Source organism: Durio zibethinus, chromosome 25 (assembly GCF_047325235.1).
Source record: "Durio zibethinus cultivar Kanyao isolate XHJ-2024 chromosome 25, ASM4732523v1, whole genome shotgun sequence".
NCBI lineage: Eukaryota > Viridiplantae > Streptophyta > Magnoliopsida > Malvales > Malvaceae > Durio > Durio zibethinus.
The window spans coordinates 1,197,249-1,258,196 of NC_143186.1; the positions used below are offsets into that span (position 1 = coordinate 1,197,249).

General features: G+C 39.7%; 1 protein-coding gene, 5 non-coding genes and 3 pseudogenes across 11 annotated transcripts; all 9 read right to left on the reverse strand.

Moving 5' to 3' along the window:
* Positions 1-10,953: 10,953 nt before the first annotated feature.
* LOC149511436 (5.8S ribosomal RNA) lies at positions 10,954-11,109 on the reverse strand. The gene has a single exon (XR_016333889.1). It is a non-coding gene; the product is annotated as a 5.8S ribosomal RNA (ribosomal RNA).
* A 291-nt stretch (positions 11,110-11,400) lies between these two features.
* LOC149511437 (18S ribosomal RNA) lies at positions 11,401-13,228 on the reverse strand (annotated as a pseudogene).
* Positions 13,229-16,990: 3,762 nt separating this feature from the next.
* On the reverse strand, positions 16,991-20,314 carry LOC149511438 (25S ribosomal RNA). The gene has a single exon (XR_016333880.1). It is a non-coding gene; the product is annotated as a 25S ribosomal RNA (ribosomal RNA).
* A 186-nt stretch (positions 20,315-20,500) lies between these two features.
* On the reverse strand, positions 20,501-20,656 carry LOC149511439 (5.8S ribosomal RNA). The gene has a single exon (XR_016333903.1). It is a non-coding gene; the product is annotated as a 5.8S ribosomal RNA (ribosomal RNA).
* Positions 20,657-20,945: 289 nt separating this feature from the next.
* LOC149511440 (18S ribosomal RNA) lies at positions 20,946-22,748 on the reverse strand (annotated as a pseudogene).
* Positions 22,749-35,199: 12,451 nt separating this feature from the next.
* On the reverse strand, positions 35,200-38,595 carry LOC149511441 (25S ribosomal RNA). Its single transcript, XR_016333875.1, has one exon. It is a non-coding gene; the product is annotated as a 25S ribosomal RNA (ribosomal RNA).
* Positions 38,596-38,829: 234 nt separating this feature from the next.
* LOC149511442 (5.8S ribosomal RNA) lies at positions 38,830-38,985 on the reverse strand. Its single transcript, XR_016333867.1, has one exon. It is a non-coding gene; the product is annotated as a 5.8S ribosomal RNA (ribosomal RNA).
* A 291-nt stretch (positions 38,986-39,276) lies between these two features.
* LOC149511443 (18S ribosomal RNA) lies at positions 39,277-41,014 on the reverse strand (annotated as a pseudogene).
* A 7,277-nt stretch (positions 41,015-48,291) lies between these two features.
* Positions 48,292-51,401, reverse strand: LOC111276092 (uncharacterized). 6 transcript variants are annotated; one of them, XM_089754646.1, is made up of 9 exons: positions 51,253-51,365; positions 51,020-51,061; positions 50,213-50,292; positions 50,023-50,134; positions 49,800-49,855; positions 49,521-49,647; positions 49,325-49,431; positions 48,727-48,793; positions 48,292-48,624 (listed from the first exon to the last, which is right to left on the reverse strand). In XM_089754646.1, the coding sequence occupies exons 3-9, from the start codon at positions 50,243-50,245 to the stop codon at positions 48,545-48,547; spliced, it is 582 nt and encodes a 193-aa protein (XP_089610772.1). In that variant the 5' UTR covers positions 50,246-50,292; positions 51,020-51,061; positions 51,253-51,365; the 3' UTR covers positions 48,292-48,544. The 6 variants fall into 6 exon arrangements, with proteins under 6 accessions (XP_089610772.1, XP_089610773.1, XP_022717637.1 ...); XM_089754647.1 differs by lacking the exon at positions 50,213-50,292 and having other exon boundaries at positions 51,253-51,401; XM_022861902.2 differs by lacking the exon at positions 50,213-50,292 and having other exon boundaries at positions 50,023-50,206; positions 51,253-51,366.
* Positions 51,402-60,948: the final 9,547 nt, after the last annotated feature.

The window sequence follows — 60,948 nt, forward strand, 5'->3', positions numbered from 1 at the left end:
ATGTGCTGATGGTGGTCAAAGCATGTACCATGACCAAAGGCCAACATGTCTTGATGGTGGTCGAGGCATGTACATATGTCATGCCCTGGGTGGGTGCACCAGGCACACAAGCTTAAGCATCAGAGGTTAAGGCTCACGCACGAGGGACATTGGTAGGGGTTTGTGCACTAGACCTTGGAAAAGAGTTTAGACCACCTATACAGCATACAGGCTTGCCTGCATAGCTAGTACAAGGCCTGTAAGATGTTAACACCACACCTTAGAGGGCACAAAGGAGTAAGTGCACTCTAGGATCTTCCAAAAGTAGCCAAGATTGGCAGGAGCCTTTAACAGGATCTGGTTGACCCTAAAAATCAAAGAGGTGCCTTCTATATTAATGTGTAATATGTGTAATCCTTGAGTTTTAGGAAATATTATAATCTCATGATTTTACGGCTTGGCCATAAGTGTAACTGGGGGCCTCAACTATAAATAGAGGGTCGCCTCACTCTCTTTTGTACATCATCAAACACTTTGCTTCAATAATATATAGTGCATATTCCAGCAATTCTTTTGTTCTCTCAAACCTGCACATTCTATCCTTCTAGTTGTTCTAGTGCCTGCATGCTTATGTTTTAAGCTGACTAAGGCTGAAAAGATGTGATTCCAAGCCTAAGGCTACATAGATTCTAAGTCTTAGGTTGGAAATTATGACACATGTGTCACAGATCACAAGCTGGTTTAAACCCAGAAGTTCTAGCAAGATAAGGTCCGACAGTCAGGAAGACTAGGCTTGAAGGCCTACTAAAGGACCAGGTCATGGAACTAGCCCAGAATAGTGGTATAGGCATTGATCAAGAATCAAAAGACTCAATGCACAATGTTCATGTTTGGCAAAATTGAGACCTAGTGAGCACTTATATGAATTTACAAGCAATAAAAATGGCATTGGCACTGCAAAAATATGAAGATGTGCTTAAACCCACACACTACCCAGTTGTAGTGCACATAGTGCATGGCTTGGGCCCAAGACACCTATGAGTGGTGTCCACCCCAGCATGTGCCAATGGTGTTCGAGGGAACTATCCACATAAAGGGCCAGCATGTGCCAATGACGATTGAAGCATATGCCAAGACCAAGGGCCAACATGTCTTGATGGTGGTCGAAGTATGTACATGTGTCATAGTCTGTAAGTTGGTCCACGCCTAGGGGTTCTAGTGAGATAAGGTTCGATAGCTAGGAAGACCAAGCCTTAAGGCCTACTGGAGGCCCAAGTCATAGGGAACTAGCTTAGAATAGTGGTTTTAGTAGCGATCGAGACTCAAGAGGCTCCAACACATTGTTCATGTTCCACAGAATTCAGCCAAGCCCAACTACGGGCACTGGTGAATGCTTATATGAATTTACAAACCATAAAAATGGCATTGGCATGGCAAAAATATGAACATGTGCTAAACCCATCCACTGCCCAGTCATGCTACACATGGTGCATAGCTCGGGCTTAGGATACCTGTATGTGGTGTTTGCCTAAGCATGTGCCAATGGTGCTCAAGGGACCTACCTACACAAAGACCTAGCATATGCCAATGGTAGTCAGAGCATGTACCGAGACCAAGGGCCAACATGCCCTGATGGTGGTTGAGGTATGTGCATGTGTCATAGTCTACAAACTGGTCCATGCCTAAGAGTTCTAGCAGGACAAGGTCGATAGTAAGGGGGACTATGCCTTAAGGCCTACTAGAGGCCTGAGTCATAGGGAACTAGCCTAGAATAGTGGTTTGGGCAGTGACCAAGACTTAAGAGGCTTAAGCATAGTGTTCATGTTTACAGAATTGAGGCAAGCTCAGATATGGGTGCTAGTGAGTGTTTATATGAATTTACAAGCCATAAAAAAGCATTGGCATGATAAAAATATGAAGATGTTCCTGAACCCACTAACTAGCCGATCATGGTGCACATGGTACACAACCAGGGCTCAGGATACCCACGTATGGTGCACAATGTAGCATGTGCCAATGATGTTTGAGGGAACTACCCACACAAAGGGCTAACATGTGCTGATGCTGGTCAAAGCATGTGCCAATGTCACAGGTTTCAAACTTTAAACATAAATCCGTGTGGCCTTAGACTAGGAATGAGCTCTTTATGTCTAAGTCAGCCTAAAAACCAAGCGCACAAGCACTAGACCAACTAGAAACACAAAATACACAAGTTTGAAAGAACACAAAGAATGCTAGAATATGTTGTATATTACTGAAGATAGAATGTGTCTAATGATGTACAATTGAGGGTGGGGTGACCCTCTATTTATAATTGAGACCAAAAAATACTAATTTATGGCTATTTCCTAAAATCAAAAGATTTACATGATTCCTAAAAATAAGGGATTACACATCAATACGTAGATTACACCTAATTCTAAGGATCCTTCTCTTAATTCTAAGGGTTGACCAAATCTCCTACTGTATGCTATTGATCCTAGATGACTCTAGAAGATTTTGGATCGACCAAGCTCTTTTGGGTCCACCGAGGTGTGATATGGGCATGTTGTGGGCTTGGCTTTGACTGTGCTGGCAGGCCTGAGTGCTGTGCAAGTAGTCTAGACACTTTTCCCATGCTTATTGTGCCGACCCCCGTAACTGTCCTTAGTGCTTGAGCCTTGGGCCTGGGTGCTCGGGCTTTAATTTTTGGTACACCCACGCAGGGTATGATATTCTCCCCCACTTGATTGCATGGCACTTTCATCACATCCTATACATAAAACTGTCTGATCTAGTCTTGGAATTGTCATAGGTCCTTTACTAGTTCCCAACTTGCTTCACTGTCTAGAAGCCCCTTCCATCACACTAAGTACTCTTATATTGGTTAATAGTTCTTTTGCCTCACTTCCCAATTAACAAGATGCAATGGACCTACTTTTTATATAAGGCCTTGGCTCCTAATGGCGCATGCCTTGACTCTGCTCATCTTAGATCCCCCTAGTCCTCATGGAATGGCTTGAGCATGTTAACATGGAACATTGGGTGTACACTCAGCCTGGGTTATATATCTAGCTTGTAGGCAACCTTGCCTATCCTATTAAGAACTCTAAAAGGTATCTTATACCTCTAGACTAAGCCTTTGTGTAGGCCCTTGTGAGGCACAATAGGGTATAACTTCACCATGACCAAGTCCCATACTTGGAACTGCACATCCCTCCTCTTCTAGTCTATCTACTTCTTCAACCTCTTCACAGTTTTATGTTGATAGACTCCGGCTAAGTCAACTTGCTCCTCTCAAGCCTTGGCAAACTTGTATGCTACTGGATTTGGCATTGTATAACCTACAATAATTGAACTAGGTGTTAGTGGTTGTTGACTTGCCATAGTCTTACAAGGACTCTAGTTCGTTGCTTTACTCTTCGGTAAGTTGTAGGAGAACTGGGTGACATCAAGCAACTGCAACTAGTCTCATTGTGTGGTACTCATATAGTGCTTGAGGCAGACCTCCAACAATCCATTCACTTGCTCAGTCTACCTATTAGTCTACAGATGCATGTCAGTGGAAAATTTCAAGTCTAACCCCAACAGCTTGAACAACTCAATCCAAAACTACCTTGTTCACTAACAATGGTCCTCGGTACTCCCTAGTACTTCACCATATTCTTTAGGAACAAAAAGGCTACCTCCTCGATTGGCCACTCCTTAGTTGCTTGAATGAAAATCCCATACTTGGAAAACATGTCCACCACTACCATGATGCTCTCAAACCCCTCTACCTTAGGTAGACTAACTATGAAGTCTAGAGTGATGCTCACCCATAGTCACTATGGTATCGACAATGGCTCTAAAAGGCCGCCCGATGGCTTGAACTCTACCTTATCTTGTTGACACACAAGACAAGTTTTCACATAGGCCTTAACATCATCCCTCATGTGTGGCCAGTAATACTGGTCCTCTAGCAAGGTGAAGGTACAACTTACCCTAGGGTGACCAACCCACCTAGAATCATGGCACTCTTACAAAACCTCCCTATGGAGCTTTCCATGCTGTAGCATAAACAACCTATTACCCTTAGTGTACAACAAATCATCCTGCAACCAAAGTCGCCTAGTCTTACCTTGCTTAGCATGCTTGATGAAAGCCTTGGCTATAGGATCATATAGTAGCCCTTCTTTGATATGTGGCACCAAAAACTCCTCTGGTTGGCCAATAGCAGCAAGGCTCACCTTCCTACTTAAGGTGTCAGCCACTGTGTTTGCATGCCCAAGCTTGTACTCCAACCTATAATGAGATTTTGCAAGAAAATCCTACTAGCAGGCCTATTTAAGGGATAGGTTCTTTTACATCTAGAAGTAGCTGGTTGCTACATTCTCTATTTTGACCATAAATGTTGACCCCAACAGGTAATGCTGTCAAGTGAGCAAGTAGTGCACCATTACTGTCATCTTTTTCTCCTCGACCGTGTATCTGCATTTAGTCTTGTTCAGCTTCCAGCTCTCAAATGCAACATTATGATTTTCTGCATCAGCACTCCTCTTATCATAAAGTCTGATGCACTCACATACACCTCATACTACTTAGCATGGTCTGTCAAGGCTAACACTAGCTCTTCTATCACTACCCACTTCAACTGATCAAAGGCTTCATAGGACTCGATGCTCCATTCCCATGCTCTCACTTTCTTAAGCAAATCCATCAATGGTGTGGCTATAGATGAGTGACCTTTGATGAACCACCGATAGTAGTTAACCAGACTAATGAACGATCTTAGCTCGGTTACCTTGGCAGGCAGTTCCCAATCTAAAATTGCATGGACCTTGCATACATCCATGCGTATCCTATGACCTCCCACTACATGGCCTAAAAACGGTACCTCTCATTGGGCAAATTAGCACTTCTCTTTATTCACAAATTGTTCATGCACCCGCAACACATCAAACACCTATCTCAAGTGTTCTACATGCTCCTTCCATGTCTAGCTATAGATCACAATATCATTAAGATAAACCATAACAAAACAATCAAGGAACAACTATAGTAGCTTGTTCATAAGTGTGCAAAAGGTTGCCAAAGCATTGGTGAGTTCGAATGGCATAACAAAGAACTCACAAGAGCCATAACAGGTGACACACATTGTCTTAGGCTCATCTCCCTCCATGATCCTGACCTGGTAATAACTTGACCTTAAATCCAGCTTGGTAAACCACCTTAATCTCCAAGTTCATTGAACAAGTCTACAATGAGTGGGATAGGATACTTATTCTTAATGGTCAGCTTGTTCAAAGCCCAGTAGTCAAAACATAACTACAAAGACCCATCGTGCTTTTGTTGGAATAGATCAGGGGACTATACGGGGCCTTTGATGGCCTGATGTAGCTAGCATCAATTAGTTCCCTGAGTTGCTTCCTCAACTATTCTAACTCTGGAAATGACATTTGGTAAGGGGCCTTGGCTAGTGGCATGGCTTCAGCGCCAGCTCGATCTTATGGTCCACCTCTCTCTTGGGTGGTAGCTTGTTAGGCAACCATATGGGCATTACATCTTTAAAGGTCTCTAGCACCTCTAGCACCTCAAGAGGCTATCAATCTCTATCGCCCTTGGTTCATCATACTTTAGGGTAGCAAGAAGGTGTCTTCATTCTTGCTCACTGCCTTGGCTAATTGAATGGCCGACAACACATTAGTCCTAACCCAGATTCGCACCTCAATTGTACAAGGCATTGGCACCATGCATCCAAAATGCATATGCAGTCAGCAAAATGTATTGTTAATCTGAAAAAGAAAATCTAATCCAATCACAAACTCATAATCATCTAAGGGTATTACCTCAATGATCTTCTTACTTTTCCAATCTCCAAGCTATATTTCTACCCCATGTGCCACTCCAATGGCTGGAACCACCTTGAAGTTTACCATCTTAATGGTACTAGTCCCCTTATGCACCTTTAAGTCAAGTTTCTGGGCTCCATCACTTGAAATAAACAAATGCGAGGCACTTGTGTCCACCAATGTGCTCACCTTCTTACCCACAACCATTAGATCTGCATACATCAATCCTTTTGGCTTGCAGCTTCCTTTACCTTGGACAATATTGAGCATAATCAAGCCAAGCTTCATAGCCTCCTTTTTTGGCTCCACGTTTGACCCTTTGTCTATAGCGACCATTTTGCCCATTTTGGGGCAATCATGTGCTTTAAGTGGCCCATCACACAAGTAACAAGAGATTAGCTCCGTATCTCCCTTGGCTTTCCATTTTCCTACCGGTGGCTTACCTTAGATGCCCTTGTTTAAATAGTTTTGATCTCTCTCTTTGAATTGTCAATCATGGTCTCCACCCCTGGATTGTCGTTCTCAATCCCTCTTGTCATTGTCTTTCCCCTTAGGCTTGGTAAACTCTAACTTGTTTTGAGGCTTAAACTCTACCAAGGACTTAGTGGTGGTCATGGCCTTGGCCAGATCATGAACTCCTCTCCTCTGCAGCTCATGCTTCACTCATAGCTTGAGCCCATCTGTGAAGGCAAACAAACCCTCAATCTCACTTATATCTAAAATCTAAAGCATCAATTTAAAAAACTTTTAGACATACTCCCTTCTGTACCTCTACTAAGTAAGTAGGCGTAACTTTGCCCGTGCCTCATCATTGGAGTACTTTGGGTAAAATTACTTTCTGAACTCCTTTTGGAACTCTTTCTAAGTTCCAATCAAGGTACCTCCATGCCTCACATCATCACACATACGCCTCCATCACAATAAGGCAACATTAGTAAGATACATTAAAGTGGTGCTTACCTTAGTAGCATTATCTTGCATGCTCGTGACTCAAAAGTACTATTCTATTCCCCATAGATAGCTGTCTACTTCCTTGGTAGCCCTAGTCCCCTTCAACTCCTTCAGTTTATGGATCTCCACATAGGACCTTTACACTCCAGCAATCAAGCTTCTCCTTCACATCACCCACTATCACCTTCACCTTGGATAGCCCCCTATCCATAGTCAGCCAAATGTCCCTTGAACTAGATTTCTTCCCCTTTCCATGGCCTTGCTCCTAGGCCTCTGGTTGTTCACTAGCAACATCACTCTGAGATGCCATTTCTGTGAATGCCTTTAGTGCGACTTGAACACAACTGAATAGAACTTGCACCAAACCTACTTTGATACCAACTATCATGGGCTTTAGACTTTAAACCTGAATTCGTATGACTTTAGACTAGGAATGAGCTCCTTATGTCTAAGTTAGCCTAAAAACCAAGCATACGAGCACTAAACTAATTAGAAAGGCAAAATATGCAAGTTTGAGATAACATAAAGAATGCTGAAATATATTATATATTACTGAAGACAGAATGTGTTTGATGATGTACAACTAAGGGTGGGGCGACCCTCTATTTATAGTTGAGACCCCAAGACTAATTTATGGCTACTTCCTAAAATCAAGAGATTGACATGATTCCGTAAAATAGGGAATTACACATCAATCTATAGATTATAATATGATTATTAGGATCCTCCTCTAGATTCTAAGGTTCACCAAATCTCTTATTGAATGTTGTCAATCCTAGATGCCTCTGAAAGATTTTGGATTGGCCAAGCTCCTTTTGGGTCCACCTAGGTGCAGTGCGGGCATATTGCAAGCCTAACCTTGGCTGTGCAGGTAAGCCTAAGTGCTATAAGGGTGGCCTAGACACTTCTCCCATGCTTATTGTGCCAACCCCCACAACTATCCCTGATGCTCGAGCCTTGGCCCGGGTGCTCGAGCCTCAGCTCCTAGTGCACCCACCTAGGGTGTGACACTTAAATTAAGGGCCAACAAGTCTTGATGGTGGTTAAGGTATGTGTAAGTGTCACAGTCTGCAAGCTAGTCCATGCCTGGGGGTTCTAGTAAGACAAAGTCCGATAGCTAGGGGGACCAGGCCTTGAGGCCTATTGGATGGCTCGGTCATAGGGAACTAGCCCAAAATAATGGTATGGGTAGTGATCAAGACTCTAGAGTCTTAGGCATGACGTTCAAGTTCGACAGAATTGAGCCAAGCCTAGGTGCAGGCATTGATGAGTGATACAAGGGGGCACAATCAGACCCAGTTGTGGGCACTAATGATTGAGGCAAAGGTGTCACAGGCTCTAACCTCTAAACTAGAATCTGTGCAGCCTTAGACTAGGAATTGACTCCTTATGCCTAAGTCAACCAATGACCAAGTGTGCAGGCACTAAACCAATAGGAAAGGCAGAATATGCAAGCTAAGAAAACAAGAGAACAACAAAAAGTTTAAGGCTAGAGTAAGGATCTTGTATTACTCAAGTTGTGTTTGTCTTTACATGAGGGTGGGGGACTCTATATTTATAGTTGAGTCCCCCTTACAATCAGTGTTGAGTTATATGCCTAAACTCTAGGGATTACATTAGTTTAAATCCTATAATTCTAGGAGATATGATGCAGTCCTTAATTCTAAGGGAAATGATGCTGCAGCATATTCCCAGCATCTTTGATCCAATCTGAGTGAGAATCTATCTTGTTGGTTTCAGGCCTATGCTCAACACTGCCCATACCTGGGCTTGTACTTGTGCCCACACTTGGGCTCGACTCAGTGTTGCTAACTCTGATTACCTCAGGTCTATGTTTAGGTGTGCCTGCACTTGGACCCGACCATGTGCTCACACCTTAATCATCAGTGTTCCTGCTTAATCCTAACTATGTACCCATACATTACGCACCAGTGCCCACCTTTGCTTTTGACTCAATCCTACCAAACTTAAACACCTTTCCCAAGCCTCTAGAGTTTTGATCACAAGCCACACCAATATTCTAGGTTGGTTTCCCTTAACCTGGACCTCCAGCGCCTACGCTAGTGTCTGCTTGTGCGCCTGCACTACCCACACCTAGGCCTAGCTCAACTATGCCAAACGTGAACACCTTGCCTGAGCCACTAGAGTCCTGATCACTGCTTGCACCACTGTACTAGGCCAATTTCCTACAACCTTGACCTCTAGTGTGCCTTAGGGCCTAGTCCCCTTGGCTGTCAGACTCTATCCTACTAGAACTTGAATTGTTACTTGATTCAAAGAGATCCTATGGGCCTAGACCAGCTTACGGACCATGACATTCTCCCACACTCATTCTAGCAATGCCCTTATTGCTAGGGGGATGATGCACCCACCTTGCATGCCAGTCCTGACTCCTGCCCTGTGATCCAATTTTCCAACATTTTGATCCCATACCCAAACATGTACTCTACTGGCTTCCATTACTCTCGATCCAAAGTTTCTTAGCACTCTGTTGCAATGGTCTCTTTTGCCTATGCTGTCGACCCTTCACACACTTCTTCTGAGTTGCCCTTGGTACATTCTCTTCTAAGGAATCTGGTTGCACTCTGAGACTCATGCTGTGCCACCCGGTTGCCATGGGTTTGCCTTTGCCAGTGCTTTTAGAGCTTTCAACCCCTCTATAGTATCGAATAAATCCTAGCCACATCACCTTAGTCTATTCATCCTTGCTATTACAACTCTCACCTTTGGAGAGCCTCTCTACTCGCTCGATGGCTACAAGCCTCGCATGCATAGGGCACTCCCTAGCCTTGTGTGGACCATCACACAAATAGTAACTTAAGGGCTTTCACTCCCTACCCTTGTCTAATGCGACTCTGTTGGTCTTGGTCTTGCTAAGCATGAGTAGTCATCATCCTCCTTATCGGATGAGAAACTACTATTTGTGTCTTCCACACTGCTACCATTATGGCATGACCATGGAGACATAGTGCTCTCAAACTCTATCAATGATTTTGCAACTACAATGGCTTGACATAGTTCTCACATGCCTCATCGTTGTAATTCAGACTTTACCTATAGCTTCAATCCATCTTTGAAGTAAAATAGAGCCCTTAACTAGCTCATGCTTGGGACTAACAACAACAACTTTGAGAAATCCCTACAATAGTCTCATATTCTCTTCTTTTGAACAAGCCTACAAAGCTTCCCTCAAGCTTCTTCTTCCACGTACTCTAGCTTAAATTACTGCCTGAGTTCTTTCATGAGCTGGTCCCATATGGTGATTGCTCGCTTACCATGCTTGACACCATCATCCCTGCAGTGCCACCTCGAAAGAGCATTATCACTTAAATACATAGTAGTTGTGCTCACCTTGGCATCATCTATTGTCTCAGCCACTTTAAAGTACTGCTCCATGCCCCAGTACCAGTAACCATGGCTACCCGTAATGTGGCATGATCAATCTTAAGCCTTTGTAGCTCCTCTCACAAGGTTGTCATCATGGCTTTCAACATCTCATGATCCTGCACAACCTCCCTTGTTGAGTCATCCACGTGTCATATGTTGTCCTCAAATCTATCTTGCATGTTTGCAATGGCTCCCTTACACTCCTCTAGTCTTTTCAAAGTCCCTTTTATCTTTCCCTCATAGTTCTTATTCGCTATTGGTCTCTTGCTTATATTCAGCCTTGGATGGAATTTACTGCCTGATTAGGGCTACATTCCCAAACAACTCGACTCATAGATAGTACCTCTTGGTGTGATAGGGTCTAGGCATAATAAGGCTCTCACCCTCTCCGCTGCCCTTTTCTTAGGGGACTTGGGACTGGTACACCAGTAAAGACATTTCTCTATACTATAATTTAGACATTAGGGGTGCCTGATTCTCAAGCTAGGCTATTCTTGGTTGTTCACCGTTACTGAGAGAATCTGAGTAAGCTTCTTTTCCTCTGCTTATTGATATGCTTAAACTCAATAAGCAATCTCACCTGACTTATGGTTGCTATACGAGCATTGATAGAGTGATGTGGGTGGTTTGATGTGGTTTGGATGGACAACAAGCACGCATCACCGGAGATGAGGCACACTAAAAGTTTTACAACCAACAGTCATAGCGTTATCATTGCCGGGGATTTGCTTTTGGGCCAACCATGACTGACGAGATCGTAAAAGCCATCTTTCGACCCCCTAACCTGGAGCTTGATGGGCGGAGGGGTGGAGGAAGCAACGATGCATGACACTTAAGCAAGCATGCCCTCGACCTAATGGCTTGAGGCACAACTTGCGTTGAAAGACTCAATGGTTGACAGGATTCTACAATTCACACCAAGTATTATATTTTGCTACGTTCTTCATTGATGCGAGAGCCAAGATATCTATTGCTAAGAGTCATTTTGGTTTTTCATGACAAAAGGAGTCATGGCGCTACCCCCGCATGCACCACAAATGGGATGGCAATGGTGGACATGCTTTTTTTCATTTTGGTTCCTTAGCAGAATTCACACTAGGGGTTCGTTATTCGACCACGGGTGATGATGCCAATTGTTTTACCCTCACGAGAGGTAGAATGAAGTGACCGTCACTCCTGCCTAAGGCTGAAAGAGACTCAGGGCATGGAGGCACCCTCACCCCATTGGTGTTTTGTTAACGCATTCGTGGGTCATTCGTTGATCAAGTTTCGATAATGACCCTTCTATAGGTTCACCCACAAAAACTTATTACGACTTCTCCTTCTTTTAAATGATAAGGTTTAGTGGACTTCTTGCAACATCCCGGGCAACGAACCATCCATGTTGCCGTAATTCAAACACTACACCGAACCATTCAATTGATAAGAGCAATTGGCGATGTGTACAAAAGGCAGGGACATAGTCAACACAAGCTAATGTCTCATGCTTACTAGAAATTCCTCATTGAGGACCAATAATTGCAATGATCTATCCCCATCATCATAAAATTTCAAAGATTACAAGAGCCTATCAGCCAAGGCTATAGACTCATTGAATACATCAGTGCAGCACGCATATGACCAAGAACATCTAATGGCATCACAGACATGCTATTGGCTCAAACTTAGTTGGAATAAGCAGCCATAGTCCCTCTAAAAATCCAGCCATGAAATATCACCTCCGCGTAGCTAGTTAGTAGGCTGAGGTCTCATTTGTTAATGGAATTAACTAGACAAATTGTTCCAACAATTAAGAATAGCCATGCACCACCACCCATAGAATCAAGAAAAAGCTCTCAGTCTATCAATCCTTACTATGTCTGGACCTAGTAAGTTTCCCCATGTTGAGTCAAATTAAGCTACTCCGCCAAATAAGAACGATTATGCACCACCATTCCTGGTGGAGCCTTTCCATCAATTCCTTTAAGTTTTAGCCTTATGACCATACTACCCTTGAAAACTAAAGACTTTGATTTCTTATAAAGTGATAGCAAAATCCTAAAAGTAACATCTATCGATCCCTAGTCAGCATCATTTATGGTTGAGACTAGGATAGTATCTGATCGTATTCGAGCCCCTAACTTTCATTCTTGATTAATGAAAACATTATTAGCAAATGCTTTCATAGTTGTTCATCTTTCATAAATCCAAGAATTTCACTTCTGACTATGAAATACAAATGCCCCTGACTATCCCTATTAATCATTACACTAATCCTAGAGGCCAACACAATGAGACCAAAATCCTATGATGTTATCTTATGCTAATGTATACAAGCGTAAGCCTACTTTGAGCACTCTAATTTCTTCAAAGTAATAGTGTCAAAGGAATGACCCAACTAGTTAAGGCTAGGAGTGCATTATCGATAGTAAGGACGAGTAGACTGGCATGCTACATGAGGTAGATCAAACGACCTGACCTTAGTTCCAACTACAAGCTTTTTAACTACAACAACTTAAATATACACTATTGGAGTTGGAATTACCATAGTTACTGGCACCAAACTTGCCTTCTAATGGATCCTCATTAAGGGAATTAGATTGTACTAATTCTAATTACCAAACTCATAGAGCTTGGTATTGTTATTTATTGTCACTACCTCCCTATATTAGGATTGGGTAATTTGTGCACCTGCTGCCTTCCTTGGATGTGGTAGCTGTTTCCCAAGCTTCCTCCCCAAAATCGAACCCTAATTCTCCATCATTCATCACCATCATAATAGGCCACTATCCTACCATCGAAAGTTGATAGGGTAAAATTTTGAATGATGCGTTACCAGTGCAAAGGCCTTGCTATCCATCGGGTTATCATGAATCATCAGAGCAACAGGTAAAGCCTATGTCAACCTTTTATCTAATACATGCATCATTTCCAGAAGTTAGGGTTTGTTGCATGTATTAGCTCTAGAATTACTATGGTTATCCAAGTAGCAGATACCATCAAACAAGTTATAACTAATTTAATAAGCCATTCAAAATTTCACAGTCTGAATTAGTCATCTTACACATGCATGGCTTAATCTTTAAGACAAGCATATGACTACTGGCAGGATCAACCAAGTAGCATTCCTTTACGACATTGGCACCATGTGGGCCTCAATGCACTGACTGAGCAGCTAAGAGAGCCAACACAGAGCACAAGTGTTGAGCATGTGAAATGCATGGCATCAGACAAACAAGGGCCTAAAGCCCTCACCTACAAAATGTTCCACATCCAAAAGCACGATTGAACACCAATGCACCAATACAGCCATAGAGGTTTGGGTGGCGCGCTTAGGACATGAGGCACGATTGAGGTCTAACCTGTAGCCCCTAAGGATACAAGACAGATGAGGGATGGCAAGACATTTGATTTCCATCGATTTAGGTATGTAGCACAATATCCTGATTGTGCCCTCAGGGTATGATGACCACATAGGGGGAGATTAAAAAGGATGATGAGTTAACAGTTAATGCATCAAGCATGGAGCCTGCCAACATGTGTAACCATTATTCCACTTATATGCCCATCACGTACAAATGGCAGCATCCATGCACACCAGTCCACAATGCACCCAATTGATTACTCGACGAGCGAGCAAAATAAACAATGTATGAGGCCATGCTACAATCACTTGGCACAAAAAAAAAACACAAGCAAGGGCCACAAGACTACCCTTACCATCCAACAGGTAACAATGGCATGACACCACCAATGTCTGGTCTAGACTCGACTAGGCCAAGCCGCGATTACAGCTTTTTTTTATGCCAACCTATGGAGTCATTGCTCGATTTAGGGACTTGATTTTGGATCTAGGGCAGCATCAGCCATAGGCAAGAGCTTGAGCTTCGTACAATCGAGCCTTGTTTCTATAACATGCCAATTGGTTATGGCCATGGGTGCTTATAGGTCACCAGAGCAACCAATCATTGGACAAATCAGCCAAAAGGCATGCACAGCCTAGATTCTGCTCCAAAGATGTTGCCATTGGTGTATGCAACAATAGGCCCATCATGCACACCACTCCCCTCATAGTGGAAAGAGGGGTGCCTGAACAACCACCCCCTAAAGAGCATGAAAGATTTTATAGATATGCTAGCAGTAGATATTAAAGTGTCTAAAAAAGGGATATTTTTTTCAAGCAAGCATATCTCACTCTAAAAGTCTATAAGTACTGATGGTGCTTAAAGCATGTGCCTGCACCCAGGGTTAGCATGTGGTGGTGGTGTTTGAGATAACTGCCCATACCAAGGGCCATCTTCTACTGATGCTAATCGAGGCATGTGCCCACACTAGGTCCACATTATGTCGATGCTGGTCAAGGCATGTGCCCATACCAAAGGCCAACATCTATCGATGGTGGTCAACGTAAATGCTTGTACTGAGGGCCGGCATATGCCAATGGTGATCTAACATGTGCCGATGGTGGTTAAGGCAAGTACCTGTACCAAAGGCCAACATATGCTAATAGTGGTTGAGGCAAGTGCCCATACCAAAACCAGCTTGTGCTGTTGGTGGTTGCAGTAAGTACCTATACCAAAGGCCAGCTTATGCCAATGTTGGATAAGGCATGTGCCCGCACCATATGCCAGCATATGCCATTGATGGCTAAGGCCTTGGCCAAAGTTTGATTCATGTGCTAGTGTTGCAGTTTTTTTTACCTGAGGCACCACCACCAAAGCATCATCGAAAAACCTGACCAGCAACATTGAGGGCCAAGAGGTGTGCACACATGACGTGCGAAGGGTGCAGGTCCTTGGCCTTATATTGGCTCTCTATCCCTCAAGCAAACTTGACAGCTCACACCCTCTTAAAGAGTATAAAAGCTTTTATAGGTTCGTAACCAGTAGCCATTCAAGTGTTTAAAATAGAGAAATTTTTTTCAAATGGCCACAAAATCTTCTGCACTATGATTTTTTAGCTAAATTGTTTTGTGGATACTAAAAAAACTACAAGGATCAAGTATAGCAAATTTGGGACCAAAACTCATTCTAATAAAATTTTAAAAAATTCCTAAACCAAAAAAAATTTAAAAATCAATAAAAATAGAAAACAAGTCATCTTGCCCTGAAACTTCACATGAAGGCTTAGGGGACCATTATATGAATTTATAAGCTATAAAAATGGCATTGGCATGGTAGAAATATGAAGATGTGCCTGAACCCACCTACTGCCCAGTTATAGTGCACATGGTGCATGGCCCGAGGTCAAGATACTTGTGCATGGTGCATAGCCCAATATGTGCCGATGGTGCTCGAAGGAACTACCTACACAAAGGGCCAGCTTATGCTGATGGTGGTTAAAGCATGTGCTAAGACTAAGGGCCAACATGTCCCAATAATGGTCAAGGTATAAGCATGTGTCACAGATTGCTAGCCAGTCCAAGCCCAGGGTTCTAGTGGAATAGGGTTCGATAGCCAGGGGGACCAGGCCTTGAGGCCTACTAGAGGCCAATGTCATAGGAAACTAGCCTAAAATAGTGGTATGGGTAGTGATCGAGACTCAAGAGGCTCAAGCACAATGTTCATGTTTAGCATAATTGAGACAGGCCCAGGTGTGGGCACTGCTGAGTGATTTTATGAATTTATCAGCCATAAAAATGGCATTGGCACAATAGAAATATGAAGATGTGCCTGAGCCCACTCACTGCTTGGTTGTGGTCTGCATGGCACTCAACCTAACCATAGGATAACCATGCATGGTGCACATCTCAACATGTGCTAATGGTGTTTGAGGGAACTGCTCACACAAAGGGCTAGCATATGCCGATGGTGGTCAAAACATGTCCGTAAGCTGGTCCATGTCAAGGGATTCTAGTAGGACAAGGTCTGAAGCCAGGGGGACTAGGCCTTAAGGCTTACTGGAGGCCTAAGTCATAAGGAACTAGCTTAAAACACTTGTATGGGTAGTGATAAGACTCCAAAGTCTTAGGCCTAGTGTTCAAGTTCAGCAAAATTAAGTTAAGCCCAAGTGTAGGCACTGGTAAGTGATGCATGGGAATGTAGTCAAACTCAGGTGGAGGCACTAATGATCGAGGCACAGAGTTAGGCCTAGGTACGGGCAGGCCTGAACATAGTCATCATTCAAATTAAATTTATGGGCTTTTAGAAGGCCCAGTACTGCAAGACAAATTTTGGCAAGTTGCAATTATGTTGAGCACATGAGTTTTGTAGGTTGACCTTGGTCGACAAAGTTAACTCTTTATCCAAGGTCGCATGGAGTTTGACTTAAGACTGGAGCTGGTGACACATACATCAAGCATCTTTGTGTCAATGGCGATCAAGAGGCAAACAAGTGCCTTAGGTGAGAGGATCATGGTACACATGTCGTACCAAGTGCCAGCATCTAACAAAGAGGTGTCTGAGGCAACAACCCACACCAAGTGCCGACATCTACCAAAGAGGTGTCTAAGGTAACAACCCATGCCAAGGGCTTGCTTGTGCAGATGATGGTTGAGGCAAGTGCCTGCACCAAGTGCTGGCATCTGACGATGGCCTCTAAGGTAACATCCCATCCACACCAAGGGGCTAGCATCTGCTATTGGTGTCTGAGGCAATAATGAGCCAGCATCTAGCAAGGGCATCCAAGATAACAACCCACCAGTAATAGGGAACAGCATGTAAGGGTAGGAAAAGTTCGAGGCAAGTGCCCGCGTCAAGGGTGAGCCCTTCCCTATAACAAATACTGAGGGCATTTGGTTGTTGTTTACTTTGACTCTCAGGGGAGGGATGTCATCACCCGAGTGAGTCGGTTGGAACAAAGAAAACCATTCATCCCTAACCTTAGAGGGGTGTGATGTAAAAAAATGAAGTGAGAGAGCTTCAATGAGTGTGGAGAGGGGAGGGATGAATTGAAGCTACAAAAGGTTGAATCTCAGTAGATCAAGGTAGCAAGGTCACTCTACCACTTACAATACCCCATCACATATTGAAATCATCTGCAAAGGATTCTACTTGCCGCTCGATGGGAATTAAGCTCCAAGGAAGCCACACACTTATCCACCATTGGGACTACACCTATGACACGTGCCCTTAGGGGGCATGGGCCCCTATAGCAAGTCGACAATTGGGCGATGGGCATGTACATAGCTTTAAGCTTGAATTTTGACTTAGAGGCATTCAGTCATAATCTAGTGCATGGTACCTTCGCACCATTTACTTTTCAACCAAGCACAATGGCCAATTATGCAAATCAATGGTTCCTCCCATACTAGGTTGAATTACTATTGCGATGCTACCATCAATAGGGTAAAAATAACCCATCTCACAGAGTCTAAACCTAGCTTATGTTCCCTATTGGTGGGTGAACAATCTAACCCTTCATGAATTCTATTTCACAATGATCAAAAAAGCAGACATCGAACGATCAAGAAGCAACGTCGCTATGAACCCTTGGTTGCCATAAGCTAGTTATCCCTGTGGTAACTTTTTTGACACCTCTAGCTTCAAATTTCAAAGGTCTAAAGGATGAATAGGCCATGCTTTCATGGTTCATATTCGTACTGGAAATTAGAGTCAAATGAGCTTTTACCCTTTTGTTTCATATGAGATTTCTGTTCTCGTTGAGCTTATCTTAGGACACCTACGTTATCTTTTAACAAATGTGTTGCCCCAACCAAACTCCCCACCTAACAATGTCTTCCTTTCGGATCGACTGACCAAGGTTGGCCTTGGTCCAAAAAAAGGGGTCTTGCCTCACCTCCAATTCACGAAATAAGTAAAATAACATTAAAAGTAGTAGTATTTCAATTTCACCCAAGGGCTTCCACTTATCCTATACGTTTTAAGTCATTTCACAAAGTTGGACTAGAGTCAAGCTCAACAAGGTCTTCTTTCCTTATTGATTTTGCCAAGCCCATTCCCTTGGTTGTGGTTTCACTAGATAGCAAATAGGGATAGTGAAAATCTTGTTAATCCATTCATACGTGTCACTAATTAGATGATGAGACATTTGGCTACCTTAAGAGAGCCATAGTTACTCCCACCGTTTACCCGTGCTTGGTTGAATTTTTCACTTTAACATTCAGAGTAGTGGGTAGAAATCACATTGCGTGAGCATCTATAGGAACCATCGCAATGCTTTGTTTTAATTAAACAGTCGCATTCCCCTTATCCATACCAATTCTAAGTTGACTATTAGTCACTCGAAGAAGGCCCTTGAGGGAGCTATTTCCGATTTGTCCCTCACCTGGCATGCGGTGACTCGCTCTTATCATGATAACAACTCGAGCAGTGAACCAATAGTCGATGGGTTTATGATTGAGACCCACATGCCTAAGCCTCAGCGCCGATCTTTTTCCCGAGGTTACAGATCCATTTTGTTGATTTCCTTTGCCTACATTATTCCATTGACCAAAGGCTATTCACTTGGGAGACCTAATGCGGTTATAAGTATGACCGAGCACAGATGATAGTCAATCCTGCAGATTTTCAAAGGCCATCAAGGGTGCATCAGACACCACGTGACATGTGGTGCTCTTTCAGCCACTGGACCTTACCTCTAGTTGAGCCGTTTCTAGGGTGGGCAGGTCATTAAATAGAAAAGATAACTCTTTCCAAGGCTTTCGCCAATCTCTTTAGACTCCCTAACATTATCGTTAGTCACCACATTGGATGTGTTATGAGACAGACTACCCCCGTCTCTTAGGATCGACTAATCCATGTGTAAGTGCCATTCACATGAAACTTTTCCCCTCTTCGGCCTTTAAAGTTCTCATTTGAATATTTGCTACTACCACCAAGATCTGCACTGATAGCCACTTTGCTCGAGCTCATACCTTAGGTTTTACGATGACCATCGTGCCCTCTAACTCATCAGGGCTTGGCCCTTGCCCTAATGGTAGGGTATAGGTCTCACACTTAAGCGTCATCCATTTTTTGGGCTAGTTGATATGGCAAGTGAGTTGTTACACACTCTTTAGCAGATTTCAACTTTTGTGACCATCATCCTACTATCTTAATCGACTAACACCCTTTATGGGTTCTAGGTTAGCACATAGTTGGGCACTATAACCAAGCTTTCGATTCATCCTATACCACTAGTTCTGCTTACCAAAAATGGCCCACTTGGAGCTTTCGATTTGGTGGTGTGGCTCAATGAAGTAGTCATGCCATCTTACCTATTTAAAGTTTGAGAATACGTCGAGGGCATTACACCCCTGATGCCTCTAATCATTGACTTTACCTGATAGAACTCACTAGGGCCTCCAGTTATTCTGAGGCAAATATCAGAGGGAACCAGCTACTAGATAGTTTGATTAGTCTTTCACCCTTATACCTAAGTCTGATGAATGATTTGCATATCAATATCGATATGGGCCTCCACCAAAGTTTCCTTTGGCTTCACCCTACTCAGGCATAGTTCACCATCTTTTGAGTCCTAATAGCCATGCTCACACTCAAACCCTTCTCAGAAGATCAAGGTCAATCAATGGTGCACTCATGAGGGATCCCAGCGCCTTACATGTTTTCTAGCCTACTGACTTACACACATGACACATGTCAGACTCCTTGGTCTATGCTTCAAGATAGGCCCTGAATAAGGATCCCACAAGCTAATGCTAAGAGCATGTTGATGCTAAGGCATGCTAAAATCACATGTGCTATATTTCACGATCATGGCTATGACATCTCCATGAGCATATTGAAAGCTCGGGCTTAGGCTGCGTCCGTGACCTATGTCGGTCCATGCCCTTAGTTGATTGATGAACTAACTCTCATCATTCCACATCTGACTAGGGTGTATCATTGGCGCTCATCCACTTCCCCTTCCAAAAAAATCTTTGACTCTCTTTTCAAAGTCCTTTTCATCTTTCCCTTATGTTACTTGTTTGCTATCAGTCTCACACTTGTATTCAACCTTGGACAAAATTTATCGCCCTGATTGGGGCTACATTCTTAAACAACCCGACTTGCAAATAACACCTTGTGATAGGGTCCATGCACAAAGGGGCTCTCACCTTCTTTAGCACCTTTTTCCAAGGGACTTGGTCCCGGTCTACTATTGAGGATGCTTCTCCAAACTACAATTCAAACTTCAAGGGTACCCGATTCTCAAGTTGGGCTCTTCTTAGTTCGCTCACCATTATTAGGGGTATCTTAGTAAGTTTCTTTTCCTCCACCTATTGATATGCTTAAACTTAATGGGTAATCCCGTCTGGCCTGGAGTCGTGATGCAAGCATCGACTAAGCGATGTGAGGGGTCCAAATGGACAATGAGCCTGCATCACTGAAGATGAAGCACCTTAAGAGCTTTACCAGCAACAGCCACGACACTATCATTGCTGGGGACTTGCTTTTGGGCCAACCATGATCAACAAGTTCATAGGGCTGGAGATTAGAAAGGGCGACGATGCATGACACCCAGGCAGACATGCCCTTGGCCTAATGGCTTGGCACCTAACTTGCATTCAAAGACTCAATGGTTCATGGGATTCTACAATTCACACCAAGTATCACATTTCACTACATTCTTCATCAATGCGAGAGCTAAGATATCCATTGTTGAGAGTTGTTTTGGTTTTTTATGATAAAAAGAATAGTAGTGCTGCTTGCGGATGCACCATAAATGGGATGGCGATGGCACGTGCTTTTTTTTCTATCCAGTTCGTTAGCATGATTCTTATCAAGGGTTCATTATTTGACCACAAAAGACGATGTTGATCTTTCAACCCGTTCAAGAGTGGAATAAAGTGACTATCACGCCCTTCCAGGGTCAAAAGGGGCTCGGGGCATAGAAGCACGCTCACCTTCTCAATGTTTCATTAATGCATTTGCGGGTTGTTTGTTGAATGGATTTCAACAATGATCCTTCTGTAGGTTCACCTATAGAAACATTGTTAGACTTTTCCTTCCTTTAAATGATAAGGTTTAGTGGATTTCACGTGATGTCACGGGCAGTGAAACATCTATGTTGCCATGATTTGAACACTTCACTCGACCATTCAATCGGTAAAAGTGATTGGTGATGTGTACAAAGGGCAAGGATGTAGTCAACACGAGCCAATAACTCACACTTACTAGGAAATCCTTATTGAAGACCAACAATTGCAATAATATATCCCCATCATGATGAAATTTCAAAGATTACATGGGCCTACCGACCAAGGCTATAGACTCATTGAATACCTTAGTGTAATACACGTGCAGCCTAGAACATCTAAGGGCATCACAGACCTGTTATTGCCTTAAACTTCTTATTTAAGTGGCCATAGTCCCTTTAAGAAGCTAGCCACAAATGATCACCTTCTCGTAGCTAGTTAACAGGCTAAGGTCTTATTCGTTATGGAAATTAACTAGACAAATTACTCTAACAACTAAGAACAGTTGTACAGTACCACCCATAGAATCAAGAAAAAGCTTTTATTTTGTCAATCCTTACTATGTCTAGACTTGGTAAGTTTCTTTGTGTTAAGTCAAATTAAACCGCAAGCTCCATTTTTAATGGTGCCTTTCCATTAATTCCTTTAAGTTTCAACCTTGTGACCATACTCCCATCAGAACCCAAAGACTTTGATTTCCCATAAGGTGCTGACAAAGTCGTAAAAGTAACATCCATCGATCCCTAGTTGGCATCATTTATAGTTGAGACTAGGATGGTATCTGATCATCTTCGAGCCCTCAACTTTCATTCTTGATTAATGAAAACATCCTTGGCAAATGCTTTTGCAGTTGTTCATCTTTCATAAATCCAAGAATTTCACCTCTGACTATGAAACATGAATGCCCTCAACTATCTCTATTAATCATTAGTCCGATGCCAAAGGCCAACATAATAGGACCAAAATCCTATAATGTTATCCCATGCTAATGTATAAAGCATAGGCCTACTTTAAGCACTATAATTTCTTCAAAGTAACAATGCTAAAGGAATAACTTGACCAATTAACGTCAGGAATGCATCATCGGTAGTAGGAACAAGTAGATTAGTGCTCACAGTGAGGCAAAAAGAATGATTTAACCCTAGTTCCAACAATGAGCTTTTTAACTACAACAACTTAAATATATGTTATTGAAGCTAGAATTACTGCGGCTACTGGCACCTGACTTACCCTCCAATGGATTCTCATTAAGGGATTTAGATTGTACTCATTCCAAGTACTAGACTTATAGAGCCCGATATTGTTATTTATTATCATTGCCTCCCCATGTCAGGATTGGGCAATTTACGTGCCTACTACCTTCCTTGGATGTGATAATCATTTTTTAGGATCCCTCTTTGGAATCGAACCCTAATTCTCCATCACCCATCACCACCATAGTAGGCCACTATTCTACCATCAAATGTTGATAGCATAGAAATTAAAATGATGCGTCACCGATACAAAGGCCGTGCAATCCATTGAGTGATCATGAATCATCAAAGCAACAAGCAAAGCTCACATTGACCTTTTACCTAATAAATGCATCCCTTCTAGAAGTTAGGGTTTGTTGCACATATTAGCTTTAGAATTGCTATGGTTATCTAAGTAGTAGATACCATCAAACAAACTACAACTGATTTAATGAGCCATTCACAATTTCATAGCCTAAATGGTTCTTATTTACACATACATGGCTTAATCTTTGAGACAAGTATATGACTACTGGCAGGATCAACCAGGTAGCATTCTTATGGGACATTGGTAATGCATGGGCCTCAAATCATCGATTGAGCAATGAAAAGAGCTGACACGAAGCACAAGTGTTAAGCACATGAAATGCATGGCATTGAATAAACAAGGGCTAAGAGTCTGCACCCAAAACTGTTCCATATTCGAGAGCATGATCAAACATCGATGCACCAATGTAGCAATAGAGGTTTGGGTGGCACACTTGGGACATAGGGCACAACTAAAGTCTAACTTGTAGCCCCTAAAGACGCAAGATGGATGAGGGATGGCAAGATATATGGTTTCCATTGATTTAGGTATACAGCATAGGATCTCAATTGCACCCCTAGGGTATGATGACCACATGGGGGAGATTCAAGAGGATGATGGGTTAATAGTTCGATGCATCGAGCATGGAGCCTGCCAACATAAGCAACCATAGCACCACTCATATGCCCATTGCATACAAGTGATAGCATCCATGCACATCGATCCATAATACACCTGATGATTACTTGATAGGCAAGTGAAGGAAATGATGTATGAGGCCACACTACAACTGCTTAGCATGGGAAAAACACAAGCAAGGGCCATGAGACTGCCCCTGCCATCCAACAGGTAATAACGGGATAACACCAATAATGCTTGGTCAGGTTAAGACTACACATGCAAACTCTATTGTCACCATCATAGGGGGACATTGCCCAATTTAGGGACTTTTTCTTAGGGTCTTGGCAGCATTGGTTGCATGCACGGGCTTGGCCAAGCCAAGGAATTTTTGTGGTCGATAAAAAAGGACCATGAGACTACCAGATACCTGACAAACTTGGCCAGGCCAAGCCCATGATAGTAGCTTTTGCTTGCACCACCCCATAGAACTGTTTCATAATTCAAGGACTTGGTCTGAGGTTTGGGGCAGCACCAGCCATTAGCATGGGCTTGAGCCATACATGCCAACCAGCGAGGCTATGAGCGCTTGCGGGTCACTAAAGCAACCATTCATCGAACAAAATGACTAAAAGGCATACATGGCCTAGATTTTGCTCTAGGGATCTTGCCATGGATGTATGCAACAATAGGCCCATCGCGCACACCTATTCCCCCCAAATGGAAGAAAGAGCCTTGGACAACCACCCCTTAGAAAGCATGAAAGATTTTATAGATATATTAGTAGTAAACATCAAAGTGTTTAAAACGAGGACACTTTTTTCAAATAGGCATATCTCGCACCAAAGGTTCGTAGGAGCTGATAGTGGTCAAGGAATATGCTCACACCAAGGCCCAACATATCGCAATGGTGTTCGAGGCAACTGTCTACACCAAGGGCCATCTTCTGCTGATGCTGATCAAGGCATGTGCTCACACCAAGGGCCAACATGTATCGATGGTGGTCAAAGTAAGTGCCCATACCAAGAGCCAACATGTGCCAATGGTGGTTGAGACAAGTGCCCTTACCAAACGCTAGCTTGTGTCGATGGTGGTTGAGGCAAGTGCCTACACCAAAGGCCAACTTGTGCTAATAATGGTCGAGGCATATGCCCATACCATAGCCAGCATCAACCATTAATGATTGAAGCCTTGGTCAAAGTTTGATTTTGGGCCATGGTGCACATGTTGGGCTCGAGCATGTGTTGGTGCCACATCTTTTTTACCTAAGGCACCATCATCAATGCATCACTGAGAACCTAATCAGTGGCATTGAGGGTTCCTGCAATTAGAAGTGAAGGGGCTAAGGGGTGTGTGCACATGATGTGTGATGGGTACTAGTCTTTGCCTTTATGTTGGCCCCCTATCCCCCAAGGAATCTCAACAACTCACACCCCCTTAAAGAGCATAAAAGCATGTATAGGTTTCCAGCCAATAGCCATTCAAGTGTTTGAAATGAGGATTTTTTTTTAAATGGCCACAAAATCCTCTACACTTTAACTTTTTAGTTGAATTTCCTTGTGGATGCTAAAAAAAATACAAGGATCATGTATACAAAATTTGGGGCCAAAACTCCTAAAAAAATTTAAAAAAATCTCAAACTGTAAAAAATTTTGAAAATCATAAAAAATAGAAAACAAATCATCTTGCCATGAAACTTTACATGAAGGCTTAGGGGACCATTATATGAATTTACAAGCCATAAAAATAGCACTGGCATAGCAAAAATATAAAGATGTGCTTGAACCCACCTTTGGTAGTTGTTGAGCACATGGTGCACGGCCTAAGCTCAAGATACCTGTCCATGGTGTGTGGTCGAGCATGTACCGGTGATGTTCGAGGGAACTACCCATACAAAGCACTAGCATGTGTTGATGGTGGTTAAAGCATGTGTCAAGACCAAAAGGTCAACATGTCCCAATGGCGAGCCCAAGCCTAGGGGTTTTAGCAGGATAGGCTCTGACAACTAAGGGGACTAGGCCTTGAGGCCTACTAAAGGCCTAAGTCATGGGGAACTAGTCCTAAATAGTGGTATGATAGTGATCAGTACTTAAGAGGCTCAGGCACAGTGTTAATGTTTGGTAGAATTGAGATAAGCCCAGGTGCAGGCACTAGAGAGCACTTATATGAATTTACAAGCCATAAAAATGGCATTGACATGATAAAAATATAAAGATGTGACTAAACCCACCCATTGCCAGGTCATGGTAGGCATGGTGTACGACCCGAGCTAAAGATACCCATGCATGGTTTATACCCCAGCATGTGCCAATAGTGTTCGAGGAAACTACCCACACAAAGGGCCAACATATGCTGATGGTGATTAAAGCATGTGCCAAGACCAAAGGCCAACATGTCCCATTGGTGGTCGAGGCATGTACATGTGTCACGGTCCACAAGCTGGTCCATACCCAGGGGTTATAGTGGGATATGGTCTAATAGCCAGGGGGAGTAAGCCTTGAGGCCTATTGGAGGCCAAGGTCATGAGGAACTGGCCTAAAATAGTGGTATGGGTAGTGATCGAGACTCAAAAGGTTCAAGCATGGTATTCATATTTAGCGAAATTGAGCCAGGCCTATGTACGAGCACTGGTGAGTGGTTATATGAATTTACAAACCATAAAAATGGCATTGGCACGGTAGAAATATGAAAATGTGCCTGAACCTACCCACTGCCTAGCCATGGTGTGCATGGTGCATAGCCTATGCCATGGATACCTATGTGTGGTGCTTACCCTAGCATATGTCGATTGTGCTCAAGGGAACTGCCTGCACAAAGGGCTAGCATGTGTTGATAGCGGTCAAAACATGTACCGAGACTAAAGCCCAACATGTCCCGATAGTGGTCAAGGCATGTGTATGTGTCATAATTCATAAGTTGGTCCATGCCCTGGGGTTCTAGTGGGACAAGGTTTGACAGCCAGAGGGGCCAAGCCTTGAGGCCTACGAGAGGCCCAAGTATGGGGAACTAGCTTAGAACAGTGGTATAGGTAGTGATCAGGACTCAAGACGCTCAAGCACGATGTTCATGTGCGGTAGAATTAAGCCAGGCCCATGTATAGACGTTGGTCAATGCTTATTTGAATTTACAAGCCATAAAAATGGCATTGGCATAGTAGATATATGAAGATGTGCTTGAACCCACCCACTACTTGGTCATGGTATGCATAGTGCAAGTGCCGATAGTGTTCAAGGGACCTACCACACAAAGGGCCAGCATGTGCTAATGGTGGTCAAAGCATTAGCCAAGACCAAAGGCCAACATGTCTCAATAATGGTCGAGGCATGTACATGTGTCACGGTCCACAAGCTGGTCCTTGCCCAAGGGTTCTCATAGTACAAGGTCTAATAGCCAGGAGGACCAAGCCTTGAGTCCTAATGGAGGCCCAGGTCATGTAGAACTAGCCTAGAATAATGGTATGGGTAGTGATTAAGACTCAAGAGGCTCAAGCACAGTGGGTAGAATTAAGCTAGGCCCAAGTGCGAGTGAACGCTTGTATGAATTTACAAGCCATAAAAATGGCATTGGCATGGCAAAAATATGAAGATGTGCCTAAACCCACCCATTTCCTAATTGTGGTGTGCATGGTGCACAGCCCAAGCTTGGGATACCCTTTCGTGGTGCTCACCCCAACAAGTGTCAATGGTGTTCAAGGGAACTACCCGCACAAAAGGCCAGCATGTGCTGATGGCAATCGAAACATGAGCCGAGACCAAAGGCAAACATGTCCTAATGGTGGTCGAGGCATGTGCATTATCACAGTCCACAAGTTGGTCCATGCCTAAGGGTTTTAGGGGGATAAGGTCTGACAGCCAGGAAGACCAAGCCTTGAGGCTGTTAGAGGCCCAGGCCACAGGGAACTAGCTCAGAACAATGGAATGGTCAATGATTAGGACTCAAGAGGTTCAAACACGATCTACATGTTTGGCAGAATTGAGCCAGGCCCAAGTGCGGGTGTTAGTGAGTGCTTATATGAATTTATAAGCCATAAAAATGGCATTGGCACAGTAGAAATATGAAGATTTGCTTAAACCCACCCACTACCCAATCGTGCTGCATGACTCAGGCTTAGGATACCCGTGCATGGTGCATAGCCCAGCATGTGCTGATGGTGTTCAAGGGAATTACTCATATAAAGGGCCAGTATGTGCCGATGGTGGTCGAAGCATGTGCCAAGACCAAGGGCCAACATGTCCCTATGGTGGTCGAGGCATGTGTATGTGCCACAGTCTACAAGTTGGTCTACATTTGGGGGTTCTAGTAGGACAAGGTCTAACAACTAGAGGGACTAGGACTTGAGGCTTACTGGAGGCCTAAGTCATAGGGAACTAGCCTGAAACAATGTATGGGTAGTGATCAAGACTCCAAAGTCTCAAGCACAGTGTTGAGGTTTGACAAAATTAACTCAAGCCCAGGTGTGGGTGTTGATGAGAGATGCATAGGGACACAGTTAGACCTAGGTGCAGGCACTGATGATCGAGGTATAGGTACATGGTCAAACAAAGGTGCAAGCATCTTGAACATAGTCATCATTCAAATCAGATTTGTGAACTTCTAGAAGGACCAGTACTACAAGACAATGTTTAACAAGCTAGAATTATGCTAAGCACTTGAGTTTTGTAGGTTGACTTAGGTAGGTGGAGTCAATTCCATATCCAAGGCCACATGGAGTTTGGCTTAGTACTAGAGTCGGTGACACATACACCAAGCGTCATTTGGTGGCGATGGTGATTAAGGGGTAGACAAGTGCCTTGGGTGGAGAGGTCATGGTACATATATTCCCACCATCCATCAAAAAGGTGTCCAAGGCAACAATCCGCACTAAGTGCCAGCATTTGTCAAAAAGGTGTATGAGGTAACAACCCGTACCAAAGGCCTACTTGCATAGACAGTGGTCAAGGCAAGTGCCCGTACCAAGTGCTAATATCCGGCGATGCTATTCAAAGCAACATCTCACTTGTACCAAGGGACCAGTAATCGCCAATGGTGTCTGAGGCAATAATAGGCCAGCATCTAGTGATGGTGATCAAGACAACAATGCACCCACACCAAGGGTCAACATGAGAGGGGTTCAAGGCAAGTGCCAGCATTGAGGGCAAGCATAGCCCTTACCGAGGGCATTCAGTTGTCAGTTACTTGGACACTTGAGGGAGGGATGTCATTGCTTGGTCGAATCAATTGCAATGGAGAACACCATTCATCCCTAACCCCAAAAGGGTACAATGTAAAAAAATGAAGTGAAACGGCTTCAACGGGTGTGCAGGGGAAAGGATGAATCGAAGTGACAAAGGGTTGAATCTTAGTGGATCGTGGCAACAAGGCCACTCTACCACTTACAATACCCTATTGCTCTGGTATAGGCAAAGGCTCCATGAGACCAACTAGTGGCTTGAGGTTTACATTGTCCTACTAGCATACAAGACAAGTTTTCTCATAAGCCTCAACATCATCCTTCTTGTGCAGCTAGTAGTATCAATCCTCTAGCAAGGCTAAGGTGTAGTGCACACCTAGGTGACTAGCCGACTTTGAATCATGGCACTCTTGCTTCACCTTTCTACAAAGTTTCCATGTTACGACACAAACGATCGACCACCCTTGGTGTACAATAAATCATCCTAAAACCAAAGCCATCTAGTCTTACCTTGCTTAGCATGGTCAATGAGAGTTTTCGCTATAAGATCATAGGATAGCCCTTCTCTAATGCGTGACACCAAGGACCCTTTTGATTGGTTGATGGTAACATGGCTCGCCTTTGGCTGAAGGTGTCAACCACTATGTTTCCATGCCCAAACTTGTAGTCCAACCTGTGATCAAATTCTGTAAAGATGTCTTGCCAATGAGCCTACTTAGGGGATAGCTTCTTTTTGTGTTTGGAAGTAGCTACTTGTAACATTGTTGGTTTTGACCACAAACCTTAACCTTAATAGGTAATGCTGCCAAGTGCACAAGTAATTCACCATTGCTGTCTTTTTCTTCTCCTTAATCGTGTATCTACACTCGATCTCGTTAAGTTTTTGGCTCAAATGCAACTAAATAGTTCTTCTGCATCAGCATGCCCCCAATCATAAAGTTTGATGCATCCATATGCACCTCATACAATTTGGCATGGTCTAGTAGGGTAAGACTAGCTTTTTGGTCACTACCTGCTTCAACTAATCAAATGCCTATTGGCACTCAATGTGCTCGTCCCACACTCTCCCTTTCTTGAAAAAGTCAGTCAATGGTGTGGCAATGAATGAGTGGCCTTTGATGAAGTGTCAATAGTAGTTAACCAGCCTAAGGAAATGATTTCAGCTTGATGACCTTGGTTAGTAGTTCCCAATCCAAAATTGCATGGACCTTGCTGGCATCCATCCATATCTTGCCACCTCCAACTATGTGGCCTAGAAACAGTACCTCTCGCCAAGCAAATAAGCACTTCTCCTTCTTTACGAATAGTTCATTCACTAGTAGAACCTAGAACACCTACCTTAAGTGGTCCACATGCTCCTCCAGTGTCTGGCTATAGATCACAATATCATCAAGATAAACCATAATGAAACGACCAAGGAACGGTTGCAATACCTTGTTCATGAGCATGCAAAATGTTGTTGAAGTAGTGGTGAGTCCGAATGGCATGACCAAGAACTCGTAAGAGCCATAACGGGTGACACAAGTGGTTTTGGGCTAATATCCCTCTATGATCCCAACTTGGTAATACCCTGACCACAGATCCAGCTTGGTGAACCACCTTGCACTTCCAAGTTGGTCAAACAAGTTAGCAATGAGGGGAGAGGATACTTGCTCTTGATGTTCAACTTGTCCAGCGCCTAGTAATTGATAAACAATCGTAATGACCCATCATGCTTCCATTGGAACAGAACTAGGGCACTATATGGGGCTTTGGATAGCTTGATATAGCCAGCATCGATCACCTTCTTGAGCTACTTCCTCAACTCCTCTAACTCTAGGGGTGACATTCGGTAAGAGGCATTCGTAGGTGGCTTGGCCTCGAGCACTAGCTTAATCTTATAGTCCACCTTTTTTTTGGATGGCAACTTGCTTGGCAAATGTGCAGGCATCGTATCGCTAAAGGCCTCTAGCACCTTTAAGGTTTGTCAATTTTTGGCTCACTAGTTCATCATACTTTAAGGTAGCCAAGAAGGTGTCTTCATTCTTGCTCACCACCTTGGCAAATTGAATGGCCGATAGCACCTTGGTCCTAAGCCCAGACCTGTACCTCAGTGGTCCAAAGCATTGGCATCATGCATCCAAAATGCATATGTAGTTAGCAAAAGACATAAGAGGGCATTAATCTAAATAAGGAAATTTAAACCAACCACAAACTCATAATCATCAAAGGGTATTACCTCAATGGTCTCATTGCCCTTCCAATCTCTAAGTTGTAGCACTACCCCATATGCCACTCCAATTGTTGGTTGGGACCTCTTTGGAGTTGACTGTCTTGATGGTACTAGTCCCCTTATGCACTTTCAAGATGAGTTTCTGGTCTCCATCTCTAGATATGAACAAATGTGAAGCTCCTATGTCCACTAGAGCGTTCACTTTCTTATCGGCAACCAACAAGTCCACATACATCAATCCCTTTGGCTTGCGACTCCCTTTACCTTGGACTGCATTGAGCATAATTGAGCCAAGCTTTGTAGTCCCCCTTTCTGTCTCTTCATCCGACCTTTTTCCATGGTAGCTAGCTTACCTTTCTTAGGGTAGTCTTGTGCTACATATGGCCCTCCACATAAGAAACAAGAGATCGATTTCCTGTCTCTCCTAGCCTTCCACTTCTTTGTTAATGACCTCTCCTGGCCATCCTTGGCAAAATGATCTCGATCCCCATCTTTGGCCTACTGACATGGTCTCCACTTTGGACTATTATTCCCAATCACTCTTGCCCTTGCCCTTCCCCTTGGGTTTGAAAGACTCGAACTTGTTCTATGGCTTAAGCTTCACCAAAGACTCAACGACAATCATGGCCTTGGCCAGATCATGAACTTCCCTCTCTGTAGCTCGTGCTTCACACATGGCTTAAGTCCATCCATGAAGGCAAAAAAACCCTCGATCTTGTTCAAATCTAAAATTTACAATATCAATTCAGAGAACTTCTAGACATATTCCCTTATCTCACCCTGTTGAGTAAGCCAACGTAACTTTACACACACCTTATCATTGGCATACTCGGGGTAGAACTACTCCCTGAATTCTTTTTGAAACTCTTTCCAGGTTCCAATCAAGGCACCATCGCACTGTACATCATCACACCTACACCTCCACTACAATAAGGTAACATCAGTAAGATGCACTGAAATGGTGTTTACCTTGGTAGCATCATCTTGCATGCTTGTGGCCTAAAAATATTGGTCCATCCCCCATAGAAAGTTCTCCACTTCTTTAGCAACCTTGGTCCCCTTGAACTCCTTAGGCTTGGGGACCTCCATACAAGGCTTAAGCACTCCAGCAATCATGGTATTCCTAATGGCTGTTTTGCAAGCAGTGAGCTCTCCTATGAGCTTCTCTATCTCCTTGTGTATGGTATCCACCAAGGCCTCTAAGGCCTCATTACACTCAGAGAACATGTCAATGGTTTGGTTTAGAGTAGCTTGCATCTCACCTTTGAGCACCTCCTCTATGGAGTCTAAATCCTCAACGTAAGTCTCCACCTCATAATGCTTCTCCTTCACATCAGCCACTATCACGTCCACCTTGGACAACCACCCATCCATGGTAGACCAAATATCCCTTAAGCTTTCTTGCCCCTTCTGTAGCCCTATTCCTGGGCCTCTAATTGTTGGCTAGCAACATTGTTCTGAGATGCCATTTCTTTGAACGCCTTGAGTGTGACCCAAACACAACTGCCAAGCAAAACCTACTTTAATACCAGCTGTCACGGGCTCTAGACTTAAGCCAAACTCTGTGCGACCTTAGACTGGGAATAGACTCTATATGCCTAAGTTAGCCTATGAAACAAGTGTACTGACACAAAACTAACACTGAAAGGAAGAATATACAAGCTTAAGAACACAAAGAAATGATAGAATGCCTTGCATATTACTCAATGGTGAATACTTACAAATAAGGGTGGCGTGGCCCTCTATTTATAGTTGAGGCCCCAGCTCTAGTATGGAAGTTCCTAATATGAAGGGATTGTAATTTCAAATTCAAAAGTATAGATTACGTAGATTATATCTTGATTCTAAGGATTCACTAGGTCCTCTTCTATATGTTGCAGATCCTTGAGGCTTCTAGATGGTTCTAGTTCAACCCCATTCCCTTCGACCCACCTTGGTGCAGTGTGGGCATGTTACGGGCTTGGTCTTGATGCTATGGGTAGGCTTGACTATAGGGTGGGCTTTCCAGATGTTTCTACCATGCTTATTGCATGAACCCCTACCACTATCTTTGGTGCTTAAGCTTTAGCTATTGGGGTGCGATCTTCAGCTCCTAGTATGCCCACATCGGGCGTGACACATAAGCTTGGCCAAGCCAAGCCATTTTTGTGATCAATGAGAAGGGACCATGAGACTGCCAAATACCTGAGAGACTTGGCCAGGCCAAGCTCATGACCATAGCATTTGCTTGCACCACCCCATAGAGCCATTACCCAATTCAAGGACTTGGTTTGGGGTCTGGGGCAACATCAGTCGTAGGTACAACACGCTAACTACTTGAGGCCATGGACGCCTGTGGGTCATTGGAGTAACCAGTCGTTGGATAAAATGGTCAGAAGGCACACACGGCCTGGATTTTGCTCTAAGGACATAGCCATGGATGTACACAATAATAAGCTTATCATGCACACCTACTCCCCTGTAAGGGGAGAAGGGAAGCCCAGACAACCACCCCCTAAAAAGCATGAGAGATTTTATAGATATGCTAGCAATAGACATTAAAGTGCCAAGGACCTCGACAACTCACACCCCTTATCCTCTAAAAAACCTCGACAACTCACACCCTTTTAAAGAGCATAAGAGCTTTTACAAGTTCGCAGCCAGTAGCCAGTCAAGTGTTTCAAATAGGGATGCGTTTTTCAAATGGCCATAAAATGTTCTAAACTTCAATTTTTTAGCTGAATTTTTTTGGATGCTAAAAAAAATGCGAGGATCACGTACACCAAATTTAGGGCTAAAACTCCTTTTAAAAAAATTTAAAAAAAATTTTGAACCGTAAAAAATTTTAAAAATCATGAAAAATAAAAAATGAGTCATCTTGCCAGGAAACTTCACATTAAGGCTTAGAAGACCATTATATGAATTTACAAGGCATAAAAATGAAATTAGCATGTAAAAAATATGAAGATGTGCCTGAACCCACCTACTACCCGATCATGGTGAACATAATGTGTAACCTGAGCTCAAGATACCCATGCGTGGTGCGTGGCCCAGCATGTGTTGATAGGGTTCAAACGAACTACTCGCACAAATCGCCAGCACGTGCTGATGGCAATCAAAGTATGTACTGAAACCAAGGGCCAACATGTCCCAATGGAGATCAAGGCATGTATATGTGTCACAGTCCACAAGCTGGTACATGTCTAAGAGTTCTAGCGGGACAGCACCCGATAGCAAGGGGGATCAGTCCTTGAGGCCTAAGTCAAGGGGAACTAGCTCAAAATAATGGTATAGGTAGTGATCGAGACTCAAGAGTCTTAGGAACGATGTTCATGTTTGACAAAAACCAGGCCAAGGTGTGGGCATTGGTGAGTGCTGATAAGAATTTACAAGCCATAAAAATGGCATTGTCATGGCAAGAATATGAATATATGCCTGAACCCACCCACTCATCGGTCATGGTGTGCATGGTGTGTGGCTCGAGCCTAAGATACATGTGCATGGTGCTCACCGTAGCATATGTTGATGGTATTCAAAGGAACTACCTACATAAAAGGCTAACATGTGTCGATGATGGTCGAAGCATGTACCGAGAACAAGGGCCACTATGTTCTAATGATGGTTGAGGCATGTGTATGTGTCATGGTTTGCAAGCTGGTCGACGCTTAGGGGTGCTAGTAGGACAAGGTCTGATAACCAAGGGGACTAGGCCTTAACGCCTACTACAAGCCCAAGTCATAGGGAACTAGCTCGAAACAATTGTATGGGCAGTGATCAAGAGTCTAAAGTCTCAAGCATGGTGTTCAGGTTTGGCAGAATTGAGCCAGGCCTAGGTCCAAGCACTGGTGAGCAATGCACAGGAACAAAGACAAACCTACGTACAGGCACTGATGATCAAGGCACAAGTATATGGTTATACCTAGGTACGGGTATGCCCAAAAATAATTGTGGTTTGAATCAAATATGTGGGCTTCTAAAAGGCCCGATATTGCAAGACAATGTTTGACAAACTAAAATTGCACTAAGCACTTGAGTTTTGTAGGTTAACTTAGGTAGGCGTAGTTAATTCCTTGTCCAAGGCCACACAAAGTTTGGCTTAAGACCAGAGCTGATGACACATGCATCGAGTGTCATTTGGGGTCGATGGCGATCGAGGGGCAAACAAGTGCTTTGGCTGGAAGGGTCATGGTACACTTACTGCACCAAGTGCCAGCATTTACTAAAAGAGTGTCTGAGGCAACATCCAACACTAAGTGCCTGCATCTGCCAAAGAGTTTTTCGAGGCAACAACTTATGCCAAAGGCCTGCTTGCACGGACAGTGGTAGAGACAAGTACCCGCACCAAGTGCCAGCATCTGGCGATGGTGTCCAAGGTAACATCCCATCCACACCTAGTGGCTAGCATTCGCTGATGGTGTCTGAGGCAACAATGGGATAACGTCTGGTGATGGTGTCATAGGTAACAACCTGCCCACTCTAAGGGCCAGTGTGTAAAGATAGGAAAAGTTCAAAGTAAGTGCCAACAATGAGGGCAAGCCCATCCCTGTAATGAATATCATGCGCATTTGGTTGTCATTTACTTGGATGTTCGAGGGAGGGATGTCATTGCTTGAATGAATTGGTTGCAACAAAAAACACCATTCATCCCTAACCCTAGAGGGATGTGGTGTAAAAAATTGAAAAGTGAGGGCTTCGGTGGGTATGGAAAGGGAAAGGGACAAATCAAAGCAACAAAGGGCTGAATCTCAATGGATCATGGCAACAAGGCCACTTTGCCACTTACAATTCCCCATAGCATATTTAAGTCATCTACAAAGGATTCCACCCATTGCTCAATGGGAATTAAGCTTCAAAGAGGCCCACGTGGCTTGTTTGTCGCTGGGGCTACACCTATGACATGTACCTTTAGGGGCCATGAGCCTTTATTGTAAGTAGGCAATCAAGTGATGGGCGCATGTGTCACTTTTAGCTCAGATTTTGACTTAAAGGTGTTCAATCATAATCTAGGGCAAGGTAGCTTTGCACCAATGGCTTTTTAACCAAGCACAATGACCAATTGTGCAAATCAGTAGTTCTTCTAGTACTAGGTTGAATTAATATTGCGACACTGCCATCAGTAGGGTAAAACTAACCTATCTCACGATAATCTAAACCTAGTTCACATTCCCTATTGGAGGGTGAACAATCCAACACTTGGCGAACATTTGGTGAATTTAGCTTCACAATGATAGAAAAAGCTGACATCGAAGAACCAAAAAGCAACATCATTATGAATGCTTGGTTGTCATAAACCAGTTATCCCTGTGGTAGCTTTTTTGATACCTCTAGCTTCAAATTTTGAAAGTCTAAAGGATCAGTAGGCCATACTTTCATAGTTCATATTCATACTAGAAATCTGAATCAAATGAGCTTTTACCCTTTTTTTCAAATGAGATTCTATTCTTGTTGAGCTCATCTTAGCAAACCTGTATTATCTTTTAACAGATGTGTTGCCTCAGTCAAACTCCCCTCCTAACAATGTCTTCTGCCTGGATCAATCGATCGAGGCTAGCCTTAGGTCTAAAAGAAAGGGTTGTGCCTTGTCTCTGATACATAAAATAAGTAAAATAACGTTAAAAGTAATGGCATTTCAATTTCGTCTAAGGGCTCCCACCTATTCTACACCTTTCAAGTCATTTCACAAAGTTGAACTAGAGTCAAGCTCAACAAAGTCTTCTTTCCTCGTTTATTTCACCAAGCCTATTCCCTTGGCTGTGGTTTTATAGGATAGTAGATAGGGATAGTGCGAATCTCATTAATCCATTCATGCGTGTCACTAATTAGATGATGAGGCATTTGGCTACCTTAAGAAGGTCATAATTACTCCCACCATTTACCCGTGCTTGGTTGAATTTATTTACTTTGACATTCAGAGCACTAGGCAGAAAACACATTGCATGAGTATCCTTAGGGACCATCACAATGCTTTGTTTTAATTAAATAGTCAACTTCCCCTTATCCATACCAGTTCTAAATTGACTGTTCATCACCTAAGGAAGGCCCCCATGGAGCCATTCCCAGTCCGTCCCCCAGCCAACACATAATGACCTGCTCTCATCAAAGAAATAGCTTGAGTAGTACACCAGCAACCAATGGGTTCGGGTCTATGACCCCTATGCCTAGCCCTCAGAGCCAATCCTTCTCTCAAGGTTACAAAACCATTTTACTAACTTTCCTTGCCTACATTGTTCCATCGACTAGAGGCTATTCACCTTAGAGACTTGATGCAATTATAAGTTCGATCAGGCATGGATAAAACTTGGTCCTTTGGATTTTCAAAGGCGGTAAAGGGTGCATAGGACACTATGCAACATGCGATGCTCTTCTAACAGCTGAATGCTACCTCTAACTGAGCCAATTCCAGGGTGGAGAAGTCGTTAAATAGAAAAGATATTCCTTCCTGAGGCATCTGCCAACGTCTTCGAACTCCATAAGATTGCTGTTAGCCGCCATATCTTGATTCAAGAATTTTAACCTGATTCCCTTTCAAAACTCATGCTAAACATTCTGTTGGACAGGCTTCCCCCATCTCTTAAGATCGACTAACCCATGTGTAAGTGCCATTCACATGAAACCTTTCCCCTCTTCGACCTTCAAATTTTTCATTTGAATATTTGCTACTACCACCAAGATCTGCACTGACAATTGCTTTATTTGGGCCGATGCCTCAGGTTTTGAGATGATTGTCATGCCCTCTTACTCATCAGGGTCTAGCCTTTGCCTCAATAATTGGGTAAAAGTCATGTGCTTAAGCACCATCCATTTTCAGGGCTAGTTGATTCGACAAGTGAGTTATTAGACACTCCTTAGCAGATTTCAACTTCCATGACAACCATCCTGCTATCTTATCGACTAACACCCTTTGTGGGTTCTAGGTTAGTGCATAGTTGGGCACCATAACCTAGCTTCTAGTTCATCCCACATCGCTAGTTCTGCTTACCATAAATGGCCCACTTGGAGCTCTTGATTCCATGGTGCGGCTCAACGAAGCAACCAAGCCATCCTACCTATTTAAAGTTTGAGAAAAGGTCAAGGGCATTACAGCCCCAATGCCTCTAATCATTGGCTTTTCCTTATAGAACTTGCTAAGGGCTTTAGCTATCTTGAGGGAAACTTTAGAGGGAACTAGCTACTAGATAGTTTGATTAGTCTTTCGCCCCTATACCCAAGTCTAACAAATGATTTGCACTCAGGATCACTGCAGGCCCACACCAAAGTTTCCTCTGGATTTGCCTCGCTTAGGCATAGTTCACCATCTTTCGGGTCTCGATAGGGATGCTCACATTCAAACCCTTCTTAAAAGATCAAGGTCATTCAACGATACACTCATAAGGGATCCCGCCAATCAGCTTTCTTATGCCTTATGGGTTTTTTAGCCTGTTGATTCGTACACATGTCAGAGTCCTTGGTCCATGTTTCAAGATGGGCTAGATAAAGAACTTGTAAGTTAATGCCAGCAGCATGCCAGTTTTGGGTCATGCTGAGACAGCACGTGCTACATTCCATGATCGTGGTGACATCTCTGTAGGCATATCGAAAGCCTAGGCTTAGGCTATCTTCACAATTCGCATTGGTCCACACACCGAGCCGATCGATGGATCGGCTCTCATCGTTCCATATCGACTAGAGCACGTCATCGATCCCAATCTGCTTCCCTTTTGATAATTTCAAGCACTTTTTAACTCTTTTTTCAAAATCCTTTTCATCTTTCCCTCACAGTACTTGTTTTCTATCATGATGTCTCTTACCCGTATTCAGCCTTGGGTGAAATTTACTGCCTGATTAAAGCTACATTCCTAAACAACCTAACTTATAAATAATGCCTCATAATGCGATAAGGCCCAAGCATAATGGGACTCTCACCCTCTTTGATGTCCTTTTCCAAGGGACTTAGGCCCGATTCGTTGCCGAGGATGCTTCACTAGACTACAATTCAAATGTAAGGGGTGCACGATCTTCAAGCTAGGCTCTTCTCGGTTCACTCACCTTTACTAAGGGAATCCTGGTAAGTTTTTTTTCCCCTACTTATTGATATGCTTAAACTCAGGGAGTAGTCCTACCTAACTTGAGATTGCAATGCGAGCATCAATCGAGCAATTTTGAAGGTCCAATGAGGTCCAAATGGACAATGAGCTTGCATCACTAGAGATGAGGCATGCTAGGAGCTTCACCACCAACGCTCACGATGCTATCATTGTCGGGGACTCACTTTTGGAACAACTAAGAATGATAAAATCGTGGGAGGCCATCTTCTACCCCTTGTCACCCGAAGCCCAATGGGTAAAAAGTTGGAGGGGGTGATGAGGCATGACACCAAGGTAGGTGTGCCCTTGGCCTAATGGCTTAGGGTGCAACTTATGTTCAAAGACTTGATGGTTCACATGATTCTGCAATTCACACTAAGTATCGCATTTTGCTATGTTCTTCATTGATGCGAGAGCCAAAAGATCTATTACCAAAAGTCATTTTGGTTTTTCATGATAAAAAGAGTCACGGTGCTACCTGGACATGCACTACGAACGAGATGGCAATGGTGTATGTGCTCTTATTCATTCAGGTTCCTTGGCATGATTCGTATTGGGGGTTTGTTATTCAGTTGCAGTCAACAATGATGATCATTTTTCCTACCCAGAAGGTGAAACAAAGCTACCATCATGCCCACCCAGGGTGGAAAGGGGCTCAAGGCATGGAAACACCCTCATCCCTTTGGTGCTTCATTAATGCATTTACAGGTCATTTGTTGAGTGAGTTTCAACAATGATTCTTCCACAGGTTCACCTATAGAAACCTTGTTACGACTTCTCTTTCCTCTAAATGATAAGGTTCAGTGGACTTCTTATGACATTATGGGCAGCAAACCATCCATGTTGCTACGATCTGAATGCTTCACCAGATCATTCAATTGGTAAGAATGACGAGCGATGTGTATAAAGGGCAAAGACGTGGCCAATGTGAGCTTACTAAGAATTTCTCATTAAAGATAAACAATTGCAGTGATCTATCCCAATCATGATAAAATTTCAAAGATTACCCATACCTATCAGCCAAGGCTATAAACTCATTGAACACATCAATGTAGCACACGTACAGCCCAAAACATTTAAGGGCATCACAGACCTGTTATTACCTTAAACTTCCTTCGCCTAAACAGTCATAGTCCCTCTAAAAAGCTAGCTATGAAAGATCACCTTCATTAGCTAGTTAGTAGATTGAGGACTCATTCATTAACAGAATTAACCAGACAAATCACTCCACCACCCATTGAATCAAGAAAGAGCTCTCAATCTGTTAATCCTCATTATGTCTGGCCCTGGTAAGTTTTCCCATGTTGAGTCAAATTAAGCCCCAAGCTCCACTCCTATTGGCTCCCTTTCAGCAATTCTTTAAGTTTCAGCTTTGCGACCATAGTCCTCTCAGAACCTAGAGACTTTGATTTCTCATAAGGTGTCGATGGAGTCTTAAAAGTAATATTTGTCAATCCCTGGTCAACATCTTTTATGATTGAGACTAGGATGGTATATGATCATCTTCAACCCCTTAACTTTTATTCTTGATTAATGAAAACATCCTTGGTAAATGCTTTCGCAGTTGTTCGTCTTTCATAAATCCAAGAATTTTACCTCTGACTATAAAATGCGAATGCCCCCGACTATCCTTGTTAATCATTACTCTGATCCTAAAGGCCAACACAATATGACCCAAATCCTATGTGTTATCACATGCTAATGTATACAAGTGTAGTCTGACTTTGAGCACTCTAATTTCTTCAAAGTAACAATGTTGGAGAGCATCATTGGCAATAAAGAGAGTAGACTGGTGCTCACTGTGAGTCAGATTAGATGACCCAACCCTAGTTCTAATTATGAGCTTTTTAACTACAATAGCTTAAATATATGCTATTGGAGCTGGAATTACTATGGCCCCTGACACCATACTTGCTCTCTAATGGATCCTCGTTAAGGGATTTAGATTATGTTCATTCCAATTATCAAACTCATAGAGCCCGATATTGTTATTTATTATCACTATCTTCTCATGTCAGGATTAGGTAATTTGCGCTCTTGCTGCCTTCCTTGGATGTGGTAGTCATTTCTTAGGCTCTTTCTCCGGAATCGAACCCTAATTCTTTATCACCGGTCACCACCATAGTAGGCCACTATCCTACCATTGAAAGTTGATAATGCAAAACTTTGAATGATGCATAATCGGCATAAAAGCTGTGTGATCTGTCAAAATATCATGAATCATCAGAGCAACAGGCAAAGCCCACGTTGACCTTTTATCTAATAAATGCATCACTTCCAAAAGTCAGGGTTTGTTGCATGTATTAGCACTAAATTACTACAGTTATCCGAGTAGTAGATACTATTAAACAAACTATAACTGATTTAATAAGCCATTCGCAGTTTCATAGTCTGAATTAGTTTATACTTACACATACCTAGCTTAATCTTTGAGACAAGCATATGACTACTGGCAAGATCAACCAGGTAGCATTCCTTCGAGACATTGGCACTACATGAGCCTTAATGCACCGATTGAGCGATGAAGAAAGCCAACACAAAGCATAAGTGTTGAGCATATGAAATGCATGGCATCAAACAAACAAAGGCCAAAAGCTCATACCCATAAAATGCTTTGCATTCGAGAGCACGATCAAACACCAGTGCACCAATGCTACCACGGAGGTTTGGGTGATAGATTTAGGACACAGGACACAATTGAGGTCTAACCCATAGCCCCTAAGGGCACAAGATAGATGAGGGATTGCCAGACATCTTGTTTCCATTGATTTAGGTATGTAGCACAAGATCTCGATTGTGCCCCAAAGGTATGATAACCACATGGGGGAGATTGAAGAGAATGATGGGTTAATAGTTTGATACATAAAGCAGGGAGCCTGCCAACATGCATAACCATAGCACCACTTATATGCCCATTGCATACAAGTGGTAGCATCTATGCACACCAGTCCACAATGCTTACTCGATGAGTGAGCAGATGAAATGACATACAAGGCCATGCCATAACCACTTGGCACTAGAAAAGCAGAAGCAAAGGCCACTAAACTACTCTTGCCATCTAATAGGCCATAATAGCATAACATCGCCAATGCTTGGTTCGGCCAAAATCGTACGTGCAAACTCTATTATCACCACCCCAGAGGACATTGTTTGATTCAAGGACTTGTTCCTAGGATCTTAGGTAGCATCAACTATGTGCACAAGCTTGGCCAGGCCAAGGCATTTTTGTGGTAGACGACAAGGGACCACGAAACTACCAAATACCTAAGAGATTTGGCCAAGCCAAGCCCGAGACCATAGCTTTTGCTAGCACCACCCCATGAAGCCATTGCCCGGCAGGAACTTTGTCTAGGGTCTAGGGTAGCATCAGTAGTAGGCACGGGCTTGAGCTTGGCACAGTCAAGCCTTTTTTTGTATGCCCACCAATCAATCGAGGCTATAGGCACCTGTGGGTCACCAAAGCAACTAGTCGCTAGACAAAACAGCCAAAAGGCATGCACTGCTTAGATTTTGCTCCAAGAACATTGCCATAGATGTACATAATGATAGGCCCATCAAGCACACCTCCTTCCCCTATGGTGAGAGAAAGGGCCTAGACAACAACCCCTTAAAAAGCATGAAAAATTTTATAGATATGTTAGTAGTATACAATAAAGTGTCTGAAGTGGGGATACTTTTTTTAAATAAGCATATCCCGTTTTAAAGGTCCATAGGTTTCGATAGTGGTTGAGGCATAAGCTTGCACCACGGCCCAACATGTGGCAATGTTGTTCGAGGTAACTGCCCACACCAAAGGTTATCTTCTACGAATGCTAATTGAGGCATTTGCCCATACCAAGTCCAGATTATGCCAATGCTTGATCGAAGCATGTGCCCACACGAAAGGCCAACAAGTGTCGATGGTGGTCAAGGTAAGCGCCCATACCAAAGGCCAGCTTATGCCAATGATGGTTGAGGCATGTGCCCACATCATGCACTAGTATGGGCTGTTGATGGTTGAGGCTTTGGCCAAAGTTTGATACTAGGCCATAGTGCATAGGCTAGGCTCGAGCATGTGCTGGTGCCACATTATTTTTCCTAGGGCATCATTGTTGGCGCATTGTTGGAGCATCGTCGGAAAGCCAGACCAATGGCATTGGGGGTTCCAACGATTAAGGGTGGGAGCCAAGGGATGTGCACACATGATGTACAATGGGTGCTAGTCTTTGGCCCTTATATTGGCCCCATATCCTCTAAGGAACCTCGATAACTCACAACCCCTTAAAGAGCATAAGATCTTTTACAAGTTCGCAACCAGTAGCCATCCAAGTGTTTGAAATGGGGACGTTTTTTCCAAATGACCATAAAATATTCTACACTCTGATTTTTTAGTTGAATTTTTTTGTGATGCTAAAAAAATACAAGGATAACACATACCAAATTTGGGGCCAAAATTCTACTAAAAAAGTTTAAAAAATCATGAACTACAAAAAATTTTAAAAAACATAAAAAATAGAAAACGAGTCATCTTGTCATGAAAATTCACATGAAGGCTTAGGGGACTATTATATGAATTTACATGCCATAAAAATGGCATTGGCAAGGCAGAAATATGAAGATGTGCCTTAACCCACCTACTATTCAATCATGGTGCACATAGTACGTGGCCTAAGCTCAGGATACTCATGCATGGTGTGCAACCCAGCATGTGCCAATGGTGTTCGAGAGAACTACCCACACAGTAGTGTCGATGGTGGTCGAACCATATGCTAAGATTAAGAGCCAACATGTCCCAACGATGGTCGAGGCATGTGCATGTGTCACGGGCTCCGACCTTAGACTCAGAATCCGTGCGACCTTAGGCTTGGAATCTCCTCTTTTATGCCTAAGTCAGCCTAAAACACAAGCGTGCAGGCACTAAAACAATGGGAAGGGCTGATTACACAAGTTAAAGAGAAACAGGGTAACAAGGCAGAATGCTGGAATATGTTGTATATTCACTAAAACAGAAGTGTTTGATGATGTACAAATGAGGGTGGAGCAGCCCTCTATTTATAGTTGAGGCTTCAGCTTACACTTAATGACAATATCCCTAGAATAAAGGCTAAAATCATGGGATTACACAGATTACAATCAATCAGGATTCTAACTCTTGATTTTTAAGGTCAACCAAATCTGCCAAGAGGCTCCTACTGATCCTACAAGCTTCTAGAAGCTTCCCTTGAGTGTCCAGCACCTTGGGCCCTTCTGGATGTGGTACGGGCAGCTGCATGCCAAGCCTTGGCCTCACGGGCTGGCTTACAAGTTGGGCGGGCGTTCTAGCCTCGTCTCCTATGCCTTGCGCGTAGATACCCATCAGGGCACCTAGTCTGTGGGCCTCAACCTCTGGCTCGCATGCTGGTGCACTTGATGTGCCTGGCGCGCTCGCCCAGGGTGTGACACATGTGTCACAGGCAGCAAGCTAGTCCAAGTCTAAGGGTTCTAACGGGATAGGGTCTAATAGCTAGGGGAACCAGGCCTTGAGGCCTATTCAAGGCCTGGGTCACAGGGAACTAGCTCGAAACAGTTGTATGGGTAGTGATCGAGACTCAAAAGGCTCAAGCATGGTGTTCATGTTCAACAAAATTGAGACAAGCCCAGGTGTAGGTGCTGGTGAGCGCTTATATGAATTTACAAGCCATAAAAATGGCATTAGCACAATAAAAATATAAAGATGTGCCTGAACCTACACACTGCCCAGCCATGATGTGCATGATAAGTAGCCTGAGCCCAAATATTGCCCATACAAAGGGCCAGCATATGCCTATAGCGGTCGAAGCATATGCCAAAACCAAGGGCTAACTTGTCCCAATAGTGGTCGAGGTATGTACATGTGTCATGGTTCGTAAGCTAGTCCACACCTAAAGGTTCTAGTGAGGCAAGGTCTGACAGTTAAAAAGACCAGGCCATGAGGCCTACTGGAGGCCCAGGTTATGGGGAACAAGCAATTATGTTTTTTTTTTTTCTTGAAATGGAAGATAATGGAATCACAAGTAATTATGTTTTGATCATGTTTCTTTTAGTAAATACGTAGCAAAATTTCTAAAAGGACACCTTAAACTTGAAACCTTGTTTTACCAAAAAAAGACTCCCTTTTAATAATAATAATAATAATAATAATAATATTATTATTATTATTATTATTATTATTATTATTATTATTATTATTATTATTTTCTAATCAAACCTTGGCATGCAGCAAGGAGGTTTCAAATCAAATTTATTTTTTAAAATGTATTAAGCCTTGATATGGGATCAAGGTATTTTTTTTTTAAATTCGAATTTATTCTATAAAAAAAGTCAAACATTCCCATAGGGCAAGGAGGTTTTAAATAAAATTGAGCCTTTATATAAAATTATGATATTATTTTCAAAAAGTCAGATTTATTTTTTGAATTGAATCTAACCTTGGCATAAAGGCAAGTAGGTTTCAAATTCAATCATTTTTTAAGATCGGTCCAACCTTGGTATGGAGTCAAGATATTGTCTTTCAAAAAGTTGAATTCGTTTTCAAAATGAATCGAGCCTTGATATCAAGTTAAGTTATCATTTTCAAAAAGTCAAATTTGTTTTCTAAAATGAATCGAACTTTAGCAGTTAGCATAAGGGCAAAGAGGTTTCAAACGGAATTCATTTTTTAAAATAGATTGAACCTTTATGTAAAGTCAAGGTATTGTTTTAAAAAAGTCGAATTTGTTTTTTAAAATGAGTCAAACCTTAGCATGGGTCAAGAAGGTTTTAAATTGAACTCTTTTTTTTTAAATGGATCATTCCCTGCTTAAAGACAAATTACAGGTAATCATTGCCCACTCAAGAGACAACCTGGAATGTGTAAGAATGGTGTAAAGAAATTAGAGTTGAAAAATTCAACTGCTTGCTTGGCAATAAGATGGAAGCCCATTAGTGTATGTGACACACCTAATCAGCTGCTACATTTGCTACCAAAAAGAAAAGCTACCAACTATGTTGCAAGCTATCAATGTCTGCATCCAATTTGCCTTCACTATATACAGCCGTGTACTTTCCAAAATGGGAGACAAAATCAGCTACTACCTTGGTAGATAGAACCTGAAAATGATGCATAAGAAGTGAAAAATTTTAGGCTGCTTACTTGGCATTTTCATACACCTTTATTGGCCATTGGATGACAGTTATATACGGAGAAAAATGCCAAATTATTTGCATTGCATGAAAGAAAACTAGCTACCCTAAATTGTGCCGAGAGTTTTTGAAAGAAGAACCCAATTAGGATGCCGTTGCTTACTGTCACAAGTTAAACTCTATGATTTTTCATTTTGGCATACACAATTTGCTTGATTGAGGTGCTAACTTGGTCATTTCTTGCCATGCCATTAGTGCATGAAATGAAAAAAATTCAACTACAATAAAAAAAGGACAAAGTTAGTTGAAAATGTGACTAGTCCTCCCCAGAAAATGATGTTTGGCTACTGCATGTCATCATTTGAGGGAAAATTTTGGGGCCAATTCTGTAAAGATGACTTAGAATTTTCCTCATCGCATAGGGTGGCAAAAGTGCACAAGGATCCACATAAGAACTTGTAAAAAGGAGCGAATCATAGACTGTCAGCTATTACCCAATGCTGCCAAATTTTTTTGTTTGTGTTGCTTTTAATTTTTGAAATTTTGGAAAAGCTTTTGTTGCAAAAATTAGAAGGCACATAAGCATACAAATGAGGAATAAATTTGAATGACAGTGGCACATAAAAAAGAGGTAAAATGTATGAAAATGGGAATGTGGTGCATGAACATTTCCCATTGTTACCAGTTTTCAAGAAGTTATGACTTGGAAGCTTGAAGAGCTCCAAATTTTGGTCTTTACTAAGTTTAAATTTTCATGTGCCCATTTTCATGCACTCTACCTCTTTTTCATGTGTCATTGCCATTCAAACTTATTCCTCATTTGTATGCTTATGTGCCTTCTAATTTTTGCAACTAAAGTCTTTTCAAAATCCTAAAAATTAAAAGCAACACAAAAGAAAAAATCTGGCAATATTGGTAATAACTGGCAATCCATGGTTTGCTCCTATTTCCAAGTTCTTGTATGGATCCCTTGTGCACTCTTGCCATCCAAAAAGATGAGGAAAATTTCAAGTCATTTTTACAAAATTGGCCCCAAAATTCTCCCCAAAACTACGACATGCAATAGACAGACGTCATTTTTAGAGAGGACCAATCACGTTTTCAACTTGCTTTGTCCTTTTCTAGTTACAGTTGAATTTCTTTCATTTCATGCACCAATGGCATGGCAAGAAGTCAGCACCTCAATCAAACAAATTGTATAAACCAAAATGAAAAATGTTGGAGTTCAACTTGTGATAGCAAGCAGCGACGTCCCAGCTTGGTTCTTCTTTCAAAAACTCTCAGCCACAATTTGGGACAGCTGGCTTCCTTTCATGCAATGCAAAAAATTTGACATTTTTCTCCTTATCTAATTGTCATCCAATGGCCAAAAAGGTGCATAAAAATGCCAAGTAAGCAGCCTAAAATTTTTCACTCTTTGTGCATCATTTTCAGGTTCTATCTACCAAGGTAGTAGATGATTTTCTACCCCATTTTGAAGAGTACATGATTCATACAGTGGAGGCAAATTGGATGCAAACGTGGACAACTTGCAACACAGCTAGTAGCTCCTCCTTTCGGCAACAAATGTAGCAGCTAATTAGATGTTTTGCTTGCATCAATGGGCTCCCATCTCATTGCCAAGCAAGCAACTGAATTTTTCAACTCCAATTTCTTTACGCCATTCTTGCACATTCCATGTTGTCTCTTGAGTGGGCAACGATTACCTATGATTTGTCTTTAAGCATGGAATGATCTATTTAAAAAAAAAAGTTTCAATTTAAAACCTTCTTGACCCATGCTAAGGTTTGATTCATTTTAAAAAACAAATTCGACTTTTTGAAAACAATACCTTGACTTTATACAAAGGCTCGATCTACTTTAAAAATTTGAATTCCATTTGAAACATCCTTGCCCTCATGCTAACTGCTAAGGTCTAATTCATTTTAGAAAACAAATTTGACTTTGTGAAAGCGATAACTACTTGACATCAAGGCTTGATTCATTTTCAAAACGAATTTAACTTTTTGAAAAACAGTATCTTGTATCATCTTAAAAATGAGTTCAATTTGAAACCTACTTGCCTTTATGCCAAGGTTAGACTCAATTCAAAAAATCAATTCGATTTTTTGAAAACAATACCATAATTTTATACAAAGGCTCGATTTTATTTAAAACCACACGCCAATGTTTGACTCTTTTTATAGAACAAATTCGAATTTTTTTAAAACAATACCTTGACTCCATATTAAGACTCAATACACATTTTGAGAAATAAATTCGATTTGAAACCTCCTTGACCCATTAAAAAAAGAAGGGAGCGGTTTTTTTAGGAAAACAAGGTTTTAAGTTTAAAGTGTCCTTTTAGAAATTTTGCTATGTATTTACTAATCGAAACATGATCAGAACATAATTGCTGTGATTCCATTATCTTCTATTTCAAGAAAAAAAAAACACTTAAACTCATGGTTTTTCTCCCAATAGATGGACTCCCCATCTCTTAATTCAATAGATTAAGCACCATTTATTTAACTCATAATGGAATCACATCATCCTGGCAAAGATTTAACATTTATGAGTGCTATGAAAAAGTTAAAAATATGTAACTATAGTACTTGTGGGTGTTGGAAGCAGAATACATGATCAAGAGATAGAAAACACTCTTCTCAAGGTTAACATTAACATTCTCATGCAACAATAGATCTTTCCATCTCATGCTTAACCCAAAAAAAAAAGATCCAAAGATCTAATTTAAAAACTACAAAAGAAAAAAAGTTAATTGGCAATCTTTCCTGATTTATGAAGTTTATGACAATGAATAAAACAGCAAAGTTTTCTTTCCTGATTTATGAATTTATGATCGGCCTGTATACATATTACGACCAGACTATATGCATACTGCTATGAAGCTCTCTTAGGGGGAGACATGTTGGCAATGAGATGAATTGTGTAGCCAATGATAAATACATGAAACACTAGTCCTGCAAAAAGAATAATAATTGAAAAAAAAAAAAAAAAAACATTGTCATCAGTATCGTAAAACTTCAAGAAAATTTAAAATTACCAACACAAGAAGAACTCACCCACTAGAGCAAGGGCCACTTCAGGAAGTTCTATGACTGTTTCCCAGTAACTTGGGCTATTGGTAATCTATTAGCAAAAGACATAAACAACCAATAGATCATAATAGGGTTCATCTCTTAAAATATCAGAACTGAAATTAATTTTTTTTTCTCTCTTTTCTACTAATAGTAACATTTATAGAGATAATTTTACAAATTCAACACGATAATTATTAGGACCTTGCATGAGGAGGAATTTAATGCCTTCCAAAGGCTATTAAAAAAAACTAGATCTACTTTTGTATACCATTCATTAAGTTATTTATTCATAAAACCCCATTGTTTTATTTCTTCCTTCATGTTCTTTACTTTCAGTTATTTATATCTACCCATACCACGGATTTGTCTCATTTTGCAATTTTTCATAGTCTATCACATTATCATTTCTTTCTTTCTATTTTTTCTCTTAATTTGGTGAAATCAATTTTCTGGAGGTAAAGAATAAAGTAATAATCAATGCTAACAACATAAATGTACTCTAGAATTTACTTTTTTATTTTTAAAAAATGTGATGAAAACAAAGATATTTTTTAAACCCAAAAAAAAGTAAACTCCTTACTCTGAATGTTGAATACTTCTTAAGGGTGCAATATATCAAGAATGAGACAACAATAGATGAAGTGGCCATAAAAAGTCTCAACACATTCACTCGACTGCGCTTCCGACCTTAAACAAACAACAAAGGTCTAGCATTAAATTAAACAAATGCCAACCTCATACAGAATTATAGAGAAACATGGGAGTTAGCAAGTAACCTAATTCTCCTATTATCAAAGAAACAAGACCACAAGCAGTAACTGAAATTTCAAGCCCACGGTAAGCCAAATCCTCTGACACTGAATGAAATATTAGCAAACACAGTCCTACCAAAAGTGTGATGGCCTGTAATAAAGAATGCTATCAAGGTAAATAAAAACCTAGGCAGGCTGATGCTTCTAAAAGATAAGAAAATAATGGTTTCCATAACACTTGAGTCAAACCCAAGGTAACAAAAGCGGATAGTTGATTTTATAGAAAATAAAAGAGTACCATACCTGAACTACGAAAAATGAATGCAGAATAGACTTCGTACGAGCTACTTTTTGATATCCTAAAGGTTAACATCAAATAAAGTAAATAATCCGACAAATAAAGACATCAATCAAAGTGTTTCAAAATTAGGTGGAAGAAGACAAAGAAATTGATTAATAACATAACAGATGCACTAAGATTAAAACTAAAAGTATAAAAGAAGAATAACAAGAGGTAGGAGCATACGCGAATCGACAACCATCCGATACGAGAAATCTGAACCGTCTGTACCGGAAGGTCTCCCTGGTGTAGACTTTCTCCGCTCCATCTTTGCTATTTTAGTAGGTTTCTTCAACTCCTTTTTTAAGAAATAAGTCATTTGAGCTATTAGGTCATTTCTTTCTAAAAATTTGAACTTGTAGGCCAGAAGCTGTACCTTTTGGGAAGGAGTTAGAGAAAAAATGAACATTGTGCTGCTAACGGTGGCATGATGTAAAAGAAATTGTAGAAAGAAACCTAAAGACCAAAAGAATCTCATTTGTTCTCAACTAAAAGATAATTTAAAAATTTTTGAGTTATTAAATTTTTATTGTGGGGCAACTAAAGGATTTTCAAAATTTAACTAAAATATAACTTGGGTTGGGTTGGAACATCTGAATTTTGCATTCAAAGACCTAAACTAATATTAACTACATTGATTTCACAAAATTTAACTAAATAGCACACCAATATATATAACTATATATGTTGATTCTTGTAGAAGAAAATAAAAAAGACTACCCATCATACCAAATTCATTGAGTTTTTAATAGAACCATGTGTTTCGATTCCATTCTATGAACCAAGTCAATTCGTGATTGAAATCACTATATTCTTCCTTTGCAATGGTCATAAGACAGAATTAAAGCTTCAATTAAATTGGCATATATATGCAACATATGAGGGAATCGAGAAGCCAGTTTGGGAAAAGTTTCCGATGACTTGAGTGTTCCAAAGTAATTACCATGGACTGAAAGCCATTGCCTTGAATACATATAAACTACTTAAACAGCGAGAAATTAGTTCATATCAATCAATCCAATTCCCTTTTATTTCAAAACCCCTTTATTCTCAGTTCATCAATCTAATTCTACCCATGTAATGCCCCAAAAGGCAAAAGAAAATCCATATTGGTACAAGAAAAATTGGCATTTCAACAAATAACAAACAAAAGCATCATTCATTAGTGGGGAAAGACGCTTACTCCAATTGCTCGTGATAGCCTTGTTTGTCCAACCTTGTAAACCTGGAACAATTGAATAAATAAATAGTCTATTAGAGAAGAGAAAGGAAACAAATCATGTGCAAATTTTCAATGATTAATGAAATTGATTTGATGGGTGTAGAGTAGATCTGATTTGCAGTTTGCAAAACAAAGTGAAGTGCGAGACAGAGGCGAGAAACGAAAAAGAAAAAGAAATAGAGAGAGAGGCTCACGGAGAGACGGGGCAGCAGCAGAGAAGCGGAGAGAAGAAATAAACGACAGCGTGTCCGCTTAAACAGCCTCTCCCATTCATTTTTGTATTTTAACTTGAAAGGCCGGTCATCGATAGGATTGACTTCCACGGTTCCACCTCAGCCTAATCACCATCCACGGCTATCATTGTCTCATTTTATTTTTAATGAAAACATTGAGAACATCGAATACTTGAAACATAATCAGGGTGTCCAAGCTAGGCTGTTCATTCGATCTGATACCCCGTGCTATTATTGTTATACCTAAAGGTCAATGCATTAAGGTTCATAGATCACTTAATCAAAATGCGTTCAAATAACCACGTCACCTCCTTTAAGGAGACAACCACTACCTACTAAAGTAAGGACTTAGGCGAGCCCCTACCAATAGCTTATTAATGCAATCACTTTAAATTTGGCCAATAATCTATCAATTTGCTCTTACTTATTAAATGCAGTCTACGATTATTTGAAATCATTAAATGTAGTATATGCATATCTAAGATCATTAAATATAATTTTTATCCATTTATGTTGGCTTTTTTTGAGCTTCACATAGACATCTTCTTAATTATCAATCCTTTCAGTTAAATCATCACCTTTTGTTTCACACGAAGAAAATCAAGTACACCACAATAAAGGAGGACCTATATCTCTTTCTCTCGATTCTCTCTCTAAAATAGCTTTTCCTACACACTTCACCATTTTTCAATTTTCCTAACCTTACTTCCTAAACTCACCTCAGATAGCGCACTCACTTAAGCATTAGATGGCACCCAGCATCCTTTGATTGTACTTTTCGGTTGCAAGTTATAGTTGTCTTTCCTTTCAACCTCATCTCCTTCCTCTTAGCTAAGACATCATAAACATAGAAAAAGAATGAAAACAAGTAAGCAAAGAATGGAGAAAAGAAGGAAAAAGGTTTCTTAATCGTTGTTTTGAAAGTTGCTTGTCCTTGTGATAGTTGTGCCTCCTAAATCCTCAAATGCATTCATAAACTTAAAGGTACAATTATTTTTTAATGTTAAAGATTTCCATTTGTTATACCTAAGTCAATTGGTCAACGAATCAAGACCCCCGAATTGCCTAATCAAGGCACACCTAAATAGTCACCTCACTTGCTCTAAGGAGATAGCTTACCACCTACCAAGGAAAGGCTTGCTTGAGGTCCCACCTATGGCTTATCAAGGCAGTCACTTCAAAAATTGGCCAATAGGCTATCAACTTGCCCTAGATCATTAAATTTCACCTCAAAATCATTAAATGGAGCCTACGCCTACCTGGGATCATTAAATTCAATTTTCATCCATATATATGAACCCCCTTCGAACTCCATACAAATATCCTCTCAACTATCAATCGTCTCAGTCAGATTACATCTTTTGTCTCACATAAAAGGTAAAGGAAAATCAGATACACCACAACAAGAAATGACCTATATCTCTCTCTTTAGATTCTTTCTCTAAGCTAACTTCTCTCACACACTTCATCATTTTCCATCTTTCTCGCCTTAACAAGAAAGGACCTATATCTGTCTCTCTAAGATAACTTCTCCTACATACTTCACCATTTTTTTCATCTTCTTGACCTTACTTCCTAAAACCACCTCAGGCAATACACTGACTTGAGAATCGAAATGCGCCTTGGAGTAATAACTTTGATGTTTTTTATCCGTGCTTTCAAGTTACAAGTTACAACTATCTTTCTTTTCAACCTCATTTCTTTACTTTTAGCTAAGACATCAGAAAACACCATCAACAATTATTTTATGTAAAATTATTATTTTTTTTTAGAGATTAATGTTCTAAAATTTATAGTATATGGGCTATAATTTCAGCAAGTCCCAATAAGTTTTAGATATTTAAAATCTAACAGTACTTTGAATATCCCAGGTAACAAAATTAAAGCATTAAAAAATTATATGATTGACTTGAAAATGTGTGGGAGGTATATTCAAGTCATTGGTAGACCATGGACATTTAAGGATTGTCTTAAAAAAAAAACATTAAAACTACCTTAGAATTCTATTAATTGATTATGAAATCAACTTACCAAATTTGAAAACATAGAGGTTGGTATAAAAAATTTAGATAGATTATGTATATGTACGTATGTATGTATTTATATATGTATATATGTAAAGGCTGCCGATAAACAAGTTGAACACATAAATTTTTGTAAAGATTATCGAGTCTAGTTTATTACACGTTAATTGAAATTAAAAACTGAGTTTCCTAAGTAGAGATAATGCATTTTTAGTGAAAATAGTTTAGGTAGCCTGGTAGTAGGCCTGATAATTTAAACAATAGCATGAACATGATATGAAAAAGAATGCGAATGTGACCTGATTTGAAATTTTAGTAATAACTATATATGGATTTAACCAAACAAAATATATATTTTTTATTTTTTTATCGATATGAATTATAAAATGCAATTTTCATATAAAATATTATACGAATATATAAATTTTAATATTTTACACTATACGAATATATGAATCATCAAATCTATCTAGCAACAGCAATGATGGTGTATTGAGAAAATTGCTACAATCAACGTAGAAGAAATTAGAAGTTGAGCCATGAATGGTTGAAAAGCCTCTCAAGTGTAGTTTTTGAATAATCAAAGAGAATGGGACTTTAAGCTCTTTAGAGGAAGATAACCCATTTTACAATTGGATTATGTTATATTTCGGTTAAAATTTTGGATAATTCGGTTAATTCGATTTTCGAACTGCATTAACCGAAACCAAAATTTTTCTAAAATTATTTTCATTAATTGATCGAAATTAATTCAATAACCTATCGATTAATTGAATTAAGTCAATTCGATTGATTAATTCGATTAAAACTTAATTATGCAAACCCCTACTTGAAACAAGCTAAACGGTAGGGGAAGAGGCAAGAAATGAGAGAAGGGAAAACCAACCTACCAACTGTTCACTGGAAGGCAAGAGAAGACATGTAGGAGTGGGGCAACCTAAAATGCCAGAAAGCTTTAAATTGGGCCACACCCACTCCAATGTGGCCTTCGAGGACTCTGCTGGCTGAGTTTTTAGTTTTTCCATCTGCTATGCAACAAAATCACCTACGTGATTCACACAGTTTGCCTTCCTCAATACTTTTTGCTTTCTTAGAAAAATCGTACAATGCCAGCACTTTCATGCAAAGGCCATAAGCTCTTCTTAATTTTTTTTTATTTTTGCTAAAAGAATCTTAAAATCATTCATTTACTAACTATAAAATAAAATAATCTCAAAGAATATTTTACAATTTATAAAATAAAACTATACTAGTACTACTTTAAAAGCAATTAAATTTACATATCAACTATATGATCATATTATTGTTTGACAAATTTGAAAATTTGATAAATATTTAATTTTTTGACAAAAAAATAAAAAATAAATAAGGGCATATTTGTATTTTTTCATTTTGATTTAATAATATTTCATTCAATTATAGATTGTAAAGAAAATTAAAATTAAATTATTTTATGCAATTATTTTTAAAAATAATATTTAATAAAATTTAAATTTAAATTATAAATATATAATTAATTTTACACTAAAGATCGTCATTAGAAGTTTTGCTTATGTGATTCTTTCAAATTATTGGTGATAAATTGGAATTTTTGTTAGAATTTTTATATTGTTTGGCATTGCAATTGTAGGTTAACGAGCTAGGTGTAAGCATTGGAATGATTTTACATAAAACCAAGAAAGATGTCTAAGATTCCACCAACCCCACCCGCGGCAAATATTGAAGGAGAAAACCAATGATGGCTACCATGAGCACGCATACACAGGAAAACATAACCAGCAGTTTCAATCATTTTAAAAAAAGTCAAATCCCAAAGAGATCGAAGAAAAAATTAGTATTCCATTATTCTTAACAAACTCCACTCTGCATTTTAAAATCTTTCAAACAATTATTTTTTTATTAAAACAATGCACTTTCTCTTTCTTATTTCATTTTCTTTTAAAAAGCGTAAACATTTCCCATTCGCATTTTCTTATTATTTCTCATCCACCCTCGCGCTTGCTCTAAAAAGCCAAAAGCTCTTTTCTTTGATTTTCTCTAACGTTTTTATTTATTTCTTGTTCTATAGTCTCAAAAGCCAAAACCTCTTTCCTTCACTTTCCGATTGAGTCAAGGTCTTCCATTTTCCCCTGATCAACACTAAAAAGTGTTTATAATGAGTGATATAATTTTGTCTTCTACTTTTTTAAAAACCTTTTTTTAAAGGGAAAACTAGGAAGGGTTGAGCTAAACTTAAGCTAAATGAGTGAAATTTTTGTAACTTCAAGTCATACTTTTCTTGTTACTTTTCTAGGACATGTTCTTAGGAACCAAACGGAATCTTAAGAATTACAATACCATTTAACACATGTTTTGTTTAGTTTAGGTGTGTAGATATTGATTTTTCGACTTTGTTACATTTTGTTTCTTTGGTTAGTGAGGAAGACTCACTTGTTAAGTCGTTTTCATTATTTTAACGAATATATGAAATTTGATAAACTCATGTAGAATATACTATTATTGTTTTTAATTCCATTAAGTTTTAATGTTATAGTTTTTTATAGTTTCTTAAGCTATTTATGTCTATTTATGTCCATTCTAATGCAATACTTTTATAGTGGCAATCTCAACAAACTTTTTACGGTAATTTGAATGATAATGCTATATAATTCAAGTTTCAAGCATTGGTTTTGGTGGGAATCTCGACTCGATTTTTGGTGTCGTAGTTTTAACTAAGTCTTCTTCCCTACATTTGAGTTATCCCATATTGGTTGTTCAAGCTTTTCATCATTGGCCAAATATTTGGTCATTTCCTCTGATATTGAAAGGTTTAAAAAATTATTTATCCATTTAGGAAATGCAATTCAAAAAGTATCCAAACCATCAAAATCACCGCTACTGAAGTTCCTTTTGTAGTTCCAAGTAAGAATTTGAAATTTTCTTAATTAATTTTAATTGTTTTTCATGTTAGAAAAGGGCAAAATGAAGAAAAAGCCTTAATTGATTATCCTTAAATTAGTTCAAAAGTTGCATGCATTAATGTTCTATTTTGGGTTGTTTCTCATTTGTTTAGAGTTACACAGCAGTGGGAAGACAAAGATTGCAATTAAATGTATGTTTTTCTTATTTTGATTGAAGTTATTCTTTTCTTTATTTGGCAGTTGTATGTATCTTCATCATGTTATTTTTTTAAATCTCCACAGAAAATAATTTCACTTCAGTTTCTATGTGTAGTTGAGTTGTTTTCAATATACTTCCAAATTATTTGAAAAATATATGCCTAGGATTAGCTCATGTGGTAAGCATGGAAGGTAGTTTGCGTAGGTATCCTTGGCTTAAGGTTCCAACCATTTCTTAGGAAACAAAATTGTGAAGAACTGTTATTCATATATACTATTACAATATATATGGTTGAAAAGTTTCACAAGCTATATATGCACAAATTGGAACCAAGATTATTGATACTGATGCTATTGTTCTGGCACATTATAATATCGTTAAGATGCGTTAGCTTTTGACCTTTAGTTTAGTTGCTGTTCGTCATATGTTTAGGTACTATATTTAGAGGTAGAATGTGCTAAAAACATTTTGGGTGGGCCAGTTAAGTGTGTGGACTAATGGTGGGATAGGTTAGAATTCTATTAAAGTAAAATTTCTTTATTTTTGTTTTTACTTTGATAAAATAATTGAATAAATCAATAATCAATTAATTATTTAAAAGAATAATTACAATAATTTGATAAAACTAATTATAACATTTACTTTTAAATATTTTATTATAAATTTCATATCAAAATCATTACTTTTTAAAATAAAAAACTATTAAATTAAAATAGTTTTATATATTTATATTAAATTAAAATAAATATAAAAACTATTAAACGTGTTAAACGTCTCAAATGTGACCAATACGTTTCATATGTTTTATTTATGTTCTTGTGTGACACATTTAATTAAACATATTTCGCTGTCTTATACATGCCAAAATTTATATTGACGTGATTAAACACGGAACATATTTTTCTAAAACCTATATGATTTTTCCTATGTCATTTTGATATCTTGTCATGTATATGTTTAAAATTGTCAAATCCAATAAAATCATATATTTTTTCATCCATATAAAATAAATTAATTTTAATTTAAAACAAACATATTACTGTATTTCTATTTATTTTTAAAATATTATTTTTTACATTTTATCATTTAATAAAATTCTAATAAAAGTTGACTTGAACTCAATCAAATAATTTTTGTTTAAATTTAATCTAATTTGATTCTTCTCTTTGAATAATTTTATTTGATAAATTTTGAATAATGTTAAATTTTTTATGTTCGATTCTATCAAGAAAAATATAAAATTTTTATATTCAATTAAAGAAATATAAGATTATTTAATGATGTTTTATTATATTGTATTTAATTATATTATTAGTTTATGCAACGTGAATAATCCGTGATAGATGATTATATTTAATTTTTTTATTTGTTTATTTAACATGTAAATTATTTAGTTATTTAGGATTATTTAAATAGATTACCGTTCTTAATAAAGTAGATTGTTTATTTAGTATTCACTTAAGATAAAAAATAGTGGTACAAGATTGATTTTTTTTTCTTTTAACATATGAGATGTAAAAAATGAAAGTTAGATTAAAATCATAAATATAAAATTTCTTAAAAAGAGCAATAACGGCATGAGCTTTTCACGGGTTATATAGTTTCAATCTAAAGTATTTACTTAACTTTTATCTCATTTTTACGATTTGAGTTGAGTTAAAGAATTGAACTCCCAAATTCATTTTTTTAAGTTCTAATTTATCCTTAGATTTTTTTTTTCATTTTAATAATTTTTTAAATTGAAAAAGATATTACTTATATAAGCTTCTTCAAACTCATAATATTAAATACCAACTCCAATAATATAGTAATTGATTCAAAAGTCAATAAGCTTTCAAATTGATTTTTTTAATTAAAAAATTATTATGATCATAAATAGTAGTAATAGGTAGAGGAAGTGTTTGTGATTGTTGTGATTTTATTACGTTAGTTTTTTATTTAATTTAATTTGTTGGTAAATACCTGACTATTAGGAAACTAACGAATGGGAAACACTTAAAATTAAGAGTGTTTATTTGATCAATTCAATTAATTTTAAATCGAATTATCCAAAACCAGATTAACTGAATTATATTATTTTATTTTCGTTAACCAAATTGAATTTATGAATTTTGAAAATTAACTGACCAAATTTAATTTAGTCGATTCTGTTAATTTTTTGGGTTAATCGAATAAGAAATATATTTAAGTTAAATTATATTTTAAAGTCTTAATTTCTAATTTTTTAAACAAATTAAATAAAATTATCCAATGAAATATTCAATTATCAAAGTACTATGTTAGAAACTCTAACAAGTTATGAAACTAAATGACTTATTTCATGTATTTTTCATTTTATAATTGGATTATGTTATATTTCGGTTAAAATTTTGGTTAATTCGAACTTCGAATCGAATTAACCAAAACTAAAATTTTTTTAAAATTATTTTCATTAATCGATCAAAATTAATTCAATAATCGATTGATTAATCAAATTAAATCGATTCCATCGATTAATTCGATTAAAACTGAATTTTGCACACCCATACTTGATACAAGCTAAATGGTGGGGGAAGAGGCAAGAAATGAGAGAAGGGAAAACCAACCTACCAACTATCCACAAGAAGATAAAAGACGACATGTAGGATAAGGGCAACCTAAAATGCCAAAAAGCACTGAATTAGGCCACATCCACTCTAACGTGGCCTTCGAGGACTTTGCTAGCTGAGTTTTTAGTTTTTCCATCTGCCTACACGACAAAATCACCTATGTGATTCACACAGTTTGTCTTCTTCAATATTTTTTGCTTTCTTGGGAGAATCGTGCAATGCCACACTTTCATGCAAAGGCTATGAGCTCTTTTTAATTTTTTGTTATTTTTGCTAAAAGAATCTTAAAATCATTCATTTACTAAGTATAAAATAAAATAATCCCAACGAATATTTTACGATTTATAGAATAAAACTATACCAGTACTACTTTTAAAGTTATTAAAATTACATATAAACTATATGATCATATTATTGTTTGACAAATTTAAAAAATTGATAAATATTTAATTTTTTCACAAAAAAATCCAAAATGAATGAGGGCATATTTATATTTTTTCCCCTTTGATTTAATGAAATTACATTCAATTATAGGTTTTAATGAAAAGTAAAATTAAAATTAAAATTTAATTATTTTATGCAATTATTTTTAGAAATTATATTTAATAAAATTAAATTTTAAATTTTAAATTTATAATTATTTTTATACTATATATCGTAATTAAAAGTTTTGCTTGTGTGATTCTTGCAAATTACTGGTGGTAAATAGAAAATTTTATTAGAATTTGTATGCTATTTGGTATTGCAATTGTAAGTTAACGCGTTAGGTATAAGCATTGGAACGATTTTACATAAGACCAAGAATGATGTCTAAGATTTCACCAACCCCACCCATGGCAAATATTAAAGGAGAAAACGAATGATGGTTACCATGAGCATGCATACATAGGAAAACACAGCCAGCAGTTTTTAATCATTTTAAAAAGAGTCAAATCCCAGAAAGATTGGAGAAAGAATTGGTATTCCATTGTTCTTAACAGACTCTGCTTTGCATTTTCAAATCTTTCAAACATTTGTTTTTGTTAAAACAAATGCACTTTCTCTTTCTTGTTTAATTTGCTTTTAAAAAGTGTAAACATTTCCTATTTCACATTTTCTTATTATTTCTCATCCACCATCCTGCTTGCTCTCAAAAGCAAAAAGCTTTCTTCTTTGAGTTTCTCTAAGGTTTTATTTATTTCTAATTCTATAGTCTCAAAAGCCAAAACCTCTCTCCCTCACCTTCTGATTGCCTCAAGGTCTTACATTTTCCCCTGATCAACACTACAAAGATTTTATAGTGAGTGACATAATTTTTTCATATACTTTTTTAAAATATTTTTTTAAAGGGAAAAATAAGAAGGGCTAAGCTAAACTTAAGCTAAATGAGTGAAATTTGTCTAAGTTCAAGTCATTTTTTTCCTACTATTTTTCTAGGACGTGTTCTTAGGACCCAAATGGAATCTTAAGAATTACAATACCTTTTAATGCATGTTTTATTTAGTTTAGGTATGTAGATATTGATTTTTCAACTTTGTTACAATTTGTTTCTTTGGTTGGTGAGAAAAACTTACTTGTTAAGTCATTTTCGTAATTTTAGCGAATATATGAAATTTGATAAACTCATGTAAAATAAACTATTATTGTTTTTAATTAAATTAAGTTTTAATGTTATAGTTTTTTGCAGTTTCTTAAGTTAGTTATGTATGTTTATGTCCATTCTAATGCTATACTTTTATTGGGGTAATCTTAACCAACTTTTTGTGACAATATGAATGATAATGCTATATAATTCAGGTTTTAAGTATTGGTTTTGGTGGGAATCTGAACTCCATTTTTGGTGTTGCAATTTCAACTAGGTCTTCTTCCATACATTTGAGTTATCCCATATTAGCTGTTCAAGCTTTTTCTCCATTGTGCAAATATTTGGTTATTTCTTTTAATATTGAAAGGCTTAAAAAATTATT

Excerpts from the sequence above, each read along its gene's own strand:
- LOC111276092 (XM_089754645.1), bottom strand. The coding sequence starts at position 50,245 with ATGTTCATTTTTTCTCTAACTCCTTCCCAAAAGGTACAGCTTCTGGCC. Across the intron at positions 49,856-50,022 it reads TCGGATGGTTGTCGATTCGC|GATATCAAAAAGTAGCTCGT; the intron begins GTATGCTCCTAC and ends GTTAACCTTTAG. Across the intron at positions 48,625-48,726 it reads AGTGGCCCTTGCTCTAGTGG|GACTAGTGTTTCATGTATTT; the intron begins GTGAGTTCTTCT and ends TTCTTTTTGCAG.